At 39.2% G+C, this 60948-nt stretch overlaps 1 protein-coding gene across 2 annotated transcripts; it reads right to left on the bottom strand.

Moving 5' to 3' along the window:
- Positions 1-605: 605 nt before the first annotated feature.
- On the bottom strand, positions 606-42887 carry YES1 (YES proto-oncogene 1, Src family tyrosine kinase). 2 transcript variants are annotated; one of them, XM_075213380.1, is made up of 12 exons: positions 42479-42887; positions 12655-12912; positions 12030-12129; positions 9095-9193; positions 8221-8324; positions 7060-7209; positions 6303-6458; positions 5429-5608; positions 4471-4547; positions 4240-4393; positions 3416-3547; positions 606-2097 (listed from the first exon to the last, which is right to left on the bottom strand). In XM_075213380.1, exons 2-12 carry the CDS (start codon positions 12905-12907, stop codon positions 1889-1891), a joined length of 1614 nt encoding a protein of 537 aa, XP_075069481.1. In that variant the 5' UTR covers positions 12908-12912; positions 42479-42887; the 3' UTR covers positions 606-1888. The 2 variants fall into 2 exon arrangements, with proteins under 2 accessions (XP_075069481.1, XP_075069482.1); XM_075213381.1 differs by lacking the exon at positions 42479-42887 and adding an exon at positions 42171-42218.
- Positions 42888-60948: the final 18061 nt, after the last annotated feature.

Genomic DNA, 60948 nt, shown 5'->3' with positions numbered 1-60948 from the left:
TTCCAAAAGTGACAAGTAAAATTTGACATAAGATTTTCTGTCCACCAACAAATGAATAGATGATTAAAAAAAAAAAAAAACACGTTTATTTTACATGTACTGATCTCTTGCTCCAGCAGGTATCATACAGATGTATTAAATGTATGAACCAATAATCTCCCCCCTTCCCGTAAGATATGTATATCACAGTCATTTAAAATAAATGCAATAATTAGTGTTTTAATTCTTTACTATACAACCGATATTACATAATTGTTTTTTAGCTGTGGAAACACAATGAATGCCAGCCAGACTGCCATACACTGCTTTTCTTTTTATGAAGTACACAGTTCCAGTTAAAATGGCTTGAAAAGACTTATAAAAAGATACAATTTCATGGTTTCTATATAAAGCCCTTACAAATAAAAAAAAAAAAAAAAAAGCCTCACCTTATTAAAAGAAATAGCAGGTAATAATGTGGAATGATGGCACTGCCGTTAAAGAAATAATTAAAATAAAAATAACAATGTGTATACAGTAAACAAAATACATAACCAAATACTTTGAGGTTATAGAGAACTGATCTCAAACCTTTAAAATAACAATATCAAGTGTAGCATGGGATATACAAGTTAGAATTTCAGAGTTTATTGTTAGATAAGCATATTCATGGGAAAACAATATAAAATAAAAAGAAGTTCATTTATTGCCAGATATGTGTCAGCTGCAATAGTGAAATTTTGCACGAGCATGTTTGGCCAGCCAGCAGGACACTGGGCACTTTATGCTCCAACCACAGTAAATAAACCTTATTTGCATACAGTCATTTAAAACATTCACATTTTGTCACCAGTCACCCCACACTACTTTAAGTTTTAATCAAAGAAAAGCCAAAGTGCTGTCACTGACATCCTTGTTGGACTACAGGAAATCCCCAATTGCTTCATAGGGTCAGGGCTTTAATATTCAAATACTGGATTAGAAAAAAAAAATGGATTTCGCATTTACATCTTTGCTTTTTACAGATAAAATCCCTAAAAATAAAACTGTATCAAAATGCATGAAAAGATTGCATATGAATGATTATCTTCACTTGAAATAATCTAGAACTGCTCCTGATTGCCCGTGAGTAAAATGACATTGAAGGGAATATCTTGTGGAAGTCTGTAGAAGCTCTCCTCTATATGCCACCATTATGCTGTGTAAGCAGTCTTCACTTGTTCAGTGCAGAATGAAGGCCTCTGGAGGCAAGACCCAGACTACAAAGAGCTAGAATAAGGTGCTTAATTCCCTTAAGGACAAGGGTGATTGCATTGGCATCCACTGCATTCATAAAGGAACGTTAAGGAGAGACAAAAGTACGTTTTCAACTACTGTTATTTTGTAGTCTGCATTTCATTATTTTCCCACCTAAAACCCATAATGACCCGTTGATCTAATTATGGGAAAAAGCAAAATCTCCAAAACCCAATAAAGAGTTTACCCTTTTTCACTCATGGGCCTGCAACCTGTATATGGGTGTCTAATGTCATACTGTGTGTCAACGGAAAAAAAAAAAAAAAAGAAAAGAAGATTTTATTGAGGAGGAATGAAATGTTTGGTCCGATGAGAAGCCCATTTTGTGATCCTGAAATGTTTACTTGCAAAAATAAATGGATGTATTCAAATATTGGGCTTGACATTGTTCTTTTAGTGGCTTTCCTAACCATCCACACAAACATTGACCTTTCTTTGGGACCTGCTCTGAATCACATGATTTGTCCATTTACAATACTTTCAAAGTGGTTTTGTGCAACTGTACTGTGGATTTCCAGTTCGCCATAAGCATGCAGAGTGATCATGACTCCTTTTCCCCTTAGAAACAGGTATACTTTTGGCAGATTTGTGCATTTGATTTGAGTCTTTAATCTTATAGATTGTCTCCAGGTTGGTATTGTGGCTCTGTTGCAGTAAAGTAGTCTTCTAAAAATGACTGAATGTATTCAAAGGTTGGTCTTTCATCTGGGTCCTTCTTCCAGCATAGCTTCATTAATTCATGCAGGGATTCCGGGCAGCCTTGAGGACAGGGCATTCTATAGCCACGCTCCACCTGTTCCAGAACTTCCCTGTTCACCATCCCTACAGAAAGGATTTCATATTAATAGTCAGAAAGCAATTACCAGCATATCACTTTAAGAGAAAGACATATTTAAAATAAAAAATAAAAAAATAAAAACCACCAAGCGGCCCATAGATTTCAAAGGGGCTTGATAAATGTTTGCTTTATAGAGGGAGATAGAGTAATTAATCAAGGTTTCATTTAATGGACAACTTCTCCTTAATATAAGTGTACCTAAGCATTTACCACAACAGTTATTTAAAAAAAATAGTTATGTTAGAACAGTGTTTCTTAACCAATGGTGCGAGTCAAACTAGATTTTTAACAGAAGATAATTTTTAAAAACTAAATTTATAGTATATATAAATAATTAGTTAAATCGGTGTCCAAACACATTGGTGAAAAATGACACCGAGCAATAATAAATATTTATGTAAAAGTATTTAGCAAAAAATATGTTTTCCTGATCTAAAAATCTGAATATATTTTTCAAGAGGGTCAATGAACCTATTTTTGAGACTCAAAGCTGCCAATAAGGTTAATCATTGGATTAGAAGACGCTCTCTTGGCCTGTCCCCTGAAGACGTCCTAGTCTTCATTCTCTCAGTCAACAAACCACATTGTGTGATTTACAATTGGTAAACTTTAATGAGGGGTGGTTATCCCTTTAAAAGGTATTTTCCACTATAAATGGTATTGTTCCCCCCCCCTCCCTCCCTCATCCTCTTTAAAATAAATCTGGCTGCTGATTGGAGGAGCATTACAGTTACCATGTCCAATCTCTCCCGCTCAGTAAAACGTAAGCTGATTGAAAATGCATCATTCGTCAATATGTAAAAGACGTGAACTCACAGGCACCCTGTGTCACATTCGCTGGTTGAGGTTTGAAAGCAGCTTAAATTCTTGTAAATCACTTTCTATACTCACTGCAGTTTTAACAAACAAGCTCAGCGCCATAGTTCCATCTGTGGCTCATCTTATATTTTAGAAGTCTTTCTAAAGCATCAGTCATAGACTTATAAAACACAAATTATTGTAGCCCTATCTCACGTACATTTTAATTCTGGCAGATATTTTATCAATTTCCATTATACAACACAGCTTGCATCACACATAGTGTTCTTTTATGAACAGTGCAAACAGTATATAATAACTGCATAGGAATAATTCTTCCAGTGGGTAACAATGGTATTTTTTCAGAAATTTTACCAAACATTTCAAAAATACAAATTACTTATGGAATGTGAAAATAAATATATAGCAGTAATGAGAAGTGCGCCAACAAAATAAAACTAGTGCAGAAAAATATAGCTGGCAAAGAGTTCTTGGGTACAGTACCTGGATATGGCACTCTTCCTTTGGTAACAAGTTCTGTCAGGAGGATTCCAAATGACCAGACATCAGACTTGATGGTAAACCGGCCATATAAGGCAGCCTCGGGTGCTGTCCATTTGATAGGAAATTTTGCTCCTACATTAACAGGATACAAATTAGGTAAGAGACTTGGGAGGGAATTCAATTGCTGCGCATTTTTACCATTTATATGGTAAAGATATCCACACATTTTTACTCGCCCCTCTATAGGGAGTGAGCAGAAAAGAGCGATATTTCTGTGCAAAAAAATCCAAGCAAGGCGCCGTTTTTTTTTGGAATTGAATCCCCCACTTAATCTCCATAATAGAGAGAAATCATGTTTAGTTCAAGTGTTCTCCAGTGGCACTTGTCCATTCCAGAATATATGCATACAAGTGGTATTCTTTCCATCAAGGTGCCACAAACTGTCAGAAGAACACGACAGTGCAGATCATCAATGCCATTTTGTTACGGTTAAAATGCTAATATCTTAATTGTGCCTCAAACCACAAGACTGAAGGCAGGCGGAGGAAACAGGAGAGGGTAGCTTAATGCTCGTCCAGCAATAAAGTGTCTATTAAAGATTATAAAGTTCATGCACACAAGTCAATTTACATGAAAAGTGAAAAGCACGGGAAAAGAAAATCTACAGAAAACAAGATTCATGTTTGTAGCTTGATAGAAAATGAACAGTGTCTGCCTAACATTTTGTTTACTTTTTCAATCTTGGAAACTAGACACAAAACACTGTACGCAACAGTAAAATAACTCTTCAATGCTTTCCCAAAGACATCAGATGGATACCATACCTTGTCTTGCTGTGTACTCGTTATCTTCTATTAACCTGGCCAGGCCGAAGTCAGCTATTTTACAAACCAGATTGTCCCCTACGAGGATGTTAGCAGCTCTGAGATCTCTATGGATATAGTTCATTCTTTCAATATAAGCCATTCCATCTGCAATCTAGGGAAAAGAGACACATTAACCTCCTACTGTTATTAAGTCATGATAGATTCAGCTAGCACAACATGTGTGGTTACCTGTGCAGCCATGTCAACAAGTTGCGGCAACTTCAAATATTTTCCATCTCCTTCTTTAAGGAAGTCCAATAGACTACCTGTGTTAAAAATATAAGAAAAACTGAAATATGGCAAGTACATAAGCATGGGTTCCAAACTAAACAGTAAATATTTTTTAGATATATTTACACAGATTAAGAGTAACATATTTGGTTTGAACAGTCATAAAATCCACCAAATATAGTAATCCAGGCAATCCAGTAACTGGCTCTCAATTCCCATAGTACACTAGACGATGACTTGTGGCTTGATTTTGAGGCTGCGAGTGCTAAGCGATGGTGTGTACCTATCTCTATAGAACACGTTGTGGCACAGCAGAGAGCACTGATGTCTGAATTAAGTTTCCAACTGGGGACTTTTTAGGTTTCCCTGCGTTTGTATAGGTTTCTACAGAATCTCCAGTACATTCCCAGAGTCCAAAGACAACACGGTAGGTTAATTAGCTATGACTAAAATTGGTCCTGGGGAGTTCTTTTGCATCTGTTTTAGGGAAATTGCGGGACTGGGACAGTGACTGATGCGCCTGGACAAAGTTATCCGATTGTACTGAACTATTAAGTTTGTTGTTGCTATATAAAAGGATCATAAATAATAATGATAATGATTTCTTGTTAATATGGAAGCACTGATTCAAAGCGCTCCTCCTCCTCCCTCTTTTGTTGCTTTCCAATAAAAAATCCCTTCAGTTTGGCTTTCATTTTAGGAAAATGAAGGTTTCTGATTTGGCAGAGATATGGATTTGCTGCAGCAACCACGAAAATAGTGTTGTGTGTGCATCTTGTGTGTGGTTTTCTTGTATAATAGAAGTTGTTGCATTATTATCAAACACTTTATCTACCTTTTCTACATACAGACCATAACTAAACCCTAGTAAGTGGGATAAACATTTTACTTTTAGAAGAATGTAAATAAAGCCAACCTTTCGACATGAACTCTGTAACGATGTAGATTGGCTCTTCAGACACCACAGCGTAAAGGGGAACTAATTTGTCATGCCTGAGTTTTTTCATAATCTGTGCCTCTTGCAGGAAAGCCTCAGGCATCATTGTTCCAGGCTTTAGTGTTTTGATTGCTACTTTTGTTGTTCCATTCCAAGTGCCTAGAAAAAAAAAAAAAAAACAAAAAAAAAAAAAAAAAAAACACAGAACAGGAAGTCCTATTAGAAATCAGAACAAAAAGGACCCATTTTCAACATGGCTTCCTCCATAACCTGGAGCGCAGTGTGGCTTTCAATCCCTGTTCATCTTTCACTGCTCAAAAGAAACCAGCCTACTGAGATCTAGGGCCACCCCCTCTGCCCCCATTTTCTTGCTATATTTGGGCATAGGATAAGAAGGAGGACTTGTTCAATTGTTGATGCGTACTTTAAGTAATTTATCACAGTCCACAAAGTTTTCGCTATATTTGTAAATGCTCAAAATGCCCTTTCATATCTGATCAACTCGTATTCGACCATTTACTGGGCTTAACTTTCCAGATTTCATTATTCAAATGACATTGTCTGTGTCTGTGTTATTTGGTGAAATGGTCCCTTTTTCACTAATGTATATTACGCAAGGAATCAAGGAACAACAAGGAGGGATACACATATTAAAACTCCATCTCCTGCAAAAAGATAGAGATATTTTATACTGTCTTTTGCTCTTCCTTCACTTATTTGATGGCAAGGGGCATAAAAAGCTTCCATTTTGTTACTGCCACCCATGCAATACAATATAAATAATAATAGCCAGTTAGGCATAGATTGGGTAGAATTACAACTCAAAATACAAAAAGACTAAATTAATACTTACCCATCCATACTTCACCAAAACATCCTTGACCCAACTTCACCTCAAGTCTCAAAGATTCTCTAGGAATTTCCCATGCATCCTTTGCTAATCCCTGGGTTTGAGGTTTCACGGTGGGACAAACAGTTGTTAGCCTATAGCACAAGCCATCAGCATGTTCTTAAAAAAAATAAAAATATGATATTAATAATAATAATAATTATAATGCACCATATGATGGAGAAGATGCATAAATTGTTTTTTCAATGTAAACACATCCCAAAAAGTGAGAATAATGACTGCTTTATTACAATTTATTTAGGTTTAAAGGCACTGACAGATGTTTTTTCATATTTATGGTTTTAGTACAAGCTAAGCATACCAGACAGTTTCATATTCTGTGCAGAGGCATACTAGAAATTATAGATTAGCAACTACTTTACTTACTTACTTCCTGTCATATAAAACAAAGTTCAACTTACTTGTAGCCCACAAATAAGTGCAAAACAATGAAGAGTGTTGACAATACCCTTTTTATGCAAATAAGTGCACAGGGTAGGGACATTGACAACACTGAGTGTTTGCTAGTGAAGCAGAGAACAGTAGAGCATTAGGATCACAAGATCACTGCACCAATGAAAAGTCGAACTTTGCATTTAAACTTTGAAAGTCAAAATAAATAAAATAGAGTTAGACAGCAGAACTAGCATATCAGAAAGAATGAACTAATAAAAAAAAAAAAAGCTGTAAAACACAAATACAAAAATAATCACGGTCTTACCAGAGTAGTGTTTGACAAGTTTCTGTAGTGATTCAAATTGTGCCCGTGTAGTGATATAGTATCCTCCATTGTCAAGTTTTCTGATCTTGTAGTGTTTCACATTGTCACCTCTCACTTCATCCCAATCATGAATGGAGAGTGAATAAGCTCCTGTGCAGAGAATAATATGGAAATATGTAAAACCTACGAACATTTTCATTTTTATTTTTAAAGAAAAAACACCTTTCCAAAGTTACTTGTTTAGTGGCTTTCTATGAAATCAAAGGCTAAGATCACATAGGCCCTTTGTGCTTCAGGATTTTAAAAGTCCAAACACGCGTAGGGTCCACATACTGCCTGGTGTTCACAGTGAATGTCCATGTGTACACATTCCCCAAAGGGTTCAATGGTCCCTAATTTTCTCAGTGCTTGCAGAATGTCAAAAGCACACTGACCATGATACGCATTGGACGTGTGTATGAGGTCAATCAGGAAGCATGTGCCACAAACTATGTGATTCCACGGCCTGTGTGCATGCAAATAAACTTTTTGTATAAATGCTTACAGAGCAACAGGCTAGTTGTTATCACCTATGGCAACTTTCCTTATCTGGTTAAAATTAAACCTAGGAGCTAGTCCGAGTCTTCTAAAGCCAGGTAACTCTCACTGCTGCAGGGGAAGACTCAGATTATGTAATCAAGAGAATTTACACACATGCAGTAGCACTATGTCCTGTATATGCTGCATAGTGTTCTGAACACTGAGCAGCAGTCATTGTTCTAACAGTATACGATAGCCCACTGACACGTGCTTAAGAGTGCATAACAGTTCTATCAAATCACTAGAAATATACTGTAGCTAGGATTAAAGCCAAGCCTGCAAATGAGTTAAATCACCAAATTAATTAGTGGCACATTCATTTCAGTTATTATCAGTCCACTATGCCCCTTGTAATGTAGTTAGATTTCCATTGGCATAAACAAAAATATGCAAAATGTAATGGATGCTTTTTCACAGATTATACCCGATTTCTCTTTTCCTATAAAATTTTAGCTGTAAAGTCAAATATAGAACCATTAGTATTAATATAAATATTTATGTCTCATCACAGTCTACAGTGATCAGCTGCAATAATGAACATCTCCTCATTTCATTAAAAGTAACGAAAGACAGAAGGATTACCTTTAGTGGTTTCACTTTCCCTAACTAAAAATGTTCCTCTCTGGTTGCCTGGGCTGAGAAGTAATCGCTCGGCATCTTTCCTCCCCATTTTCCCAAAATACCACCTGGAAATAATAATTTAAAAAAAAAAAAAAAAAAAAAAAAAAAAAATAGTCACAGATCCTGCTCCGGAGCTCATGCAACAAATACATTTTTTATTCTTAAAAGTTGTTATTATAAATTATATATGCGTGTCAAAATTTTGCATCATGTATTTATCATGGTTTTGAAGATGAAAACCAATAACAGTGGCTCAAACCGTTAGTTGCAATGATCATTCTACCGGTCTTTAACAGGCCACATTCATTGTGCTGCCACAGCTATGATTGGAAAACAGAGGACTAGTCTTCAACTCATCTCAAGGCTTTTTAGAAAGTTAACTGCAAGGTCTGACATCAGAATGCACTGATTATATAACATATATTTTACAGCAATGTCAATTCACTAGTTCAGTTGACATGTATTATTTAATGAATAATGCACTGTAGATTATATGGATATTAGAAACCACCAGAGGCTGCCAGAGAAAACCTGAGTTAGATCTCCTCTGCTTCTTCCTGGGCCAACTCTCTATAAGTGGTTGTCCTTGTGAGGTCACAACAGACAGGATGTGTGGAAAGCGCAAGAGCTTCTGTATTAGAAACACATCATGTTTATTTGAACACGATGTGTAATTTTCTGGGACCCAGAAACCAGGTTAGGTAGTCCGGGCCCCAAGATGGTCATTAATAGTGTGCTCAGCAAAAGCGGAGTCTAAGTCTGCCATTTTTATTTTATACTATACTAAATGAAAGCGCACAAATATATTTCATCTTAATTTTTCTTTAAGTCTTACTCTTCAGCCTGTATGGAGTCTGCAGGTGCGACATAATTACTGGGTATATAACCAGTTTTTCCAGTGGCTATAGATCTTGCTTCCCACCAGTCCCCTTCCCTGTAATAGAAAAATGATTAATTAGCAATATGGTCAAAATGTCCACCAACTTATATTAAACTGCATATTCACAGTAATGATATATCTAAACATTTGACATTTTTATATATTCATTGTAATGCTCTTAACTTTCCAGATAATATCTCATCAAGAGTTCAATTACAAAGTGCACTGTATGTGCACGCCAAAGATTGTCTTGGATTGGCACCGGTGTGTCTAGTTTGCCACCGAGCACACTCCTAGAGCCGTCTCCTAAGAGTAGAGGGTAGAAGTGTACCTTGGTTATGGGGAAGTGGATAATCAGAGGCTCAGTGCCCTTTCCCCCCAACACCTTAGAACAACCTGTCCTTAAATTAAACGTTTACATTTTTCTGCTAATATAGGGCATGCTTTAGCCTCATTTATAGCTTAAATTAATCGTGAGTGGAGGGGTAATTTGGGCTGCTATTATACCGGATATGTTTGTGCTTTTGAAACAATTTATGTGGGAAAAAGCACCTAGAAATGTGCTTCTCTGCTGCAGTGTGACTGATGCAAAAAGTGTCTATGCTGTGTAAAAATAGCTCTGCACCCATTCACAAAACACATAACACCGCTATAAATGGCAGCAATGTAGGTGCACAGTGCCACCAAAGGATTGTTTGCTGTCTCTAAAACATTATATACTTCCTAACAGACCCCCATTGACCTCTGCTTCATTGCTCTCTAAATTTAGAGTAAGCTGGTTTATAACATCACAGAATAAGATTGTATATGGATAAACCACATAATACAGACCAGAAAGAAAAAAAAAAAAAAAACTCCTAAGACGGCACTAGTATCTAAACAGGTCAGAAAATTAAAGAAATTGGTCATCCCTCTAAAAGAGATATACTAAAACAAAATTACAATCATCGCTATAAAATTATTTCCTTTTTTAATTGCTGCAATTTCTTTTAGAATAAAATACATACTATTTAAGACAGAGATCTCCAGTAATTAAATTGTGCATCATTAAAAAGGCCATTTAGCTCAGATCAATAATGACCAGCCACTGCTTAGATGTGTGTCCTGCTATGATACATTCAGAGAAAATGTGATTTCCCTTGTGGTCTAGGGATTGATTTGTTTTGATGGAATTTGAAAACCGTGCAGAGCAAAAAACTATAAGCTAAACAGTATATGTTGCCATGAATTAGTTATAAGTTACATATAGCAGTCTTATTATACAAGCAGGATACATTTGGTTATGGATAGTAATCATTTGCATTAATAATGCATACATTATGTTTTTCTTCAAAAACATAACGGATGTCACAAACACCAATCTACAAGATTCATAATACCCTATAAAAATAACAAACATCTAACATGTTAACCACTTAAAATAGTGTACACCAATTCCTTTAATGGTAAGTCCTAAGCAATTCTTTCTTCTAATGTTATTTGCAATTGAATCAATTGAGTCCAACTACCAAATCAAATATTTTTGATAATTATCAACTCTGTATTGATTATGAGTCACTGTACCCTATGGAGGAGTACTTTGGTATAGTCATTTTTTTGTTTTTATTGTTAAAGAGTTACAGTTATAAAGGGTCTTCCTGTAGGGACTTGTAGTAAGTCAGTTCAGTCCTTTTCAGGACTTACTAGATTTCATCTAATGAGATAAATTACTGATGTACATTCAGCTTAACTGTCCGACCATCCGGATCATGGTTGAAAGGCATTGGGTGTCCCTGTCGTCCTGAGAAGAGTGGTGTGTCCTGGGGCCTAAGTCTGCACCTCCGGTTGTTCCCCCGGAGTCCAGATGTTGTCACAATAGGATCTCTTCCTTGTAACTTATGTCCCTATACTACTCTAACCTATTTACTATTTTCTTAGCATCTCCCCATTAAATGCTCCTTGTTTGTGATAAGAAGAAAAGAGGGCAATAAGAAAGATCAAATTCCGTTTCCTATATGCATCCCTATAGCTTTCTTTCTTTAACAGTTTCTCCCCTGTCACACTGACACATCTATTATCCTTTGCAATCTCTCCCTTCCTTAGCTCTGTACCCCTTTTATTATCCTTTATTTCTCTTTCTTATTTTTTAAGTGCATTTCCCCCTCATGATTAGTGCAGTGCGCTCATCCCTTTCTTTCACTCTACTCCTATTTCACTGCTATTTATTTTCCTTTTCTCAGCCTTACTCCTTCTAATCATCTTTCGTATTCACACTTCCCACTCTTCCTGTTTATCCTCTACTTATTTGGCCCTTATAAGCTCCACTCTCTGCCCTCCTGTTACACCTCTCTTCCTTTGCCATCCCTTGTATAAATCTTTGTCTATTCCTTTCATTGGTCCCGTGTGTCCTGCAGTGGCTCTAATCTCTTCCTTACCTTTACATGTGTGGAATTAGCAGTTCAATTGTTTTGGTGTGCTAGAACCAAAGATGGCTTGAGCTTAATCCTTATTGATCTTCTGCTTAAGCACGGCAGGAAGCTTGCTCCGCCATGTGATTGGGGTCTAAATCTCTGCAGGAGCGGGGCTCTGAACACATCTGGTATCTGCTGATGTTGCTAACAATATACAGGGCTAATAAAAAAGTACCTGCCTCTTGCGACCATTGAGTTATTATCACGATTATATTTAAACGTACATTTAACTTTTTTCTATTTTCATTTTAACTATATACACAGTTTCACCAAAGGGAATGAGGAAATGCATTATCTGAGCATGACAGCTGCGCATGAACAGCTGAAAAAAAAACGGGGACATTTCAGACATCCTAGAGCTGAAAAATGAATGCAAAAAGATTTTTTTATTATTGTTAAATAAGGCGTAAAACTGTACTGGAACTACTGAAATAACTTACGTGTTATTGATGATCTGGAATCTTTCACCCTTTCTAAAAGAAAGATCTTCAGATGTTCTAGCTTCATAATCATATAAGGCAACAAAGACTGTGACACCCCCTGGCAAAAGCAAAATAAAACAATCGGAAAATAATCCTGATTAGCATAAACAAACTAAATTATCTCCACGTTTCCTGCCAAAAACAGAAGTTAAAGTTCAAAAACTTTCAACTGATATTTAGAAGTCAAATTATAACGTTTAATGTGTGCACCTTGCCAATTAAATATTTGTGTTATATGAATTGTGAACGATATTACAGTCATATTCCTTACAAAGGTATGTTGAAAAGTGTTATATATCAGCATTAAGTAAAATGAATAAAAACTTAATCAACTACACATTTTTAAAGCAGACACTGCTGACAATTAGTCACCCATTAGGCCTCCGAGTAAGCACACAAATGCTATTATTTTGGGTACACACTAAGAAGTCAAAATTCAATTTCATAATTCTTCGGATCAGAGGTGATCAAGGTTCTTGTCTTATGTGTGTAAAAAAGTGCAGATGATGTTTTTTTCAGCCAATTGGATGAAAGTCTTTATTACCCATTTAGTAAGGCAGACATGAACCCAGTTGGTGCTTACCTGTCAACCCTCCAGGGTATGGAGCTGGCACTGCTGAAAACAGGGAAGATGCTCCTCCAAAGGGGGTCATTCCAGAAGAACCCCCAAACGGTGTCATGGAATGACTATTAAAGTTAGCGGGTGGTCCTTTGATTGCTGGGGACTGTGCAGCTTGTGTGGCGTCACCACCATATTGGCTGATTGGCTCTTGCTTGGGTTCCGTTCTGTATTTTATTGATGGACCTTTGTCCTCCTTGCTCTTAATACAGCCCATGATATCTGTACAAACCAAAGGACAGTGGGTTAAATGAGATTGGATTAGGTGGTGCTGCACATGAAGATTTATACTGTATTATGTATTACAACGTTTACAACAATGGCAATATTTAGAACTGGTCATATTTATATAATGAAAGCAAAAATGTCCCTCTGCACTGGCAAATACATATGTTCCCTACATGACCTTAGCAATCTGGTTCGGCAGGTTCACAAGTTAGAATAAGAAATCTGGTGAAAGGAGAGCTAGAAACAAGCACTTGTGAGTTTCTGTGTAAAAAGAGAATAGGTTTCATCTACGAGAAAAAAAACCCAAAGAACTAGTACTACCTGTCCTAAGTAACACAATGCTTCTGTATATCACTAGACACTATGTCCCAGCAGATCTAAGAGGCCATCAGCGAATGTGTTGCAGTCACCATGTAACCGTAATAGCACGTTCGTTACAGAAACAGATACCCAGTTGTGTTCTGCCTAGATTGGCAGATATGAATTTCATTATAGAATAGTTTATGCATAACTGATGTAACAAACGAGATGAGATTATCAGGGGCAAATGTAGGATCTGTAGAGAGAGCGTTCCATGCTATGCCGCCAGTGGGTGCGACCAGCATGCATGGAGACGTGGCTATAATTTTAGACAGTGCTTAGCTGCTCTCCAACTCTTCCCATCCACATCATATACTCGGGCAATTCCTATCCCCATCATATACATGGGGCAAGCCCACTCAATCATACAGTGCCCCATGCTGGGAGGGGGTTTCCAGACACTAGGAACCCCACCCCCCTGAGTTTGCCTATGATTATCTACAAAAACAAATTTGGATGGATCAGGCAAGAACAGTTCGCTTTACCTTTGGCAAAACACACCTAAAAACAGATACTGCTTGTCAGCAAGGGCTATACTTAAAATATGTACATAATGTCCAGCCCCCCCCCCTCCCCCGCGTGCAAGAAGCCAAAAGGGATGAGATATGAGCAGCCAAGTTTCAGCATCACCCTAGTACTGTTATTAACAAGTCAATAGAAGTCACTTGCAGTCATATTCAAAAGGCATAACAACATGCCTAATAGAGATGGGATGTAATTTGGTTTAATCATCATCGGCCATAGGGTCGTTTTTGGCATGTACACACCATGACATCGGGCAAATTGCCAAATATTGCACTGTATGGCCTGCAAGCAGATTCTCAAGTGTACTAGGGAATGGAAACATGAAATGCATCACCCTGAACACAGAAGCATTCTCCAGTTTCTGATTAATTTTCGAAGCACAGTAGAGAGCTAGGATTTAGGCCAGGATATCAACATTACGTTAAAACTGCAAGATAAACTCTGTTATAATTGAGAACATTTATCCTGATGTCACACAAGCGGAGGCTAAGCAAAAACATAATCTCTGCCTGGCAGTGCAAACTTTCAAGGGACTTTCTAGGGTGGATTATATCTGCACAGAAATAATTAATGTATTGCTAGACTATTAATTCTTAAAGAGTCCAAGTGTAAAGCTGTAGCATAACAAGAAAGAAACTGGAACAAACTACATAGTCTGCATGTTTATAGCTAAATGCACCTTATACATACTACTTGTAAGGACCTGTTCAAGGGTTTGTTTGTGTTGTAAATCTATCTTTTTTTCACAATTGTCGAAACTAGTTTGTTGTCATAATAGATTGCTTTGCCGTTTTAATGTGCTTTAGAGCATGACTATGGAAAATGCTTTTCAATCTTGCTTTTAAACACCTGATCTGTGCAGATAGTTATGTGACTTTTTCAAAAATATATAAGAAAATATCACAACCACCTTCAACATGGCCGAGCAGAATCTGCTATTCAGAATCTGCGAGTACAAAGTCATTTTACCATCTTTGCAGAGCTTAGAACCCAATCTACTGATAGAAAGTCAACCAAAATGTGATACTCACAGGTGAATGCATTTAAAGCTGCAGAAAGAGTTTTTGGGTTTATTTGTACTTTAAACTCTAGGGGGTAAATGTGTCTGGCGGGTTTGAAAAGTGGGGATGTTCCCTTTAGCAACCAATCAGATTCTAGGTATCATTTTGTAGAATGTACTAAATAAATGATAACTAGAATCTGTTTGATTGCTATAGGCAACATCTCCACTTTTCAAACCCACCGGAAATTCACAGCTTGATATATTTACTCCTAGGATTCAACATTAAACAAACATCAAATTAAATTAATTAATGCATTAATAGACTGCTTGACAAGTGATAAATAACACTTTCAAAAAGCAAAAAGTGTAATCCAAATGTCAATTTGCACAGTACACACTGAAATTAATAATGCTGCATTTGTGATACTTTCAACAGCAATACATTTTCAATATTAATGTGACCGTCTATTAATGCATGAACAAAACAAACGTAATGAAAACGCATGTACCATTGACATCTAAAAATGTATTACAAACTGGTACCAGGCCGCATTAAAAACTGAACCATGAAAATCCCTATAAGTTGGTTGAAGAGGCGTTTTTTGAACATGTTAAAAATTAATAAATAAAAATAAAATATCTTTCAGCCCACGTCTTGTTTACCTGAAATAATTCAGTTTTCCTTGAAAAGCAAGTCAAGAACATATTGTACTTTAGGGATTTACAGAGATTACACTATATATGAATAGGAATTTGGGAAATCTTGAGAGGAAAGTAGAACAAGGATGTAAAAAGCACAACTGCTAATACTTATCAACGGTTATATAATATGCATTTGTATTTTTTCCAGGGTAAAAAGTTGCTGTTGCTAAAGTATGGAACACAAAGTGACATTAATCAGCCAATTTTATAGTGGCAATCTGAATCTCCCTGGAATTATCCAGCAGTGTCATTCTAACAAATGTAGGACAGAGAATGATTACAATGAAGTGATCGTCTCACCTGCACTACCTCCACATCCCTCTCAACAGCCACAAATATTCTTTGTTTTGTTCCATGCCTTTGGTGTATTGTGATTGACAAACACCTGCCCAGTTTAGTTTAGTAAGAGACCACAAAACTGACATATGATAACCCAAAAACTCCCCTCGTCACTCACAAAATGCTCTGCTCCCAAACGTCCCAATTTACTAGTACAGTTCCCTGTGCCAAATTATTGTTTAAAAACCCCCTTCTCAACAACTAACTCATTCAGCCCTGGTACGTGCATTAGGAAAGGGTCATATTAGATTGTACGCTCCTCTGAGCAGGGCCATCTCTCCTCCTGTTTCCACCACTTCTAACTCTGCTCTCCAGCTACTTAGCCCTCCTCCTCGAGGGTCCTCCACCCCACGTCCACTCTCGCTCCCTCCTCCCCCCTGGGGGTCTCCCTGTCTTCCGCGCCCCCCTTCTTGGGCCCAGTCATTTTCGGATCCTCCCTCCCCCTTCCCCGCCCTCTCTAGCTGTGCATTGAGCGTACTGAGTTGCTGTGTTTACTGTACTGTGCTGTCTCCCATTGTATTGTGATTTTGTTTGTCTCTGTACGGCGCTGCGGATGCCTTGTAGCGCCTTATAAATAAATATTAATAATAATAATAATAATAATAATATTATAGACTGCAGCGATTTTCTGCCAGGAAACGGTGGCATTCTAAAGAGAAGATACTCTCAGTCATGCATGCAGAAAAACAATGCAAAGCACCTGAAATCTAGTAAAAAAAAGAAAATTGTGAGTGGATATGGTGACATAGGAAACAATGAGTTCTATTCTCAGATGCATGTAAAAATATGCTGACTACCGTTAAAAACTCTGTAAAACACATGAAATAAAGTGACAACCCAATGAATGGGTTGTCACTTTGAGAGTCACCAATCTCTCGGTATAATCAGACTCTCTCAACAGGACAGGGCCAGGATTACCTTATGCAGCAAGAGGATGTGCAAACACATTTTTATCTGAGTCTGCACAGGTGCAGGCTGTCAGCTGGCTTGTTAGGCCAAATCCTGGACAAACAACTGCTCCCTCTGAGGCCAGCTATTTGTGCTGGAAGCTTAAACCATACTTGTATACTTTTAATAGCATACTTCTGGCTACTTACTATGGTTTAAACCAACTGTTGTCTGAAACATTATGCCCTGTGTCAGCGCCGCTTCAAAATTTTAGCTGCTTGCTATAGGCAAACTGAATAACCTTTAATAGATAAGGCACACTGGCATTGAAATCTTTAAAACAAGAGCATGTAAACAGCTATACAAAAATAGAAAAGCATTGTTCCATACAGGATTGCATTTTAAATTTGTGTTGCACTTAGGTGATGTGTCAGACGTATGTCAATGCCGTTAAAAACTTACAAACTGACATTGATTTAAATGTAAGTTTGCCCAATGTAATAACAAAAAATGTCCTAGTTGCTTCTGCTCTCTGCCCTTGTAGACAAAGTAATAAAAGTGTTATTGGCAGTGTAACTGATGCAGTCTATAAACAGGACTGATCATGAAGGGATTCAGGAAATGCGCTAGAAACAAAGGTCTTGACAGCTGACATTATAATTACACTACTGAGTTGGAGAGGTTGAAAGAGCCATGTTTGCTTTTGATCTCAAAAACAAATTTCAAATATTACAGATAACTGACATTTTCAGGACTGTGACTACTATTCCATTGTCATTGCTGGTATTCATACTTTTGAGAAAAGATAGTGGCCTTTTTGTTCTCATGGCAGTGGCGCACGCAGGGGGGGGGGGGGGTTATTGGTCTTCAGAAGCCCCCCCTCCGCTAACTTAGTGCCCACCATAGTGGCACTGTCCTAAACAGCAGCCGCGGCGCTGTCAAAGAAGCGTCCGCGGCGGTGCTGTATTGTATACAGCAGCGCCGCGGACACTTCTTTGACAGCGCCGCGGCTGCTGTATAGGACAGCGCTGCCAAAACGGAGCTGCTGCGCCTGGTGGTTTTTTTTTTGAGGGGTGGGGGAGGTCAATCCTGACAATCCTATAAAACTTTGTTATATGGTACCCAGAGGCCAATTCTGTTCTCCTGGGATATTGTATAAACTATTTTCAGCATGGTAAAGAAAACAATTCTGATACTTACCACTTAAGAGGCTTACCTCTAATCAGAAAAGCCCTTTTGCATCTTTACACATGCTGCTAAAATGCACACACACAATGACGCCTTATTGTCACAGAGTTCCTCAACAGGGTTTTTTTAACAATTTAATTAGAAGGAAACGATCATCCGATTTTCTACAATAATAGTTTAAACACGATTTAGAACGAGTAGTTTTGTTTTGCTTTATTAGAACTTGCACAATGCAACTCCAACACAGACTAGGCCCCATACATCCGTTTTTAGCAGTAATAACTATACATATAGTATTAATTGTCTATTATAAATTGGCATAAATACTGTGTTAATCAGTGATTCTGAGGTCACCATTTGTTTATTAGGAAAACCTATATATGATGAATAGTGTACTGTTGATTGTTTTGGATATTAGACGTTACCGCGGATTTCTGAGACCAGAATATAAGCACTTGTGCTTTTATCAGTTTACAGAATTCCTCTGACTTCTAATATCCATATAATTTACAGTATGCAATATATTAGCCCTTATGTTTTTTTTAGATGTACTCACTTTTATAATTCTCTTTCTAATAATTTAGTATTTAAGCTGGGTACACACTACACTGTTTTCGTCCAATAATCGGCTCAAACAGCCGACATACGACCGCTCGTTTAAAAGTCGGGTCAGTGTGTGTAGTGACACGATGGTCGAAAGTCTGCCCAAATGGACGATTATCGTCTCATTTGGTTGGTCGTACCGTTTAATATTTTCGTTCCAATCTCGTTTCTGCTGTGTAGTGTGTATAAACTTCCGACCGATCCACAACAGTGAGTACGAAATTACAGTCATTGTTCCCGACAACATGGCTGTAAAAAGGGACGTCCGTTCTTCCCTTTATCGTCCTAAACAAGGCTAGTGTGTATGCAGTACATGGACCGAGCGATCGGACCATCGATCGCATGTAAAATCGCTCGGAATAAAAAGTTGGTCGAAATTTCTGTAGTTTGTACGCAGCTTAACCTTTGTCATGGTTAGTTCCATAATCCCCTTAATATAAGGTCAGTTAAAGATACAGTGATATCAATTATGATTACAATGTTAGGTCATCGGTAAGTAACTGGTGACTTCCAGAAATCACTTAAATCAAAGTTAGCTCAGACAGAAGTTATAGAATATATTTTTCACATGCTTTAATTTTTCCACTTTTTAACTGTAATGTATGCTGTAGGATCCCACGGGGGTTTTTTTTTTTTTAAAAACATGAAAAAGTAAAAAAAAAAAAAAAAAAAAAAAAGAAGGAGGGGTGGGCATTTCATGCTGCCAAGTCAAGCTCAAATAACCAGCCAAAGTAACCATGTGAGCAAGATAAAAATCTTCTCACTGAACACCTGCATAACAGAGAGGCAATACTGGATACGCAGTACAGATAAATGCTTCATATGCAAATTCTGTCATGGTTTTACCAAAGACAGAGTCCTGATCATCATACAGATGTATGTGTACACACCTACACAATTTACCCTCAGTGCTCTTCATCTCTCATAACCATCTGCTGAAGGTTGGGACTCTGCACACTCTATGGCAGTGGTTGGCAACCTTTTTCAGTGTGCCAGCTAAAATCTACTCAAGCCCAGGGGGTAAATGTATCAAGCTGAGAGTTTTCCGGCGGGTTTGAAAAACCAATCAGATTCTAGCTATCATTTATTTAGTACATTCTACAAAATGATAGCTAAAATCTGATTGGTTGCTATAGGCAACATCTCCACTTTTCAAACACGCCAGAAAACTCTCAGCTTGATACATTTACCCCCAGGTGTCTTATTTTATGATGCCAATATCATAATATTAATAGGACCAACAAATAAACGTTATGCCACACAGTAGTGCCTTAGTTCAAATTATGCCACTTACATGTGCCCTCAGTACACAGAATGCCTCATACTTGCCTTTGGAGTCGGTGCACACACATCTTCCGTTGTACAGCGAATCCTGGGAGCCGTTTCACTAAAGCAGCCGATGATGGCCAAAACTGACCTGCTGTGCATGCGCAGCAGCTCCGTTTCGCTCATCTTCAGCTGCTTTAGAGTGACGCAGCTACCGAGCTCGGCGTGCCAGACAAAAGTGCAGGGGGTTGCTGACCCCTGATCTGTGGAGATTTGCCTACACTGCTAGTCGTGAGTGTGTACCCACTTCCACATTTACCAGACATTGTTCCATGGTTGATTGTGCTTTTTAGGAAGTCTATAAAATCAAATGATATAATGTGCTTTGGTACAATAAAACATGATCCTGGAAGCGTACACACTAATGCGGTATCTGACCAAACGGTCGTTTATTGTGTCATCTGCACAATAATTGCAAGAATATTTTGCAGTGTGTGCCCAGATTAAATCTCATGGGAAAGTGGGCAAAATAAACTATTTGTCATTTAGTGGCTCTTTATGGAAGTGGATTGTGTAACAATGGATTAAAGACCTTAGTCTGAATCCTAGTGTCAGTTCCTTGTAACCTTGAACAAGTGACTTTGTATAAACTGCGTCTAAAAGGCACCAAAAGCTACATTGCAGGGAAATTGGCTTACATATAGCAAAAACATTAAAAAAGGTAATAAATTGATTTGCACCATTAAATCTCAGCCATTTAAGGAGTATTCTGTAAAACACAAAAAAAAACCAAAAATAAAATTTGCCATGTTTGGTACTTGTTTGAAGACAAGCATTGGATAAAGGGTTAAATACATTTATACAAAATTGGCTGAGATTTGCAATCCAGGGCTAGTTGCAGATTAGTAACCTCTGAAACCAAACTGCAAATTTTCATGAATAAGTCTTCTTTGAATTTCCCCCAAAAAAAGGCATGTCATGTCGAACAGGTGCTAGGCAGGCGAGTCACTCTTCAAAGCAGATTTATGCCATCGCCTGTTAATACAGAGCTATTCCTGAGAGAAGTACAAATAACAAAAGGCATACATATATATATAAAGGCTACAGTCCACCAAATAGAGAGATGTAATGTTAGCTTCCATGCTGAGAGTGCTGGAAAACAGATCAGATTTCATTTAGGGTTCACCAAACAAAAAAAAAAGAAGGAGAGGTTTCGGACACCATTATTTGGACATGTGTCCTCCGGAATTTACACAGCAGGTGTGAACACACCACAACACATAAATACAGCATGTGGCATAAGGAGCCTCACTAAAGTATTTGTAAAATAAACCCACTTTTATTGGGGGGGAGGGCGGAGGGGAGAGAGTTTAGCTTGGATGCACTTAAAACTAGGATTACTAAGGCTTATGAAGAGCAGGTCTTGTACACATGAGCACATATAGAAAGTGCACCATTGGCCATATATACAGTATACATCATCCATATGCACAGGGGTCCTATTCTTCATAGGGACCATTGCTCCCTATTTAGACATCCATACAAAGTGGTGTTGACAAAAAGTGTTTAACTAGGTGTGGTTAGAGCTCGTCAGATGTTTGAAAGCTATGTGCCAGGAACCAAATAAAAGCAAATAAAATGATTCTCAAACACATATTTGAAATGTTAATCCTGTGACTTAAAACATTATTTTAAGCTAATATATACATATATTTATTAAAAGGGATTTGTTCTATTTATCAAAATGCAGGTTCATTAGATTTACATATTTTGAATATATTGATTTTTTTTCTGTCAGGACATAATAGGTTAAAACCTTTGGATGATTTCTAGTGCTGTTATTTTGGATTTCTGGTGCAGTCTGGTCACAGCTGCTTATTTGGTGTTTCCTTACCTTAAGTGCCATTCTGGGGTTATTTTTTTTATTTTTGTGATCTCAAAATGTAAGAAGTTTTGTTCAAATGTATCCACTAGGGGCTCTGGATTATTCAGTTACCTTATACCCCTTTCACACCAAAAATCCCAGGTCAGACACGGGAAGATGAACACTGTTTTAACCCGTGTTGCGACCCTTAATATCCCTTTCACACAGAGGCATGGACCCAGGAATAACCCAGGTCGCTGCCTTACACACTGGACCCGTGTCTTTCCTGCATTTTTAAGTTGAGCACCTCCAAATCGGCTGCTTTTAACTGAACCCGGGTCAAATAACCCGGGAACACCTTTCACACAGAAGAATATCTGGCTCCCACCTGGGAATAACCCAGGTCGTGACCTGGGTCATGGACCTGGCTTGCCCCATTCACACAGACACACAACCTGGGTTAGTCCTGGGTCTGTCTGTGTTAAAAGGGTATTAGAAGTGCAACCAAAACAGCAGTACTTACTCATACCAATAAATAGAAATAAGCAGGAAAATAAGGATCTCTGGACAAAAATGTTACAATATGTATTAAAACAGAAAAATAAAGTATAAGCCTATAAACAACTATATGCAAACTTATTGTGTAGGTATGTCGACAGTTCAAGCAGTCATAATGCCACAGATCTACATAGCTTCTGAGCTGTGATATCGATTGTGAAAAATGTTGGAGAAATTACACAAATTTGTCATTATGCAGTGGAATAAATCACAGCAACAGTTCAGGGGATGTCCACCCAGAACACGTTTGGCCTTTATCAAAAAAAATAAATACAAAATTGCGCCATGGAAATGAGCCCCACAGGACAGCTAACTGCAATGTAGTTAGAACATTTTTCATAATATTGCTTGCCATGAAATGCAGAGCTAGAAGACATAGGGTTGTATAGAGGAGAGATACCCCTGGATCAGAGAGCAGATCTTCGGAAAGAAAATCATTTGCAAATGTAATTCTTTTTCTGGAAAATGCTTTGTTCTCTTCTATGACGACCGATTTAAAAATGTGCTGTGGATGGATATCGCATTTAATGGCGTCTAATTACACACATCAGTACAGCAAATTCATAAGCCTGTTTGTGCTACAATTGGCCATGTTCAAATCCAGTTTTACACCTGTCAAAGAGGAAGCAGCATCCATTAGAGACCCAGGTAAGTTGTGGTCGCTGCAACCAAAGTAGTGGAGTAGGCGGAATGAGGCGTCTGTCAGGAAATTCTTATGTCAGCTACAAGTTTTACAGGTGGATGGGTTTCATTTTCTTGCAATGAACTCTGGCAGGATATAATCCTATTAGCCAACAATACTGTTCACCGATAGCAGATTAACAGAGTAGTGCAACATTTTGGCGAATAGCTCTACGCAAATCGATTGTTTAGTGATACAAACACTGTAGAAGAAACACTGTTAAGAGCCGACATCTGTTAAGAGCAGAGACAGAGGTCAAGTCTCTATAGGACATTTTAGCAGTCCTGCCATTCATTGCTTGGAAATGTAATCTCCAGGATAAACTATTGTAATAAGAACTTAAAACTCACTGTTTTAAGTTCTTTTGGCAATAAAACCCAAAAACTCACAACAAAATAAACCAAACACTTTTTGTTTTAAGAGATAGAGTTGGGTAAATCAAGCACTTTATGCATATTAAAAGGAAACTACATTTACAAATGTAAATTTTTAAATATGTTCAGTTTCCAAACGGCAGTGTCAGATTTCATGAGTCATGTGTCACAAGTACCTAGAAGGCTGTTGGCTTAAACAGTCACACCTATAAAACAGGTAGGAGTAACCATAACACATGTGCCCCAACACCACACAAGATAAAGCTGGAACTTTTCCTTTGAAGATGCAGGGTGGCTATTGCATTAAAAGCATATAAAAAAGGTGGATATTACGCTCATGCTCATTTTGTTCTTAACTTCCTGTTATGAATTCAGGGGGCTTTTTGCACATTAAATAGAATTTCTAGTAAATCCACTTCCTTATCTTTCTATATCTTTTGATATAATTAGCACAGCACATACACCTTGGCTATCTCCATCGCAGGAGGATTCTGACGCAGCTCTGTTAACAATGCCAGCGCTCAGTCAACAAGCGACCGGCTTTTATGTAAGATATTAGAAGGTCATGGAGTGAACTATACTACAGAGCTCCTTCTTTATAATGCCAAGGTAAATTACTATTTTAATGCTTTTGAAACTTCAAAAGGTATGGCCAGTACGTTAGATCTTTCCTGCCCAATAACAATCCGATAACTTACAGATTTCACCACAAACGAAAAGATCATATCTGAACCATGCATTAAACAAACAACACTTGCATAGGGATATGTACTATAGAGTAACAGGACTACTGTGTATCAGTAAACCAGATTTTCCAAAACCTATCCAATTAATATATTATTGTTTAGGGTGAGGCCACACATACAATGGTCAGTTGGATACATTTTGATTTTGTTTGGTAATGGAACCTATGTGTGAACGAAATATCATGTTAGCCAGCAGACAGATTAGGGGCTAGATTTACTAAACTGCGGGCTTGAAAAGTGGAGATGCCTATAGCAACCAATAAGATTCTAGCTGTCATTTTGTAGAATGCACTAAATAAATGATAGCTAGAATCTGATTAGTTGCTATAGGCAACATCTTCACTTTTTTAAACCCGCAGTTTAGTAAATATACCCCTAAAGGGTCGAAAATAACAATACTGAATATGAATGATCGCGCTACAGGCCAACTCATTCCATAGACGTTGTAAGGACACAGGTCTCCTTCCAGCAAGAAAAATCTTGCAGCACCTAAGCGTTTCATTCAAACAAACAAAAAAATAAAATAAAAACACCAAAAGTATAATAAAAGCAGTACCTTTAAAAATGCAAACTATCTGCAAGTAGGAACACTTTAACAAAAAGGTTATTTTGTAAAAATGGCCATAAAATCTGTCATTGTATTTGTTTTGAGAGCCATCAATGTAATATTTGTCTTTTTTCTAAATATTTTCTATTAATTAATGAGGCCCAACATAAGGCTTTGAGATAAAAAAAAAAAGCACCTTGAAAATTGACCTAGGTGCTCCAAGAGCCTATATAGCCTTGTCAGAATTACAAGATAGTTCAGAATGTCTGCCTATAAGCCCAAGCCTACACCACAAGCCCTTTCCTGGTGCTTGAGACTATGAAAGAAGAAGTTTTCATGTGTGCATTTTATATGTGCCAAGGCACAAAATAAAGTGCCTCCCTCTTGTGCCATAACAAATAGCCAAATGTTGTACCATGCTATTTTGGTTTGGCTCTGCAATGGCTAAAATAAAAAATATAATACTTGATTTGGAACAAAAATACTGAAACCATTGCATCTCACTACGGAAAATAAATAACCACAGTGGTGATGCAGTATTTGACTATATTTTGGTGAAATTCGTAATGTTTTTTTTTTTTAAACTAAATAAAGTTCCACAATAAACTTTGGGGCATGACCAGCAATTACATTTTTCCAATAGTTCACATCTGCTGCGCATTCAGGTCAACGAAACTGAACATCTTAGAAAGACGACACATTATTGAAAATAACAATTCATCAATAATGTGTTGATGAATTGGCAGCACCAATCAGAAACCACAATTATGGGCATCACAGCTTACGACTGGTCCTCCAGCTCATGCCCCCCCCCCCCCCCCACAACATGACAGTATAAATTTTCAGCCGAGGCCGTTAGACAACCTGAGCCATAGGAAAAATAACCACACCAAGAAGATCCTGGGACTTTGGAGAGACACTAATTAGCTGAAAAAAATTGTTTGCCTGAACATTACACATTTTTTTTTACTGAAATAGGAATTGCATCTGTTCAATTTTAAGATAACAGTAAGTAGCTCAATGCTAGAATGAACTGAGCCATGAACTGAAATTGCAAAAAAGAGAATGAAACAATCATTTGGCACTTGAAAAGGGCATTGTAAAAAGTCAATAATAAAGTTTACTGTACATGAAGATATCAAGCAAAACTTCTTTGCACAGCAAATCAAGTCGTAAAGGTTGTTATGGTAACCAGGTTTTTAGCTGTTTTGCTTGATTGGAAACAAGATTAGATTGACAAGCTGACAGAAGTGCGAGAAGAAACAACCATTTCACAGATTTCTGCCATTAACGATACAAAACCATGCTTTCAAAGAACGCAATCAACTAAGAAAAAAACCCAAAAACCTTAAAATATATCTCAGAGCACGCACATTAGATCACATCATGTAAAGAAGACATAATTTTGTTAAAATTACTGTCAGTGTAATTAGAGCAAAATCTTTCCGTTCACAAAATGGCCTCATCAAAATTGTGAAATTATTTCTTGTGGTTTTCAAAATAGTTGGGAGATTCCACACTTATATAGAGCTCAAAATAGCAATTTGTATGATGGCCAACTAGCAGCGATCCCTGATGGACATCTAGTGGGGAGTCATCAGATGTCAGTTTGGACAACGAATACGTTTCACCTTGTATCTGATGGCCATCACTTGACAGCACAAATGGAGGCCAGTCTGAGCCACATGACTGGCCCAAACGCAGAAACTTTCAGGTTTGAACACACATTTATAAATGGTGATTAGCTAGCTTAAGCAAGCATTATTTTTTTTTAATCATTTACGTAGTTTTATTCATTTTCATGCATATAGCTGGATTCAATGTTCATAACTAAGGGGTGTGTGTATCTCTAATACTTTTTCAAATATAATGTGGAATTCAAGTGCAAGGTCAGTTAAATCAAAAAGATAGCAGAAGCTTCTAAGGAGAAAAGATAGTAACGCCTCCCAAAAGTTAGGTGCTAGTAGGATTTAATATTCAACATTCAAACCACCTGCCCAATATTGTGTAGGACCCTCTCGTGCTGGCAAAACAGCTCTGACCCGCTGAGGCATAGACTCCACTAAACCTCTGAAAGCATCATGTGGTATCTGGCACCAAGATGTTAAAGGATCTACAACCAAGTCCTGCAAGTTCGGATGTGAGGCCTCCATGGCTCAGACTTGTTTTTTCAGCACATCCCACAGATGCTTGATCGGATTGAGATCTGGGGAATTTGGAAGTCAAGATAACACCTTGTACTCTTTGTCGCGTTCCTCAAACCATTCCTGAACAAATTTTGCAGTGTGGCAAGGCTGCTGAACGAGGCCACTGCCATTAGGGAATAACGTAGACACGAAAAGGTATACCTGATCTGCAACAATGTTCAGTTAGGTGGTACGTGTCAAAGTAACATCCACATGAATACCAGGACCCAAGGTTTCCCAGCAGAACATTGCCCAGAGTATCATACTGTTTCGGCATACTTGCCTTCTTCCCATAATGCATTCTGGTGCACTCTCTTCCCCAGGTAAACGACGCACACGCATGTCCACATTATGTAAAAGAAAACGTGATTCATCAGACCAGGCCACCACCTTCCATTGCTCCATGGTACAGATCTGGTGCTCGTGCCCACTGTAGGGGCTTTCAGTGGTGGACATGGGTCAGCATGGGCACTGACTCGTCTGCGGCTATGCAGTCCCATGTATAGCAAGCTCCGATGCACTGTGTATTCCAACGGGTGTAGTACCTATTAACGGTACTGACTACCCCGACAGACAAGAAGACAACAGGAGGGCACCGAATGCCTAGTACAGCAACCTGAAAAAAAACCTACTTACCAGAATGCAGATGTCTTCATGGGACAATTCGTTGTGTTGGCGACTGACCAAGATGACGTCATCACAAACCGCGACTTGTCTTAAATTGGCGATGGATGTCATTGATGTAATATAAGTATTTCTTTAGGTGTTAGGATTAGGGTTAACCATAACCCCTAAATTCACAAAAGCTGTTGCAGACCAAGTACACCCTGTGATGACGTCATCTTGCACAGTCGCCAACACAACGAGTTGTCCAATGAAGACATCTGCATCCTGGTAAGTAGGTTTTATTTCAGGTCGCTGTACTAGTCTTTCGGTGTCCTCCAGTCATCATCTTCTCTGTCGGGGTAGTCCGTACCGTTAATCTGACTACCACCGATTCGGACACCTTTCTATCATAAACAGCATTATTTTTTTTCAGCAATTTGTGCTACAGTAGATCTTCTGTGGGACTGGACCAGACGGGCAAGCCTTTGCTCCCCATGCACATCAATGAGCCTCTGGCACCTATGAGCCTGTCACCAGTTCACCGATTGTCCCTCCTTTGACCACTTTTGGTATTAACCACTGGATACCAGGAACATCCCAAAAGACATGCCATTTTGGAGACGCTCACTCAGTTGCCCGTTTTTCCTGCTTCTAACACATCAACTTCAAGAACTGACTGTTCACTTGCTGCCTAATATATATCCCACCCCTTGACAGTTGTCATTGTAACAAGATAATCAATGTTATTCACTTTACTTGTCAATGCCTTAACAGTTGTGGCTGATCGTGTGTGTGTGTGTGTGTGTGTGTGTGTGTGTGTGTGTGTGTGTGTGTGTGTGTGTGTGTGTGTGTGTGTGTGTGTGTGTGTGTGTATAATAATTTTATACACATCGAATTGTTTGCATGCAGGGAAAATACTGGCTATTTTTGCATGTAGCCCACATGTACTGGACAGCTTTATTATCACCCTGCAGTGCAACATGGTTTTCCTAAGGTGCAAATTTGCTCCTTTATTTTGCCTTGCTCTCAAGTCTAATGGAGGCCCACTGTATCTAGAAACCACTGCTAACAGTTTGTGTTGAGCCTGCCTGCATGTAACTGGAGCAAGCCTCCCGCAGCTCCTACAGTACCAGCCAATCCAGAGGCAGAGCTCGAGACCCGCCAGATTAGCAGTTTTGTGATGGAGACACCATCTGATGACACAGTTGGAGCTTGGCTGTCAGACAGAGGAGCCGCTGACATGATGAGTTAAGGAACACTGAAAGAGGGGAGAAAAAGCAAGGAATAGACAGGAAAGTAAGAAAAACATATGAAGACTGTAAGAGCGGGCAAGAAAGACAGAGAATCAGCATGGTGTAAAAAGAAGTAAGAGTGGAAGTGAAGGGGGGAATATGAGAAAACAGCAGAAAAGAAAGGAGTATGAAACAGAAGTAAACAGAACAGAGACACATGGTAAAGTGAAAATACATTAAAGAAAATGGAAGAAAAAAATACATGATAAGATGTGCTGTGCAGGAGGAGTATGTAAGAAATGTTACATTGGTAAAGATACATCATTTTGAGATGGGAGATGCATATTTTGAAATCATATTGGTATTGGCGACCCAAGAATTGTGCTGGAGAGACCAGAGATGTACATACTTGCTTTATGGTTTAAAACACAAGTTTTGAGCTGGAGTAGAGGAATGGACGTGGTGTGCAAATAAAGAGTTTTTATTTTGCAATTGGCGTCCAACTTACTCCAACAACTATTGCACTGTACCACCACGTTACAACACACTGAACAGATGTTACTGTAAAACTTGCACGTGTGGGGACCGTCTGGTCACTTATACCCATACCCAAGAGCTATTGTATTACCCACCCATGTAACCCAGGACCACACACACACACAGTGACATGGTGTTACACTTGATATAGGTCATTTTTGATTTTCATTGCCCTCCGATACCACCTAGCTCAGCTTTGCACGTTGAATACAGAGAAGATACCGCCAATGGATGTATAACCGGATTGGCTGGTACATCCTGACCGCTCACTATGGATCAGGACTGTTGGGTAGCAGGCAAAACGTTGACACAGACGTTGGGATCAACACTGTACAGCTGGAGACCGGAGAGAGGGTAAGCGCTTATCTGTTGGTCACAAGATACAGCAGGCAATAAGCGTCAGGCAGAATCTTCAAGCAGTGAAGTTTATTAATGAACGGCCCTGACAATAACCTTTATACACTAGTTACAGGTACTAGCGATCATACAGAAATACAGATGGTATCCCACAGTTGAAATATAAAATACAGCTCTTCTATAATGTTTCTGACACACGTGTTGGCAGGGGGTAACCCAGCACCCCGATTCTAGGTGGCACCACAAGGTGAGATTTTACATCTGATGAGGATGTACTATATTCCCTGAACTTGGATTTAACGTAATATAAACTTAAACATCACATCAATCTGTGATTTCCTAAATCACTTGCCATTTCATAATTCAAATAGGTTTCTTATTGCTCTAAGACACAAGATGAAAGGCCAATGACCCCCCCCTCCTGTGCATTCAAGCCAAATATATGTGTTGGTCACTCACATGAAAAGACTTAATCATCAAGGGATTAACTTTCTTACAAAACAAATTTCCTCTAACGTGTATACTGCATCAGAAATCAATACATTTCCAATTCAAAAATCAGTACATTTGCAATATACATCAGCACACTGCACCACTACTTGAAATAAATTTATTCAATAAGTTACTTATAAGTGATCCAGCCACAGTATGCAATACAAGTTACAGGAGAGCATGTACAATAGATTGGATATGATCGTTTGGAATAGTAAACCTAGTTCACAGGCCCCATCCTGGTGTGTGCGTCACTGACCGACCAGGAAACAGGAAAAAAACAAACTTTTTAAGATCTGTTGTTCAAGCTCTATCACTACACTGCCGGAACTGCACAATTGTGCCCCGCACTCAGCATCATTTCCTATTGCATATGTACATGAAAGAGGTGTACATGATCAATCTCAACACAATCCCTGTAAAAACACCACCACCAATTATGCTGGGGCTGCAGAACGCCTATTTAAGGCACATTTGGGTGTGGCTCTCAAGCCAGCCCTTGCTAGATGTAAACCCCTATACCTGGGAGGTGAATGCATCTGATTTTAACTGCATAATAAGGGTGTTTAAAGCATATAGGTCAGTGTAGGACGTGCATATAATGAGGTGCCCTTGATGCTGGGATGCAGGCTTAAATGTTTTGATAAAATATGAATGAATAGCTCATGTTTTCAATTTGCTACTTAGATACACAAAGATATGCAGTGTAAAGGATAAGCGCTGACAACTGTCTTTTTGTTTTGTATACATATATGGACGTTTATATTGCCACGCAGCTGGTACCATTTACAATAAGGGAAATACGGAGTGCGGGCTTATTGCCAAACAGCTGGTAACATATATAATATGGGCTATACGGAGCGCGGGCTTGTTTTTTTCTCTGCAGAACGCATATGTTTAGAATATTTTTAAAATTAGTAACATATTTGCATTTGATCTTTACTAGAATGCAAACATAGGCAAAGGAGTTTTCACAGTTCAAGTGCACATGGCACAATTGTTCAGAGCATCACATTTACATAAGTGAAATTAAAGGTTAAAGATAGTTCACCCTATAATTAGCAAAGGCATTTGTTCTATACTCACAATTAGTAGGTTGAAAAAAATATGTTAAATCTAATGGATGCACTATTACAACATCATAAAGACCACTTTATTATACATATAATGTATGTATGATTAATATATTATTGCTCCTGGAAATGAAGTCTGCAATCTTCCGAAATCATCATCTAGTCTTTACTTACTAAAACTATTACTCATCTACAAGTTATATACAATAGTTACACAGTGCTGCCTAGCAATAAGGCCTAGAAACCGCTCACTCCTTCAGCATGTATGTCAAACTTTTTTTTCTTTCATCAGCAAAGGAGAAGAACACAAGAATATTGTCATGACCATGGTAAGTTCTTGGATATTTTCCAATTATTTTGGCAATCTTCTTGGGATGGTAGCAGCAAATATTACAGTTAATGTACTTAACTCAAGTCTTTGGATTTCAGTGATATTTGTGAGATATATACAACCATGTGAGAGGGAGGCAAAACTGACAAATGATTTTCCAAGTAAACATAGCCGATCTGAAAGTATTTTCATGCAATAACTGCTAATAAGACACAGTTCAGAATCCATTAAGGATGTATAAGGAGTTATGACTACATAACTGAAATCAGAAAGTCATGATTTCAAAGTACGTTTCCATCTGCAGATTACACATCACAAGGTTTTAAACAAATGCTATTTATTTTAGGTCATGTTCCACTTTCTTTCCGTTTCCAATCGTCACAGAAGAAGAAAAAAGAATAAGAAAAAAAAAAGAAAAAAAGATGCAGGATACAACACATCCCCTCGCCATTGACATATCTGGTGCCCTATTCCAAATGCATATACCTAGGTTATAAACAGGTTGGGATGTGGAATGACAATGTTAGGGGGTGTTGTCCTTATTTGACCATTTCCACAACAGAAATGCTCACTCATGTTAAGTCATAATCATAACAGGGGCAAATTGTGTACAGCCATGTGCTGGCTCTGAGTTATAGCATGGAACGCCATGCTAATTAAACAAAGATAATGATGCCAATAAGGCTCACACAAATTGCCACCCTCTTACACCAACCCAACTGGAACACAGTATTATTCCTGTGATATGACTGGGATTCAAAGCTGCACAGGTGAATGCTGCTCATTGTATTAATGTGAACAATCCATACTTGTACTGTAACCTTTGGGAAGGAGGGGGCGGGTGACCTCTTGTCAGGGGGACTGCAGGTTACACTTCTGAGGTTCCTGGAAGCCATCTGTTGCTCATCCGTTCCCTAAAAGTACCTAATCATGGTATTCAAAGATGCCTATTTTTATTACAGTTTAAGATGTGCTCAACATGCAAGACACAAAAAGTTTACCACATACGGATATTCATTTTTAGGGTGAAGAATCTTTAATAAATGACCAAATTTACACACCTTAGATCCCCAAACTGTGTGGCGTGGCTCCCAGGGGTGTTGCGGCAAGGGCCAGTGGTAAGCAATGCAGGGGACTACCTGACAATTATTTTGGCTTAGGGGTGTCTTGAAAAAAATAAATAATGGAGACCCTAAGGGTGCCTCGAACTGAGAAATCTTAGGACAGTGGAACCCAAACTATGTTTTTTCATGTTTTATGCTTTAGCAAGAGTCATCATTCTTTGACTTCTTGTCTTTCTTCTTCAAGCAAACAGAAAGCTTGGAAAGGGAAGGAAGTTCTGATAATGGAACAGCAGAGCATTCCCCAAGACCTCAGCATTCCTCTGCATGTATGCATTATGTTTCTTCTGTTTAGTAATGAAGGACTCGGAAAGTATATTGAAGCAAAGGGCAACTCGAATAGATAAGTGCACTCAATCAAATGAAATAGAAACAATAATATAATCATATCCCTGCCATGGCCAATAGGCTCCACACTCCTCTGGAAACCAGAATACAAATATGTTTAGGAACACAAGACATGGGAATTAATACATTAATTCTTAATTCCACATCACTTAGAAGTAGCAACAACAATATTATGGAGATATGCAATGCATTACCTTCTTTTTTAAAGGAAGTGTTGGGTGATTGAAAAGGGTATGCATCATCTAACATGTCATAATTCTACATTGCAATTGTTGATTATTTTAAAAGGATACAGAAAATATTATTTTACTCATGCAAAAAAAATAATAATAATAAAAAAAAAAAGTTATTTATAAATAATAACAGCTCCTGGTGCTAGACTCCCTTACAGATAAAGAAGAAAAAAGGGAACTTATAGTCTTCCAGCTACAACTGCCATATATCAGAGGCTGTATAAACTCAAATCTAAGCCAAATTATTAGTTAGGCCATTCATTCTCTGTTACACGTTACAATGCAGCATCTTTTAAGACAGAAACACAAATCTTGTTCTCATTTTATTTATCCTTAAAGCCAATTTGGTGGCGCACCACTCTATCCCATCGAAAGTATGCCCCCAGCTCGGACAATACTAAAACAAAACAAAAACAAACATAAAACAAAAAATATAAAAAAAAACAAAAAGAAAAGTCAAACTGAGACTATGCCATTTAAACACAAGTTATTTGAAGTAAGTGTCCCTTAAAAGTGCTGTAGCTCATGCCTATGTGCAGCACAGTGGCTTAGTGGTTAGCACTTCTGCCTTACAGCACTGGGGTCATGAGTTCAATTCCCGACCATGGCCTTATCTGTGTGGAGTTTGTATGTTCTCCCCGTGTTTGCGTGGGTTTCCTCCCACACTCCAAAAACATACTAATAGGTTAATTGGCTGCTATTAAATTGCCCTTAGTCTCTCTCAGTCTGTGTGTGCATATGTTAGGGAATTTATATTGTAAGCTCCAGTGGGGCAGGAACTGATGTGAATGAGTTCTCTGTATAGCGCTGCGCAATTTGTGGCGCCATATAAATAGATGATGATGATGTTGATGCCTAGCCCAAAAAAATAAAAAAATATGGAAGTGCAATGAACATTCTACAAAGTGTAACCTAAGTTTACGGTCTGATCAAAACAATTCTGGTGAGATGCCCACAGATCAAGAGACTAACCGATGTGACAACGGTAGCCCAAAGCTTTTACGTAAGCGGAGTTTGAAAAAAAAGAGCTGTGCGCAGTTCCGACCGTATTCAAATGCAAACATATGTTAAGATATGTTTCCATTTGAACTTGGGTGCAAGTACACTTGCAGTTTGTAGACATACAGAACAGACTGCAGTATGCGCACAAGTGCATGACAATAGAAGGTCACATCAGAACACATGAAAATTAAATTTTTATTATGAAATAAAATAATTTATATAAATATTATTTTTTTTTTTTTTTACATTATAGAAAAAATGCTTTCAATGTGTACCGTACATACAATATGTTTAATAGTTCTCTTACTTGCATACAGATGTTCTGTGATAGATAATGGAACGAATATGTATACTTTTTAAATCAAAGCCTGAGCCGTTTCAGTCATTACTATCAGTCGGCATTTATACCAGGGTGGAAATGATATGGCAGGAACCAAGTGCACTTAGAAGAAAAAAACAGGACTTGACTCTGGGATCTCCACTTTTCAAACCTGCCGGAAAATGCTCAGCTTGATACATTTACCCCTCGGTGTGTGTAATTTCTGACAGGTCAGTTTTTTTTATTATATTGGGCCTATAATAGGCCATGAATTCGGTCTATAATGTCTATAAAATGTATTCACACATTTGGAATCAAAATGGATTTATTCTGGAATTGGGTACTTAGTAGAGACACCTTTAGTGCAGCACAGAGTATATTATTTGAGTGATATCTGAACACTGCAGCTTAAACCCAGCCTTATTTATTACTCAAGTTCCACTAGATTAAATGAAAAACAATTTTGCTCTATCCACTTTGATAAGTGTGCCAGTGCCCGAAGAAGACCATCCCATACCATTATGCTCATTCTACAATGCTTTACAGGGATTTAGGGATAGTGTTCTTGGGATGATACACAGTGTTAAGCTTGTGCGTAACATAGTGCCTAGTATTGAGGCCACAAAACTCAATCTTGGTCTCATCAGATCTTCAGTTTTACTCCACTTGGTATTTAGGTCTCCCACAAGCTATCTGGCATGTTCAAGGATTTCATGACCCTTTTCTTCACAATGGTTTTCTTCTTGCGACCCTACATTAAATCACAGATCTGTGGATTGCCCAGTTTATTACTGTTCTATGTTCAGTTTCTCCCACATCGGTCATGGAAGACTAAATCTGTCAGAGTTGCCCTTGTTGAACAGATGCAGTTTTGAAGGACAGCCAATTCCACTTCACAGTTGTACCTTATTCTACCAATTTCGTTTGGACTGGGCTACGGGGAACATTAAAAAAAGTCTTAAGAAATCTTCTTACAGCCTTCCTCCGATTGGTGCATTTTAATTTTAATGATCTTTCCTTGTTATTGCATTGAATATTCTTTGACCTTCAAGATGAAGCTTGTGTTTGTTAATGTATTTATTATTAATTATTTATATATTGCGCAGCTCTGTACAGAGAAAATGTAATTTTTGTCAGCAGCTAGTTAGCCTCTCTCTATGTTTGTGCAATGTGGGCGGAAACTGGAGCACCCGGAGGAAACCCATGCGGACATTCAAACCCCACACAGATGTACTCACAAACTACAATCCGCAAGATGAAAAAATAAAAGGGCGAAAAATGCCAAAGGGGTTGAATATTTTTTAGAGCCACTGTCTGTATAGCTATTCTTATATTTTATTTATCTTTCACACACGCATTAAAAATATTTTGTGTTAACAACAAAACAAAGTTAGAGGAAAACTGTTCAATGCTGATCTGAGCCAAATGGAAAAAAACACTATTCAAACAAAGAAGGAAAAAACTGGGCGTCCAAGCAAAGAATAAACAGAGCCTGGGCGGAAACAAAAGCACAAAGTTACAATATAAACAAGGTGTAACCAGAAATCATTGTCAAACGAGAAGCACACTGCAACGAAAAGCACACCCACATGTGTGTGAGATTTTCATACACACACACACACACACACACACACACACACATATATATATATATATATATATATATATATATATACATATATATATATATATATATATATACACATATACACACACACACACACACACACACCAGTTTCGTTAAATTTTAACAATTATTATTTAAGGCAAACATTACATTTAACATGATTGACATTATAATGCGATTTAAGGACACTTACATGAGCAAATGTCATGCCACCTATGTAATATCTATAGACATACTATTTACCCAGTGGGTACTCAAGTTGCATCCTATTGCACGTGTGTACTCTATATTAGGGGTTTCTACCCTGTTGTTAAATCTAACCATGATGTGTTTAGCCTACTCTGATCCAAAGACAAAAAGGTCTCTCCTAGGCCTTTGTTTTACTTTCAAAGCCGACACCAGACCAATAAGTTTAAAAAAGTCCTCAATAGAGAAAGTACTGGTTGCTCTTCCATAAAGGCATTTTTATAGTCTTCATGCATGTAAATACATGTAAAAATGATGATATTTTGTCACAAATAGAAAGCAACTGTCCTTTGAGCTCTCCACACCCTTTTGTATAAATCTTAAGCACCTTCTTCTAACTATGTAGAAAAACAGGACATACAATATGTCAATGGCTGACATTGTGATTTTTTTAATGATAAAATGCATAAGTCTCCCCTGTTGATGAAGATAATTGATAAATGTGTTGGGGCATGGCTTGGAGCGAGTGTCCAACATTATTCCTTCATCAGCGAGATAAAAAGGACTACTGAATTACACAACCTTAAAGGTTGAGGTACATCGGTTTATTGCCAGTTTCTGGTTAGTGTGCATTTTTATATATGTGCTAATAACATTTTTTAGATAATTTTACACTGTGGAAGTACCCTCTTTTTGGATTTGTTTATCTATATGCATTTAAGTATTAAAGTGTTTAGCAATAAAAACTGAAAAGATGTGTAGCTGTGAGGGCATTAGTGTGTCTGGGAAGTGGCAGTTATTATCTACACAATAATCAAACTAATCTGGAAGCAACAACTATGCTTTGCTCTGTTCTTCCATGTCAGAATATACTTTAAAGAACACAGTGGCTATAAAAAGTATTCATCAACTTTAGCATTTTTGCACATTTTATTTTTTGACATCATCGGTTGCTAAGTGGTTAGCACTTCTGCCTCACATTCCTGGGGTTATGAGTTCAATTTCCGTCCATGGCCTAATCTGCGTGGAGTTTGTTTGTTCTTCCCGTGTTTGTGTGGCTTTCCTCCGGGTGCTCCGGTTTCCTCCCACACCCCAAAAACATACTAGTAGGTTAATTGGCTGCTATCAAAATTGACCCTAGTCTGTCTCTCTCTGTCTGTGTGTGTATGTTAGGTAATTTAGACTGTAAGCTCCAATGGGGCAGGGATTGATGTGAATGAGTTCTCTGTACAGCGCTGCGGAATCAGTGGCGCTATATAAATAAATGGCGATGATGATTGTGTTCACCCTCTAAAAAACTCTGGTGAAGGTGATATTTGAAGATTCTGTGTTGACTGGAATTCACACGATACAATTAAAGTATTTCAAAATAAATGCACCTGTCTAAGGTCCTACAGATGTTCAATGTCATTCCATACAACAGCTTAATCGTGAAGATCAAAAAACATTCAATCCTAAACAAAGAAAATTGAAAAGCACCAATCAGGAAGTGTGTAAAGAGATTTAAAATATACACTATCAAATAAATAAAAGAAAATGAGAGACTGTGGCACAATGTTGCACTTGATTAGAACAAGCTAGCCCCCAAACAGAGCATTTGTGCAAACTATGCTCTAGCTAGGAAGAAAACCATGAGGCCAATGGCAAATCTGACAGAGTTACAGTCTTAATGACAATAGCCCTGGCATTTCCCAAAACTGCGCTTTATGGGAGACTGTCAAAAGGGAAAACATCATTGAAGAAAATTCACATGAAATCAAACCTAGAGTATGCCTAAAAGCTTGCGGGAGACTCATACAGAGTTAGGAAAACAAACAACAGTTTCATGGAACCAAGAATCAACGCAACTTTAGCCCAATACTGCTTATCCTCTCAAGAGCACTACTCCTAAAGTGAAGCACTGTAGTGGAAGCAAAATGGGATGCTTCCCTCTCCACGGACTGCAAAACTTGTCAAAATGGTGGAGCAAGATATAGATAAACCTATATATAGAAACTTGCTTCTATCTGCAAGAGACCTAGGAACTTGGGAACAGATTTATATTCTAGCTGGACAATGACCCAAACCATATAACAAAACTCACATTTTAGTAGTTCAACTACAACAGCAAACTAATGTCCTAAATATTCCAGTAATAACCTAGACCTCAATTCCATCAAGAATCTGCAAGATTTTAAAAACTACTGTTCACCAATGGAGCCCATAAACCAGATGGAGCTTGAGCAATATGGAAGAAAACTGTAGTGACCAGATGTGCAAAGTTGGTAGAGACTCCCCAAGTAGACATATAGCTCTAATGCCAGCTAAATGTGCCTCTAAACAAAGGGGGTGAATACTTTTGTAATATGCTATTGTCTGGTTTTTATTTGTAAAATATTTAGAGCTGTAGAGCTTTTTACTTGACAGGACACAGTATTTTTTGTTGACCAGTATTGAGAATTCACAAATAAATCCATGAGAAAGGGCCCAGAGCTAAGAACTACCACAGTGCCTGCGGCACACCTACCAACTGTCCCGATTTTGGCGGCACATCCTGATTATCCGGTCAAAAAAGTTGTGGGGCTCAAAAGGAAAGAGGGTGGTGTTTTACCCAAATATGTCCATTTGTGGGTGGGGCTTGGGTAGATCAGTGGCGGGGCTTATTTTACCCTGTTTAAAGGATTCCAAATGTTGGGAGGTATACTGCGGTTATCAACTGCTGGAGCCAAGAATCAGCACAGTGGCTACATCCATGAACATGTATCACAAACAGCTAATTGCTATATGCTACCTAAAATATTAAGTGTTTCCCCCATGTCTTAGACTGTAAGCTTGCTTGGCCAGGTTCATCTTTACTTTCCATTTCATATTATTGTATGTTACTTGTATCACGATCCCCTCAATGTACAGGGTTACTGATATTTGGAGATATATATATATATATATATATATATTTGATATAAGAAGACAAAGTGAGGAAAAATGCCAGAAGGGAGTAACTACTATCTCTACAGCGACTATAAAATTAGTATGTTAAATACTTATTCATAGTTTGTCTATAAATAGTTTTATTTATACAAATAGGACTTCAAGAGCAAGTAGAACCTCTATTTGACACCAGTTTTGTTTCTACATTGCTTTTTTAGGCTCTTAATAAATATGTCCCTTGTGCTCTATGAATTTAGCAAAAAAATAAGAAGTAAAAGATGGTCTGTAACCACTAAATCACTGTCTTTCCCTGGCTAGATTCCGCAATATATCATAGTAGGAAACAATTTGAGTTTGCAGCATGGGTGGGCATCTATGCATGGCTGCATAAAATACCTACTCCCAGAAGACAGAAGAGGGTATTCAGCCAAATTCAGTTAGAGTGTTATATTTGCAAAATCAAACCGGGTGTTATTAGGGCCTGCTCACACAGATCAGACAGAATAGAAACTTCACACAACTTGTGCACATAGATCATTGATCTTTATGCAACGCGTTTGGAAAACAGAAAATGGAGTAAGGTGGTTCATGCAGCATCTCTCTCTTTGTAAGCATTATAGTTCATTTCTCTATACACTCATCTGTACATACAAGGCATACAGTGGCGCACGCAGGGGGGGTGTCTGGGTCTCCAGAACCCCCCCCCCCCTCCACGCAGCTCCGTTTCGGCTGCACTGTACTATACAGCAGCCGTGGCGCTGTCTAAGAAGCGTCCGCGGCAGTGCTGTATACAATATGCTTCTTTGACAGCGCCGCGGCTGCTGTATAGTACAGTGCAGCCGAAAATGAGCTGCGCAGGCGCATGCGCGGCACCTCTCTAGGGTTCTTATTTTTCAGGGGGTGGAGGAAACCCCCCCTGAAAAATCCTCTGTGCGCCCCTGGCATAGTGCATAGAGCTATGAACACTAAAGTTTTGTTCAGAGTTTAACTTGTGTGAGCTCCACGCATAAGGCAGCAGTTCACACACAGAAGACAAACACCAATGTGATCAATCCCCTATATCTATTTATTTAGAAACCTAGATAGTCATTTACCTTAACAAAATGCACTATCAACAATTTGACCTGCATCAGAACACAATAGGACACTGTCTGAATATGTGGGAGGTGGTTTCAGTTGTCTGCAATGTAGCTGGGAGGTAATACTCTAGTAAACTTTACTTTGTAACAAAGGGGGATGTGAGTGTAACATTGATGTACATTACCATATATTATATATACATATATAATTACTTTTTGAGTTTTCAATATTTTTTATACTGATTATCATTAAAATACATCACATATACTAATTGCTGAAGGATCGCCTCACAGTTAAGATCTACTTATGCTTGATAAATACAGGCGGCCAAATTGGCAGTAAAGTCATAAAAATAAAGCAGCTTGATCCATAGACCACTTGAATAAACCGACTAGTATTTTGATTTACTCAAATAATATACTAGAACTACTAGGGTATATTCAATTAGCTGTGATGTTCCTCCAAACATCGCGGCTACGCTCCTTTTCAGGTACTACGATAGCTCATCATCGCCCCAGAGCGCCTTCGCGACAAAGACACTCCGCAGCTTATTGAATATTCCCCAGTGAGTATAAAGAACTAGGTGCCATGTGTAACGGGCAACAAATAACTTTCACAAATATACATTTTTTTCCTAAGCACAACTGACTTCCTGTCTGACAAGCTATTGGCAAAGATAGTAATTATAAAGAGAATTGAAGCATACTGCAAGGAGCTATCCAATACCTGAGAACACTGAAAAACTAAAGGCAGATTCAGCTCATCTTTTACCTGTCAGGTGTTTATTATCTAATGCTGCAATTCAATACAGGGAACTTTGTGTTTCAGGATCAGGTTAGAGATTTATTACCAAGAATGAGATATTTCTCCAGGTAGTAGGATTCACCTTCAAAGCCTCTGTTCTGAAGGTTTAGAACATAATATAACCAATATGTGAAATTTGAGAACTAAAGGACCTTGACTGAAATGAAAGGAAGTATGAGCCTGTAAAGCAGTTAAACATGGTCACATCAATGACTCATACATACAAATAAAACATTACATGTGGCACTGGATAGAAACATAACAGCATATCCAGTTTTATAAACAGCAAAGTCATTTTGCTTATAAACTACACCTCCTTGGCACAGAAAAAAAAAATCAAACCTTAGTTAATACAAAAACTAATTAGGATATTTATAAATACCTGACTACCATATTATATATAATAAATATATATATTATACACAAACATTTTCATGCTGTCCTCTTTAATCATTCAATAAAATCCTGAGAATAAAGAGACCACTGAGTTTTTCCAAACAGTTGTTGTAAGCTATCATCAGACAGGACAGCAGTCCATTTGTATGAAAGGATGAGAGAGGGAGGGTAGGGGAGCTTGTGAATGAATTCCTTTCCTCCTCCTTCTCTATGACTATTCATGTGGAAGAGGGTCAAAAGCAGGATTACAGGATTTATTTCCTCTTCCAGCACACAACACTATTAACCTCTTAAGGCACATAAGAAAAACCCCAGGTCACCATTCAACGTTACATGGGGCCTAAATAGGCTAAAGTGGTAGCATGTCACAGGTCTAATCACAGACTGTATACAAACACATCACAGTATCTTACTTTGCTTCACAAAATACAGATTGCACACTCTCAAGAGCAGCTCCTTCTCCTCAAACTAGTTTATAACACAGCTTTTCGCTACTTTGCCCCACAATCTATTTGAACTTAGAAAAAAAAAAAGTGATAATACAATTAAAAGATACAATAGTAACACAGAAATGGCTGATGGGACATCAATGAGCTGTAACAGATGGGTAAAGCATGGCCTGTAAAATCACTGTATTGTGACAGGCCTCTGTCAAAGGAAAAGCAAAGAAACATGTCATCACATATATACACAAACTTACAACAACAAAAAAAGGATACAAAAGTTGCCCTGAAGTTGCCTCCCAAACCTACCGGCTACAATGTCCTTACCATGCCCATGACACCTCCATGAGTCATCGGCCACACTGTATGGCCTGGGGAGGCTGCTTTCCTGAGGGCTGGATCAGGAAGGAAGAGCTGGGAAGGGGTGGGATGTATGGCCTAGTCTCGGGATTTCCCGATCCCAGCCCAGCAAAATAAAGGAACAATACCAGAGGAAAGACAGTAACACACCAGCTGATCACACACAGATAACATGCTATAAACATACATACATACATACATACACGTCATTCGTTTCCACATATTAAGGAAAGGTATACAGGAATCAGTGCGGGTCGGGGGCGCTCTCCTCTTACCTGGATCTACTCCAAGATCCTCGCATAAGTTACTTCTTCCTGAGAGGAATTAGACCCGAGTGATGAAGAGGAGAAGAGTGTCTGTCTCCCTCACTCTCGGAGGGATTCGGGGGCCATCAGAAGAGGATGATCGGGACAGCAATCACTCCATGTTGGTCATGAAGTCCTGGCTCTTGCACTTTGATCTCTTTCCTCCTCCTCCAGAAATCAGAGGCTGATACATCCAGGGTCCGATCCTGTGATCTCTCCCACCCTCCCTGCTCAGCGGCTCTCACTCCAATCCAGGGGGCGGAGTGGAGGAGGAGAGACAGGGGGACGTGGACCATCAATCACTGGTGTGGCAGGGAGGTTCACTACAACGCACAGGAGCAAGCAGTGGCAAGGTACAAACTTGCCGGGTGTTGTTGGTGATGTGAGTGTAGGTCCTCCCACTCCTCCTGTGCATGGTTTGCTTCCAGCTTTGGGGGGAAGAGAAGGAGGGGCAGCAGAGATGGAGATAAAGCATGCCCTGCAACATGGCTGCCTGCGTTATGTTACACATAGTGCGAGTGCCCAGATGGCTGCCTGACACCTGCTACAATTGTTCTGATTTGTTTGTGTTTGAAGTCACAAATATTACACACTTTACAAGGATATCAGTTCATTTCTCAGGTAACCCCTGCAATTAAATTCTTATGTACTTGTCCACATTGCATCAGATATTTCCATTTTGCTGTGCAGACACACACAGCAACGTCTGGACTGTAACTGAAGTTTAATACATACAGTGTGAAAATTCATACCATGCATATGATAAAGTGATCATTTATTTATAGCATTTCAAATATTTGAATCGATCACAAACTGAACAGAGCATTAAAGACTCACTAAAATTTTAAACAAGATAGATGATTTCTTACAGAGTTACTTTTATATATGTTTTATTTGTACTCAATATAGTTTTATTTTACTTTTATTATTATAGTCTTAAGTCATAAGTTTTACAGAGTCGGCCATACTTTGGCAATATATAACGGTGGTTGAGGATACAGAATACTCCAGTGCATATTATGCTATGCACTGCTGTAACAAATTTATTATGCACTGATCATAGCAAACTCTCATCCATTCTCTAATCATCTCCCATCTGGATTACTGCAACCACCTAACTGGCCTCCCCTGCTCCTGACTTGCTCCTCTTCAGTCCATACTCATTGCTGCTGCCTGTCTTCCTCTCTCAGTGGTCTACAACTGCCTTCCCTGTTTGTCAATCTCTACACAGGCTCCATTATAAAATCCTCTTTAAACTCCTCTCCCTCACATACAAAGCACTCTCTAACTCCACTCCTCCATACGTCTCCAACCTCATCTCCATGCATTCGCCCTCTACGACCACCTCCTATCCTCCCATCTGGTTACCATGCCTCATTCCTACATACAAGATTTTTCCCGTGCTGCCCTTCTCTGAAACGATCCCCCATATTCTAAAAGTTCTAAAAGCCCTAGCCTACAAATCTTCAAATGTTCTTTCAAAACCCTCCTGTTCAGGAAAGCCTACCCTTCATCCTCGTCCAGCCACTTTTTAATCCTCTTTCACTCATGAAAGAGGATTAGCTGTCCTCCTTTTCTGGCCAGAAGCTTCCCACTTTTATTACCAAATTCACTAAATTTACTAATATTAAATGTGAATAAGTGTTTAATTGTTCTGTCTAGCTGTTATTTCATCTTCTGACCCAAGGCAGTCAACTCTGTAAAGGTTCAAATTGCTTGGGAGATCTTATGGGACTCCTCAAGCTTGGCAAAATGCTGGAGAGGTTTGACCATGCAGGGGCAAACGCAGGTTTTGTAGAGGGGTTTCCACACCACGCCACCAGTGGGTGTGGCCAGCATGCATGGGGGCGTGGCTATAATTTTAGACAGTGCTTGGCTGCTTTCCAACTCTTGTATCCCCATAATATACATGGGCAATGTCTCCCTTTTCAAGCAGAGCTGTGTGAAGTGGGAGCAGGGTCCAGCCACCTCAATTATACAGTGCCCCAGGCTTGGATGGGGGTTTCCAGGCACTAGGAAACCCCCCTCGGTTTGCCTATGCCATGTGAACAACCTGCTACCTTATTAGATGAGCCCCTTGTGACACCAAATGACCCCTAATAACCATCGTCGTCATCTTAGTTTATTTATAAGGCACCACAGAATCTACAGCACTGCACAATCAACACAAAATAAACAGTAATATACAGATAAGTAAGGGGCAAGAAAAATCGTAGATTCAGTGAAAATCAATACAGAAGAGACAAAAGAGAAAGCAACTACATAAGAAGACACAACTGGAACAAAGGAAACGGAAAGGATGAGAAGATAGGAGCTAGAAAGGGACAAATATAAACATTCAAGAGGAGTACGGAAGTTAAAGGTGTGGATGGAGGGAAGCAAGAAGATGAGGTAGGTGGAGTGAGAGGAGGAATTTGTTTAGTATTCTGTGGGGTAGTAAATGGAGATAATAGTACTGGGAGAGTTTTGTGGGAGCACTTGAAAGATTTGAGGTTGGGGGCGACTGGTCAAACGTGGCAGGAAGTCCATAGGTGGGGAGCCGCTCTGGCAAAGTCCTGAAGGCTGAAGTGGGAAGTGGTGATAGGACAGGCAAAGGTCATTGACAGACCATAGTGGGCAGTATTTCTTGACAAGGTCGGAGATCTAGGAAGGGAAGACCACTAGGAAGTGGGCTTTATAGGTAAAGGTAAGCAGCTTGAATTGTATTCTGGAAAGAATGGGAGCCAATGGAGAGCTTTGCAGAGAGACACAGTAGAAGAGGAATGGCAGGAGAGAAAGATTAGTCATGATGCCAAATTCAAGGCAGATTGAAGGAGGAAAAGACGTTTGACAGAGTAGAAGATATCAATAATCAATACAGTAGATAACAAAAGTGTGAATGATGGTCTTGGTGGCATCCGGAAAGTGGAAAGGGTGAATCTTGGCAATATTGTGGAGGTGACAGGATTGGGTGAGGGTCTGGATGTGGAGTGTGATGATCCCTAGACAGCGTGCATTGTGAACAAGGCTGAGGGTGGTACCATCAACCTTAGGGGAGATAGCAGGAGGGTATGTAACACTGGGTGGTGGAAATATGATAAGCTAAGTAATAACACACCCAAACCACTGTGAAAGGCTGATCTTCAATAATATTTACAACTGTTAATAGAATCCATAATCACATTAAAATATCCAGTTCCAAACCCTTCCATACCATCAGTGGCCTAGCTACAATCAGAGCTATGTTAATGTGGTCTGAACCCATAATTGGATTAATAATTGGTATAGCGGATGAGACCCAGGTAGTGGTGATTAGTCTATACAGCCCTTAAGAAAAATGAATCTGCCTTCCCTAACCTTTTTAACTTATTGTGTCTTTAAGGTTACCGATATATGTAAAAATGTTGCAACCATTTCATGTTAGACCCCAAGTTGTCAGTAAACCACCATGTGGGGTAAGGAGGACAAAATATACTTTTGGGGCTGTCTCTTCACGGAAGTGCGTTTCCTGAAGCATGCTTACCTGAGCATTGGATTGCTTCAAATTTAGGAAAATCTGTGACACCTGGTTTGGGCAATTCATACTCTTATTATTATATAAGACTACCTTTAACATAACCATATAAGTACAACATACAATTCTAATTCTGGGCAAGCCATCCAGATGACATTAAACCCTTCCAGATGGACTTGCTGTCAAAAGCTGGACGCTCAAGGCAGGCTCAGGGTAAAGCTTCTGACAATACTTCATACAGGAAACTTGTTACCTGTACGGAAACCTGCATAACATGCAGAAATAGCTCTTTAAGAATAATTGTTTGTTTGTTCCTGATGTGACAAAATACCTAATTAATCAAAGAAAAGAATGACATTCCCTCTCAACATTTTATGATCTAAAAAAATCATAATTACAAAGTTGTCACACCTGAGAGCATAGTAGCCACAGGAATACTTTTTAACTAGTGGTCTAATCTGCTTATATGTAGGGGCTGATGCTAAGTTGGATGCATGTGCATTAAAAATCATGCTCAGACACACATACAACCAATTCAACCCAGGACATACAGGTGCGTCAATGGGAGCATATGGCAAATTTATTAATTCAAACTGCTCCAATTTCAAAAATGACTCTTTGCTTCATATTCTCCATTAATACAGTAATGCTACATCAACAATTTGTATGTCCTGTGTACTGTGACATTACCGATATTTTGTTCTTTTATTTTACTTTTTTTACATTTTTACTTGACTATTACCATCTTATGTATTGATTGTCTCTATGTATTATGCATTGAGAATATTTTTTGCCTGCCCCATTTGTAAACACTAAAAAACGTTTTACCTTGACAATTACCATCTTATTATCTATGTATTGTGTACTGTGATTGTACCGCTAATTGGTCACGTTAATCACGTGGTTTAATAGTTATTTATACACTTCATTAAATTAAATTTATTTTATCTGCGTTAAATGAAACAAGCAGATGGGATTGCTGAGCCCCTAATAATGTCAGTGGGCCAACAGAATTCCTGAAGTCCGGAGGTTGTGGTATCCTGTGGTGTTCCTGTCACCTTGGAGGAGTCTGCAGTGGTCCATATTTCACTCAGGACCTACGCCTAACTTACAAGCCAGGCAGAGAACGTGAAGATGAGCGAGAAAGATCCATCTCAAAATAAGGCATGTACTTCTGGTGGGGGGCCTGCCTTTGGGGAAGGGGGGGTAATGCGTTATGGTCACATGGCAGATGCCCTAGACTGTTGGGGGGGGGGTGTCCATTTGCACCGAATCTCTTGGGAGACCCTCTGCCATTCAGGGAAAGTCCCGCTTACTATAGTGGTCTGACCAAATGGACATTGAGGAGACTCAGGCAGAGATTGATGTGTTGGAAACATCCACTGACAAGTTAAACAGAAGCAAAGAAATAGAGCCTTCAGCAGAGATCATGCTGAGATTGAGTAAAAAAATGTGAGTCCTGGAGGAGAAAATTATTGTTAAAAAGGAACTCCAGAACAAGCTTTGGGCATGTGTTCAGGATTTGCAAATTCGTGATGTGGATAATGAACAGTCTGAGCAGGAAACTACCTTGCAAAGTTCTGTTGCTCCTTTTGATGGAGATCCAGCTTGTTTGGACTTACCTGTGAACTTTACTGGGAATGCGCCATAAATTATTTCCCTTGCCTCGAATATCCCTGGAGTAGTGGGGAGTGAGTAATAACTTAAAGATCAGAGGGCCTGATTCATCAGGGCATGCCTACTGAGTGGTACAATAATGAGTGTCTGCAGGCAACAGTGAAGCATGGTGAAGGTGTCTTGCAAGTTTGGAGCTGCATTTCAGCAAATTGAGTTGGGGATTTGATGAGGATTAATGGTGACCTCAATGCTGAGAAATACAGGCAGGTACTTATCCATCGTGTAATACCATCAGGGAGGCGTCTGATTGGCTCCAACTTTATTCTGTAGCAGGACTACAACCCAAACATACAGCCAATGCCATTAAGAACTATCTTCAGCGTAAGGAAGAACAAGGAGTCCTGGAAGTGATGATATGGCTCCCACAGAGTCCTGATCTCAACATCACAGAGTCTGTCTGGGGTTACATGAAGAGTGTTAATTCACTTTGCATTTATAAATATAAACTATTAACATTTCTACTTTTGAAAGCATTCTTACTTTGCAGCATTTTTTCCGCACCTGCCTAAAACTTTTGCACAGTACTGTGTGTGTATATATATATATATATATATATATATATATATACCGCTTTCTCTATATAAATCTCCAAAAACCTTTGGCAAATTGGCACCATAGTAATCTCCCTTCATGGATCTTATATAGTGGTGTGTTATGAGATGAGTGTGCAGGGCCGGACTGGCCATCTGGCACTTCTGGCAAATGCCAGAAAGGCCGATGGTCAGATGGGCCGGTTCGAGCTGTCAGTGCACTGACTGTGCACGACACTTCCTGGTCATATGGGGTAGAAGAGAAAAAGTGCCACACAATAACAGGAAGGGGGGGGTGGAGAGAAAAGATGCCAAACAAAAAATGGGATAATATGATTTGGGCCACTACTGTGTGGCATAATTTCAACTGGGGGCACTATTGCGGCATAATATGGTTTAGGTTCACTATTGTGGCATGATATCAACTGGGGGCACTGTGGTGGCATAATATCAGCTGGGGGCACTATTGTGGCATAAGATGATTTAGGAGCACTACTGTGTAGTATAATATGATTTTGGGGCACTGCTGTGTGGCATAATATCAATTGGGGGCATGTACTCAGGCATGAGGGAAAAAGGAGAATGTTAATATAATGTGGGAGGTAGGCTATTAATTTAATGGTGGAGTTTAGGTGGGGGCTAATTATTTAATTTGTGCTATTTTATTTGTGGGGTGATGTGGGTTAATTTTATATTAATGCCTAACAATTTAAGATAGGGTGATTAGACCTTTAATTTAATGCTGGGGTGGTTTGGGGGCTATTAATTGAAAGTGGGGATGTTTGGGAAAAAAATGTGAATATGAATTATTTAATGGCAGAGATGGTTGTGGGAAATAGGTATATTTATTAAACGTAAATGCTATTTCATTTATTGCTGGCGTTGTTTGGAGGGAGGGAAATAGGTTCATTTATCAGCAGCAGCAGCTGTTTATATTAAATGTTAATACTAGTATTTTAATGTTGGGGCTGGAGGGAGGCCTAATTATAAAACATGGGTTGTATTGATTAAACACCAGGGCTGGTTGGAGTTTTGTAAATTACATGTACCCATTTTTTCTCCAAATAGGGCCTCCAACATTCCAGTATCCAGACAAGCAGCAACTGAACTAAAGACACCAGCAGCCACAGTTGGTGAAATTAACAAGACAGGTAGGAGAGAGCAGGACAGTCTGCCAACTGTCCTGAATCTGGTGGGGAAGTCCCGAATTTTGGTGACTGTCTCGTTTAGTGAGATTTGGTCCGACTACAAGGACAGTTGGGAGATATGTCTCGCTTCACACTACTACTTGTAAAGGCAGAGCTGCGTGCAACTAACAGTATTGCACACAGTATTGCCTGTGTATTTGTCTAACATTTGTCTAAAATGATAGCCATGTTACATAATAGGGGCTCCCTGTCTTAAATACCCCAGGCCCCCCAAGCGTTAATCCAGCTTTGATTAGCAGGAGGGAGCGGATAGCTGCTCCAAGTCTCTGGATAGGACACAACCTGCAGAGCAAGCCGAGGAGATTTGGTAATCTTGTGAGACTAAGAGCTTCCCTGCTCACTCTACAGGAAGTTCCCACCCTTATGGATGTCAACAGCACTAGAAGCATAGATAAGTACAGTGGGCTGGGGGTGTCATAATGTGCCTCGGGGGATGGCGTGATAAATGTAATGTTTTATCTTAATGTATGTATCATTGTCCCATGTTGGCCACACCCACAACACAATGTGGTCGCACCTTTATCGGTGCCGCCGTGCAGGCCCACCACGGTTTCTTTCCTGCTGGAACTAAGGTGGGCCTGTGGACTTTAAATGCCAGAGCTGATTTTTAGTCCCAGTCCGGCCCTGATTACTACTTTATCGTAAGTGCAATTTTGAGGTTTATAAATACACTTTTGCAGAACATTACTATGTTTTTAGGTGTCAGAACACACAGTACATAGCAGCTTGCTCCATATGGGGCTACGTTGCCGCAGACCGGTCAGAGTGTTCATGTTGACTCCTGTCCACAGCCGAAAGCTCCTACAATGAGCAGAACTGGACCATGGAGCAACAGAAGAAGGTGACTGGACTGATGAATCATGTTTTCTTTTACATTGTGTGGATGGCTGGGTGCGTGTACGTCATTTACCTGGGGAAGAGATGACACCAGAATGCCCTATAGGAAGAAGGCAAGCCAGGAGAGGCAGTGTGATACTCTGGGCAATGTTTTGCTGGGAAACCTTGGGCCCTGAGTTAGGGCCCCATGGGTTCTTAATCTGTCAGGTGTAATTGTGGTGCTTCCCCTGCTTACATTTTGCAGTGGAATATTCCATTTATATGTACAGTGAGCAGGGCTTAAGTTGCAATGATTGAATGGGCAGAAATATCACCAGGGACTGAGGAGGAAAGTTACAAGTAAACAGATTGGTTTCTGAGCTACATATAATCATCACCATGTATTTATATAGTGCCACTAATTCCGCAGAAATGTACAGAGAACTCACTCGTATCTGTCCCTGCCCCATTGGGGCTTACACTCTAAACTCCCTAACACACACACACACAAACACTGCTCTATACAATATATGATAGTTTATTTTACAGGATTTGAATGATCCATACCTCCCATCTGTCCCGATTTTGAGGGACATCCTGATTTGCAGGTGTGAGGATACCACCCTTAGCTGGGATGGCAGTTACCCTCTGTGGGATTCAACTCACTCGGGTAGACCAGAATATATCCAAAATAAGACTTTATTATGGCAGCACAACACCACAAGACGTTCACAAGTTACAGGGTAATTGGTAGCATGTATCCTCCAGCAGCCTCTTGCAGTCAGCGCTCCAAAATAATAATCTCTGTCTCTTTCAGGGTGTTATCCTCCCGCAATATTACCACTACCGATTAGCAAAACAGTTAGGGTGTCCCCCGGCCTGGGATACTGGCTCACACCGCCCCTGTCCTGGTAGGGTTTCCTCCAGCGGCACCACAATGCCTGGCCTAGAGTCCTTTTCACTGATGTCTTGTACACCAGTATCCTCCAAACTAGAATAGCTCCCCTGGCATTCTCCTCTCCCTATATTATTTTCTGTATACACAGGAAGTTGGGTCAAATCTCTCAAACCTCTTTACAGAAGGGGTCTCCCAGTCAACATGCTTAGCTGCTAGACATACTGTCCCTGTTATCTTGATTATACAATAGAATGGCTCGACTCAATTAGATGTTTTGGCTGGATACACTACACATGGGGTTACAATAGTACATCAAGGAATGACACTGCACGCTTACAGGAAACAATAAGACTTTTGACACATTATATCCACAGTGTTACACAATATAAGTCTGTGACACCTTTTGATACAATTACATTTAAAAATTAAAAATTACTATTGTGCCCCAAAAGTCATTCTTTACAGGGTAGCAAGGAAGTTCGTCAGCCGCGCATCATATCATAACACTGCTCTTTGATAGGAAAAGTTCCTTACTTGCATGAATGTTTCCTTGTTAACATAACAGGCCTCCCCGGCGCCCACCCTCTATATTGGCGCACAGCACATTGTAAGCAGTGGTGTGAGATCAGTCTGGCAGTGGATCAGCATGAAGGAGTTTCACTCTGGTTCACTGTAAGACTGTCCCTGTACTACTGTGCAGCTTAGTCTCTTGAGAGAGACTAAGGGGCTATTTATCAATAGAGCCCTGAAAATTGACTGCTTTTTATTGCTACTTATTACAGCCATAGTAAGTCAGTTATCACCGCAATTTAATAAAAAACAGCATACGGTCATAGCCTACGAGAGGCTTGTAAGACCAATACTGGGATGGTGACTGACAATGACGCATCCAGCCAGCCAGTATTGGACACTGTGAAGGGATAAGACTTTGGGGATCCTTGATAACGTCAGTTCCTACTGAAGATTCACTGCCGACAGTAGAGATGCGCACAGAGTCATTGGGCTGTGTGTGATGCATACGTCCTCCTGCAGTCAGTATATGACGAGCATTAGGAAGTAGAGGTGCTGGGGAGTGACTTATACTGGGACTCTTTAACTAAAATGCTTATTTGCCTAGAAATCAGATTCTTGAGAAGCTTCAGTTCGCAGGATTCGTAAAAACAGATTTCTATAAACCATCTCACAATGCTCTATGAAGAGCCCAATCAGCTTACCATTAGGAAATCCTTTATGCAGCATAAGAGGCTCCAACACTTATATTCTTGGTTGCAGAGGTAAGGCCTGCGGGCATTCACTAGAATGTGTGATAATGAGACAATCTGCAATACACCCTTGCCATCCTGCCCACTGTCTATCCCAGCTGATTTAAAATCCTCTACTGCCTGAAGACTTATTCACTGACTTGAGCCAGACAGTGGGAGATATGAAAACAGCAGTACAAGTGGAAGGAACAGCGCTGGTTAGCTAACGCAGCTACTATATAAGTAACAAGTAACTTTCTTATTTACTTCAATATTAAACCCACCCCTAAGGATGGGCCGCTGCTCATGGGCAAGTGCTATGTGCTTGCCACCACATTAAAATTTACCACCATGCTCCTGCCCACAGGGGAGGTTCAATAGTGGCAAGTATGGTTATGTATAAATGATCAGATTATTACATTTATCAGAGCAGATAATGACATTTACTGATCACTCATTGTAAGTGAATTTCATGTAGAACTGATTTGATTAAGAGCAAATTTGAACTGTTTGCTCATAGTTGTTGAAGGTTTTTTAAACTTTATTTACATTTACTACATCCCCTCCCTTCCCAATAATGGTACCTGGTGGGCCCCTCTTATTGGTCACCCATTAGGTACTCTATGTAGCAGGGTCCTGGTGTCACATACAGCTGGCATCTTTACTGATCACCTCCAGCTTCATGTCTCCCCACAGCAGGAAATATGTAACCTAATGTCATAAATTGAAAGTCTCAGACCCTCTATGTCATATCTCCCCTGCTATGGAGAAGGGAGGGACCATCACCAAAGAAGTATAATTGCAAAAAGTAGATTTATTAAAGTACTTAAGTAATAATAATATTCTTGTATTGCCAATAATGTTGTATTGTGGGATGGGGAGCAGTGTTTTATCTGTACATCATTATTTTCGTCATATTTTACTAATGTCAATTACAGAGATAAATACCATAGGCCTGCCCATTGTGTCTTTGTGAGGTAGAAAACATTTTCTTTTAATAACAGCAATCTTCTAATAGTTATGGACCTAATTAGCAGTACACTTAGATGTCTAGAAATAAATTTAAAAGTGTCAGATAAATAATATATATTAAATGATAGAATGTGATAGGAGTTGAATGAAAATAAATGAGAAGAAAAAAAAAACTTGGAGACAGGACTATATGGACAGATGTGTGATAAATAGCCTGTGGTCTTTGCCTCTTTATGGAATGTTGGGCTGAGTGAGGTCATGATGTGACATCATAATGGTAACTGCTGATATTACTGCTTCAAGACTCCACCCTCTGTCACACACAGCCAGGACACTGACGAAGCACCAGCAGACATCACCAGCTCTGCTGCACATACAGAATACATCCTTGTAGCCATCTCGCCAAAAGAAGCCAGCATTAGATAAGTATGTCGTCATAAACCTGTGGATGTGCCTGCAGACTCGGAGCTTGATTACCCTAAAATTTCACCTTCACAAGATCATGTGAAGTAAAATGTGTGTTGATCACATGAAGGGGAAATGTGTGTTGATCACGTAAAGGTGAAATGTGCGTTGATCCCGTGAAGGTGAAATGTGTGTTGATCACGTAAAGGTGAAATGTGTGTTGATCACGTGAAGGTGAAATGTGCGTTGATCATGTGATGGTGAAATATGTATTGATCATGTGAAGGTGAAATGTGCGTTGATCATGTGATGGTGAAATATGTATTGATCATGTGAAGGTGAAATGTGCATTGATCACGTGAAGGTGAAATGTGCGTTGATCATGTGAAGGTGAAATGTGCATTGATCACGTGAAGGTGAAATGTGCGTTGATCATGTGAAGGTGAAATATGTATTGATCACGTGAAGGTGAAATATGTATTGATCATGTGAAGGTGAAATATGTGTTGATCATGTGAGGTGAAATGTGTTAATCATTCACCTTCACTTTATCAACACACATTTCACCTTCACATGGTCGACACACATTTCTGCTTCACACGAACAACACACATTTCACCTTCACAGGAGCAACAAGCATTTCACTTTCACATGATCAACAAGCATTTCACCTTCACATGATCAACAAGCATTTCACCTTCAAACGAACAACACACATTTCACCTTCACAGGAGCAACAAGCATTTCACTTTCACATGATCAACAAGCATTTCACCTTCACATGATCAACAAGCATTTCACCTTCAAACGAACAACACACATTTCACCGTCACAGGAGCAACAAGCATTTTACCTTCACAGGATCAACAAGCATTTTACCTTCACAGGAGCAACAAGCATTTTACCTTCACAGGAGCAACAAGCATTTTACCTTCATAGGAGCAACAAGCATTTTACCTTCACAGGAGCAACAAGCATTTTACCTTCACTGGAGCAACAAGCATTTTACCTTCACTGGAGCAACAAGCATTTTACCTTCACAGGAGCAACAAGCATTTCACCTTCACAGGAGCAACAAGCATTTTACCTTCACAGGAGCAACAAGCATTTCACCTTCACAGGAGCAACAAGCATTTTACCTTCACAGGAGCAACAAGCATTTTACCTTCACTGGAGCAACAAGCATTTTACCTTCACTGGAGCAACAAGCATTTCACCTTCACAGGAGCAACAAGCATTTCACCTTCACAGGAGCAACAAGCATTTCACCTTCACAGGAGCAACAAGCATTTTACCTTCACTGGAGCAACAAGCATTTTACCTTCACTGGAGCAACAAGCATTTTACCTTCACAGGAGCAACAAGCATTTTACCTTCACAGGAACAACAAGAATTTCAATTCACCTGATCAACATGCAGTTCACCTTCACAGCAGCAACAGACATTTCTCCTTCACATGTACATATTTGATTAAGAGTCAGTAATGTAGTTCTGCATAGCCCCTTAATGCCCAGAGGGAAGGGCAGTCCTTGCAGCCATGGTTCCCCAGAGGTTTCCTCCACAGGGGGTTTTTCCTCTCCTGAGCGTTGAAGGATGACTCCTCGTGAGTCCAGGGGTATCCGCTATCTTTGTTCTCTTATAGAACAAGTTTGTAAGAGCCATAGGCCAATCTTTAGCCATATTTTCATATTTTATCATGCAGAATAACAAATGTACATTTTCATTTTTTTAAAAACCTTAATAAATATATTTTTAAATATACTTTGCATGTTTTTTCTTTGTTTTCTTAATAAATGCTCCTGAAATGGGATGAGAAGTGGTGTATGAGATAATGACTGGGGGCAGAGATGGTAATGGAGGGCAGTACAGGGGTTGCTGAAAGAATGAAAACTCTGCTTATTAAAAGTAAACCACAGGTATAGAGAAGATAAAGGTTATCCAGTGATTTAAATTACATCTATTCATAAGAAATAATGATACATCTAAGAGATATGTGTCAAAAAGAGGTAAACAGATCTGTGTGCAAGTGAAAGATACATTAATGTCATATACAGCTGCTGCTTTTATACACCTATTTCCTGTCTGCTTGGAGTAACTTCACCTGAAGAAGGATGGCGGGGTGAAGCCCCCACCTCCAAAACGTTGTGTGTCCTGACACTCACCTGTCTCATAATAAACCAACTCTGATCAGCGTTTGAAACATATGCCATATATGAGGTGTGTTGTCTGATATAATGATTATTATTAGATATTAAATTGGGAAGTGGAGGAGTCCAGAGAACGTATTTAGGCACCACCGCGTCACATTGGACGTGGAAGAAGGAGACAGACCCAACTGTAAGACTTGGAGTGAGTGGAAAGCTGCACAGAGGATCCTGACACATGTTGCAGCCTTTACGCAGAAATATAATATCTGCCTATAAAAATAAAGACAACAACAGACCATTTAGGACCATTTAGGAAGCAAATATTTTACTTTTGTTGATTTTATATTTTGCTTTTTGTTTTGTTTTTTTCATTTTTTAAATGACATTGGTTGTGTCAGTGGTCAGTGCTTGAGTCATTTTTTGGCCATTTAACCTGTAGACATAGGGGATCATGGTGAGTTGGACAAATAAGCATCAAAATAGTAAGCTCTAACAAGCTGCATGTAATAATAGCGCATTTACACCCATATACTGAGTCAGAGTCATCTGAAGATACATCCAGCGCTGCACCAGTTACATATGTGCCAGGTTTACGTTAGACGCACTTACACCCAACCAGGTCATAAGCACAAGAAAAGTGTGTTTACATTTGTTTTGCTAATGAAAAATGCATTCACTATTAGGTTTGATTTAATTTTTTTTTTAAAAAAACTATAAAAGACCAGGAATAATTTTCTTGTGTACAAATGAAATTAAAACAAATTCAATGTGACCACACATATAATATAGGCACACGCCATGAAGAAAGCTGCAGAGGCATACTTGCCAACTCCATTTTGGAGGGCGGGAGGGGGTGGGCGAGGCCAATCACGTCATTTTGGCCCCGCCCCCACAACGTGGTCACGTGGGCGAGGCCAAAATGACGCGATTGGCCTCACCCCACCCCCTCCCTCCCTCCAGTCACACCCCCTCTTTCCGGGAGTTGGCAAGTATGTGCAGAGGTCAATCACAATTAGCCAATCAGAAGCGGCTACTGCTGGCGACTGTCATCACCATCATCAGTGTGTATTTGCCCCAGCCCCCAGTCTCCGTGCAGGTCTGCCTTAGTTCGTAATAATGTGAACACGTCCTTGCTGTCCTCGGTCTGCATTCTGCCTCTTCAGAGGTAAGGAGGAGCAAGTACCCATTTGTATACGGACGTCGGAGAGCACTTTATTGTGAGCATGTGCAGGTTTGTGCATTTTATGTAAGTAAAAGGGGCGTACGCCCCACTCACAGTGAGCCCCAAATTTGAGAATGTATTAAAATAGTTTTCCGCGACACGTTACTGCTGAGTATTTACACTTATACCGGTTACACAGATTGCAGTATAAGCTCACCTCGCTGCACTACAATCCTGACAGGTCTACTAAATACTCTTCTCTATTAAATACTAACATTTAACGTTCCTAAATTAAGGATAGGAAAGGATACATTTTATAAAGAAAAATAATACTCCACCTCTGAAGTCACTTTATATTCCATGTAGATCAACCTCCTCCTAACATTACCTGACTAAACAGGTGGGAAAGGGAAGAATTCCTGTCTGTATTAATCCATACTCACCGATAGAGATGCTCTGTGTATTATAGTCTACTCAACTTCAATCACACCGGCTCTGTTTCAGAAACATTGGGTTGAACCAATCTTGAAAAAATTTAAATATATTTTTGGGTTATGTGTGATGGTCATTTTACTGCTAAACTGGAAACTTGAATCTGAAGTTTGTGTTTGCAGGTTGCAGTTTAAAGACATTAAAATAAACTATATAACTTGTCTTCAATCATGAAACTGGAGACAGGAGAAACAATGAAGAGGCAGCTCAGCTCTTCCTGGTTTGTCCTCCACACTATAAAAACAGGAGCCTCAGGCACTGGTAAAAAAAAGTGGTTAATTCACTAATACACCACAAGCCACTTACCAAAAAGCGAGTCTCTACGGAAATGGTAGCTAGACTGAATAAAATCACTGCGATATGATAGATGCTTGTAAAATATATTTATATTGAGCAGAAACCAATAATATTAGTATATATTTATTTTAATTAATAAATGATCAACAATTAACACATAATAAATCACCTATGAAGCTCATAAATATATCCCCCTACCACAAAAATTCCCAAATTGAAGCTGTTCTTAGGAGAGGATCGGTAATTCTTAATGTAACTGTGTTGGAAAGGAAATTTAGGTACTAGCAACAGTCCCTCTGGAAAATTAACTTGATGGTAAAGCAGTTTTGAATCCCAGTGTTGTATATCTCACTAGGAATCCTGCTAGGGACTAGGGTCCTGCTGATAAAAACTACACAATTATCATTTCCAATTAAAAGCTGTCCACAGATATCTTGTATAGCTTGCACGGGTAAAAATAATTGCAGATAAATAAAAGCAAAAAACATTGGCTCGTTTCTCCGTCTGATCTGACGGTTTCATCAGTAGGATAATCCATACTGACCATCTCTAGTCATGATTTTTAAAACCCAAAGCTCCTGTCAGTGTAATATCCCTGTGACTGGACAGGCTTACTTCGCCCCACCTGTTCAGCAGGGTGAAAGGAGGAACAAATGGATGTTCGTCCTGCACAGTTTATCTTGGTTTCCTTCTCACCATCAGTAACTGTCCGTTACTGACCACCCCTACTGGTGTCACCTTGCCACCAGACACTCGCTGACTGCTAATGCCAACTGCGAAATAGTTGTAGGAGAATTCGTCTGCCACCACTGGGCTCTTTTGAGGCACCCAGAACCGTATTCTTCTCGGGTAGCTGGTATAGCTGATGTAATGCCTCTTTGCTGTGGGCTGGCTGGTACCTCCTGACCGCTTACTATGGATCAGGACTGCTGGGTAATGGGCAGAGTGTTGACACAGACATGCTGGGTTCAAGACAGGACAGCCAGGGAACGGATTAGAGTGTAAGTCTTATCTGTTGGTCACAGGATACAGCAGATAATAGTCGCAAGCAGAATCTTCAAGCAGTGATGGTTTATTGCTTAAGAGTCCTGACAGGGAATGTTTTTGCACACAAGTTTGTGGTACTGGTGATCATCCAGAAGTTCAGATGAAAAATGATACATTACATGGTCAAACAGTGCTCCTTTTATACACATTCTGACACACATGTTAGCAGGGGGTAACACTGCCCTGATTCTAGATGGTTCCTCATAGACTGAGATATTATATCAGATATTTAGCATCAGGATGCAATATGTTCTTCAAACTTGGATTTAAATGCAATGCAAAGTTAACACAATTTACACCAATCTGTTATTTTCTAAACCTGCTGGTTAAATTATTTATGTAATTCATCTATCTTACATTTAACGCAATTTATCTTTCAAAATTCACAGCAATCTGTGATATCCTAAATTACTTGTATCCTGAGTCTAAATTGTTCAGCCAGGTTCTAAGATACAGGAAGAAAACCTACACGGGACCGAAAGGTAGAAACCTCCTGCTGTGTTGGTCACTTAACATGAAAAGAATTACTTAGCATTTCCTGTTTTCAGCAAAACAGATGTCCCCTAACCTGGCATAATACATGACAAATCAATATATTACCTGTACCGAAATTCTCACAATGTAAAGAATTATCAGTATGTTTGCAATGATATACAGCGGTGCACTGCACCCTTAATTAAAATAAATATCTACAATAAGTTATTCCTATGTTATCCAGCCACAATACCCATTAGTCTACCTCTCTTTATAAGTGAAACTTGTTTTAATACTTGCAGCAATTTGTGTTTGCAGTGGACATAAATCTTAGATGAGCTAAAAAAAACTAATCTAAAACACTGGTTTCTTCTAAAACACTTAGTAATCTCCTCCACGGGCTGTGCGCTCCTTTCTTCCTGCCTGTATTCAGTTCTCAACAGATCAAGTAAAGTTGTGGGTGTCGCTTTAGAAATCCTTCTGTGCTGTTTCCAGACACATGAAATAATACATGTCCTATAGATTCCTCTAATTCAGAAGAAGAGGAAAGCAGGACTGATAAAAGCCATTTGCTTGCATTAGTTTTTTCTTTACATGCTTTGTTTCATCAGATTATTGTGGTCACTACTTATATACAATCAGTATTAGCTACACTTGGTAGCTACATGAAATAACATAACATAAACACATTTCACACCAGGATACATTCAGATGCTTCCACCTTCAGATAAATCTCAGGCATTGGGAATACGTATGTGGTGTCTCTGTGCTTGTGGGTGGGAGGTCTGTTGTGGTGGTTGTTGCCGCTCTGAAGGTTAAGGGGTCCGGTACTGCAAATTGGAGGTTTCCATGGCATAGTGGTTGTCCTGCCATTCATGTGGATGTTACTATGACACGTTTCTATTACTATTACATGTTATTACATGTTACTATTGAGAATATAGATCCACTATTCTGTCTCATTCACAGGAGAATATATACATAGTCTAAACTCCCTCTTTTGGTGCCTGTTTGAATGAATCTGATAAAAGCATTATATGCAGGACGGCCAAGAGTAATACCAGGTCCTAGTGCACCCTCTTCTTGATTATAGGTTGTTCCCCAATCCTCAATATATTTGCCTCTAAAAATGTTTTGCAGAATTACAGCACTCATTTGGGGAAAAGGGTCGCCAAACCAGAGGTCACCCATCAAATGGAGTAATGAAGCTCTTTCAATTTTCATAAATATAATGTGTCATATTAGCTGAGCCAGTTCTCATCCTCTTCCATTTAACAGGTAGCAAGATCCAAGACTATTAAGTTTTACTTTCGAAATGGATGCTATATGAGCTATTTAAGGCTAACAGTGGACTCCCTCCCTTCCCATACACCTTCCTACAGAAGACTTTTAAAATATAGGACCTGACAACATACATGAGGAGGGCTCCCTTTGGAGAGCTCTCAATGTTATGTGCAATTCAAATCAAATAAATATCTTGATCCACTGCTGTTATTGATACCTCTAACTTTGTAATGATTTTCTTGCACAGTTTTCAGAGGGGCTCCCGTAAAACAGAATATCAACTGATGAACCATATCC

Source organism: Mixophyes fleayi, chromosome 5 (genome assembly GCF_038048845.1).
Source record: "Mixophyes fleayi isolate aMixFle1 chromosome 5, aMixFle1.hap1, whole genome shotgun sequence".
Classification (NCBI taxonomy): Eukaryota; Metazoa; Chordata; class Amphibia; order Anura; family Limnodynastidae; genus Mixophyes; species Mixophyes fleayi.
Note: the sequence above shows the minus strand (reverse complement) of the source record. Positions and strands in the feature narration are given on the sequence as shown.

Excerpts from the sequence above, each read along its gene's own strand:
- YES1 (XM_075213380.1), bottom strand. The coding sequence starts at position 12,907 with ATGGGCTGTATTAAGAGCAAGGAGGACAAAGGTCCATCAATAAAATAC. Across the intron at positions 9,194-12,029 it reads TTCCAGATCATCAATAACAC|GGAAGGGGACTGGTGGGAAG; the intron begins GTAAGTTATTTC and ends TTTCTATTACAG. Across the intron at positions 8,325-9,094 it reads GACTCCATACAGGCTGAAGA|GTGGTATTTTGGGAAAATGG; the intron begins GTAAGACTTAAA and ends TATTATTTCCAG.